This window comes from Triticum urartu, chromosome 5A (genome assembly GCF_056163025.1).
Source record: "Triticum urartu cultivar PI428250 chromosome 5A, HENAU_Tu73, whole genome shotgun sequence".
Taxonomy (NCBI): Eukaryota; Viridiplantae; Streptophyta; class Magnoliopsida; order Poales; family Poaceae; genus Triticum; species Triticum urartu.
Window position 1 is genome coordinate 24,514,603 of NC_141877.1, and position 72,089 is coordinate 24,586,691.

The window sequence follows — 72,089 nt, forward strand, 5'->3', positions numbered from 1 at the left end:
CAGTACCTTGAAGTGGTCTTTTGTTTTCTTTCGCTAACGGAGCTCATGAGTTTTCTATCTTGAGTTTTGTGTTGTGAAGTTTTCAAGTTTTGGGTGAATTCTTTTAATGGATCATGGAACAAGGAGTGGCAAGAGCCTAAGCTTGGGGATGCCCATGGCACCCCCAAGATAATCCAAGGACACCAAAAAGTCAAAGCTTGGGGATGCCCCGGAAGGCATCCCCTCTTTTTTGTCCACTTCCATCGGTAATTACTTGGAGCTATATTTTTATTCACCAACATGATATGTGTTTTGCTTGGAGCGTCTTGTATTATTTGTGTCTTTGTTTGTTAGTATGCCACAATCATCCTTGCTGTACATACCTTTTGAGAGAGCCATACATGAATTAAAATTTGATAGAATACTCTATGTGCTTCACTTATATCTTTTGAGCTAGATAATTTTGCTCTATGTGCTTCACTTATATCCTTTTGAGCTAGATAATTTTGCTCTATGTGCTTCACTTATATCCTTTGAGCTAGATAGTTTTGCTCTATGTGCTTCACTTATATCTTTTGAGCTAGATAATTTTGCTCTATGTGCTTCACTTATATCCTTTTGAGCTAGATAATTTTGCTCTATGTGCTTCACTTATATCCTTTGAGCTAGATAGTTTTGCTCTCTGTGCTTCACTTATATCTTTTGAGCTATATAATTTTGCTCTATGTGCCTCACTTAGATCTTTTAGAGCACGGTGGTGGATTCGTTTTAAAGAAACTATTGATCTCTCATGCTTCACTTAAATTAATTTGAGAGTCTCTTAATAGCATGGTAATTTGCCTAATAATAATATGCTTGGTATTCAAGATTTGTGAAACTTTCTTTTGAGTGTGTTGAATACTAAGAAAATATTGAAGCATGATAATTGTTTTGAGATATGGAGGTGATAATATTAAAGTCATGCTAGTTGAGTAGTTGTGGATTTAAAGAATACTTGTGTTGAAGTTTGTGATTCCCGTAGCATGCACGTATGGTGAACCGTTATGTGATGAAGTCGGAGCATGATTTATTTATTGATTGTCTTCCTTATGAGTGGTGGTCGGGGACGAGCGATGGTCTTTTCCTACCAATCTATCCCCCTAGGAGCATGTGTGTAATACATTGCTTTGATAACTTCTAAATTTTTGCAATAAGTATATGAGTTCTTTATGACTAATGTTGAGTCCATGGATTATACGCACTCCCACCCTTCCACCCTTGCTAGCCTCTCTAATACCGCGCACCTTTTGCCGGTATCATACTACCATATACCTTCCTCAAAACAGCCACCATACCTACCTATTATGGAATTTCTATAGCCATTCCGAGATATATTGCCATGCAACTTTTCACCATCTAGTTCATGATGACACATCCATCATTGTCATATTTAGCATGATCGTGTAGTTGACATAGTATTTGTGGCAAAGCCACCATTCATAATTCTTTCATACTTGTCACTCTTGATTTATTGCATATCCCGGTACACCGCTGGAGGCATTCATATAGAGTCATACTTTGTTTTAGTATCGAGTTGTAATCATTGAGTTGTAAATAAATAGAAGTGTGATGATCATCATTCAATTGAGAATTGTCCCAAAAAAGAGAGAAAGGCCAAAGAAAAAAACAAGGCCCAAAAAATATAAATAAATAAAAAAGGGGCAATGCTACTATCCTTTTTTCCACACTTGTGCTTCAAAGTAGCACCATGATATAGCAAGTCTCATATATTGTGCTTCAAAGTAGCACCATGTTATTCATATAGAGAGTCTCATATATTGTCACTTTCATATACTAGTGGGAATTTTACGTTATAGAACATGGCTTGTATATTGCAATGATGGGCTTCCTCAAATTGCCCTAGGTCTTCGTGAGCAAGCAAGTTGTATGCACACCCACTAGTTTCGTTTGTTGAGCTTTCATACATTTATAGCTCTAGTGCATCCGTTGCATGGCAATCCCTACTCACTCACATTGATATCTATTGATGGGCATCTCCATAGCCCGTTGATATGCCTAGTTGATGTGAGACTATCTTCTCCTTTTTGTCTTCTCCACAACCACCATTCTATTCCACCTATAGTGCTATATCCATGGCTCACGCTCATGTATTGCGTGAAGATTGAAAAAGTTTTGAAAAAGTTAGAGTATGAAACAATTGCTTGGCTTGTCATCGGGGTTGTGCATGATTTAAATATTTTGTGTGGGGAAGATGGAGCATAGCCAGACTATATGATTTTGTAGGGATAACTTTCTTTGGCCATGTTATTTTGAGAATACATAATTGCTTTGTTAGTATGCTTGAAGTATTATTATTTTCTATGTCAATATAAACTTTTGTCTTGAATCTTTCTAATCTGAATATTCATACCACAATTAAGAAGATTTGCATTGAAATTATGCCAAGTAGCACTCCGCATCAAAAATTCTCTTTTTATCATTTACCTACTCGAGGACGAGCAGGAATTAAGTTTGGGGATGCCTGATACGTCTCCAACGTATCTATAATTTTTGATTGCTCCAAGCTATATTATCTACTGTTTTGGACTATATTGGGCTTTATTTTCCACTTTTATATTATTTTTGGGACTAACCTATTAACCGGAGGCCCAGCCCAGAATTGCTGTTTTTTGCCTATTTTAGTGTTTCGGATAAACGGAATATCAAACGGAGTCCAAACGGAATAAAATCTTCGGAAACATGATTTTCTCACCGAACGCGATCCAGGAGACTTGGACCCTACTGCAAGGGATCAAAGAGGATGTCACGAGGGTGGGGGCGCCCCCCCTAGGGCACGCCGCCAGCCTCGTGGGCCCCTCGGTGCTCCACCGACATACTCCTTCCTCCTATATATACACACGTACCCCCAAAAGATCAGAACAGGAGCCAAAAACCTAATTCCACCGCCGCAACTTTCTGTATCCATGAGATCCCATCTTGGGGCCTGTTCCGGAGCTCCGCCGGAAGAGGGCCGTCATCACGGAGGGCTTCTACATCATCATAGCCCCTCCGATGAAGTGTGAGTAGTTTACCTCAGACCTTCAGGTCCATAGTTAGTAGCTAGATGGCTTCTTCTCTCTCTTTGAATCTCAATACAAAGTTCTCCCCCTCTCTTGTGGAGATCTATTCGATGTAATCTTCTTTTGCGGTATGTTTGTTGAGAGCGATGAATTGTGGGTTTATGATCAAGTCTATCTATGAATAATATTTGAATCTTCTCTGAATTCTTTTATGCATGATTGGTTATCTTTGCAAGTCTCTTCGAATTATCCGTTTGGTTTGGCCAACTAGATTGCTAGTTCTTGCCATGGGAGAAGTGCTTATCTTTGGGTTCGATCTTGCGGTGTCCTTACCCAGTGACAGAAGGGGCAGCAAGGCACGTATTGTATTGTTGCCATCGAGGATAACAAGATGTGGTTTATTTCATATTGCATGAATTTATCTCTCTACATCATGTCATCTTGCTTAAGGCGGTACTCTGTTTTTAACTTAATACTCTAGATGCATGCTGGATAGCGGTCGATGAGTGGAGTAATAGTAGTAGATGCAGAATCGTTTCGATCTACTTGTCACGGACGTGATGCCTATATACATGATCATGCCTAGATATTCTCATAATTATGCACAATTCTATCAATTGCTCAACAGTAATTTGTTTACCCACCGTAGAATACTTATGCTCTTGAGAGAAGCCACTAGGGAAACCTATGGCCCCCGGGTCTATTCTCATCATATCAATCTCCATCACTTTTATATTGTTTTGCTATTTACTTTGCCTTTACTTTTTACTTTGCATCTTTATATCAAAAATACCAAAAATATTCTATCTATCAGATCTCACTCTCGTAAGTGACCGTGAAGGGCTTGACAACCCCTAATCGCGTTGGTTGCGAGTAGCTATCGCTTTGTGCAGGTATGAGGGACTTGAGTGTGGGCTCCTACTGGATTGATACCTTGGTTCTCAAAAACTGAGGGAAATACTTATGCTACTCTACTGCATCATCCCTTCCTCTTCGGGGAAAACCAACGCAAGCTCAAGACGTAGTAGAAGACGATAGGTATGGCTTAAATAGCCCTAGTGCGACGTGTTTTTTGACTGGTTTCACTGGGTGGGAGTAATGACCGGGCGGCGTTTTGGTGGCATCGGGAGTGTGTACACATGCATGGGAAACTGCTACCTCTTGAGCACTGCGTTGGTTTTCCCTTGAAGAGGAAAGGGTGATGTAGTAAAGTAGCGTAAGTATTTCCCTCAGTTTTTGAGAACCAAGGTATCAATCCAGTAGGAGATAACGCTCAAGTCCCATGCACCTACACAAACAAATAAGAACCTCGCAACCAACGCGATAAAGGGGTTGTCAATCCCTTCACGATCACTTACGAGAGTGAGATCTGATAGATATGATAAGACAATATTTTTGGTATTTTTATGATAAAGAGAAAGAAAAGATGCAAAGTAAAATAAATGGCAATATAAATAACTAAGTATTGGAAGATTGATATGATAGAAGATAGACCCGGGGGCCATAGGTTTCACTAGTGGCTTCTCTCAAGAGCATAAGTATTATGGTGGGTAAACGAATTACTGTCGAGCAATTGATAGAATTGAGCATAGTTATGAAAATATCTAGGTATGATCATGTATATAGGCATCACGTCCGAGACAAGTAGACCGAAATGATTCTGCATCTACTACTATTACTCCACACATCGACCGCTATCCAGCATGCATCTAGAGTATTAAGTTCAAGAGAACAGAGTAATGCTTTAAGTAAGATGACATGATGTAGAGGGATAAACTCATGCAATATGATATAAACCCATCTTTTTATCCTCGATGGCAACAATACAATACGTATCGGTTCCCTTTCTGTCACTGGGATCGAACACCACAAGATTGAACCCAAAGCTAAGCACTTCTCCCATTGCAAGAAAGATCAATCTAGTAGGCCAAACCAAACTGATAATTCGAAGAGACTTGCAAAGATAAACCAATCATACATAAAAGAATTCATAGGAGAATCAAATATTGTTCATAGATAATCTGGACCATAAACCCACAATTCATCAGATCTCGACAAACACACCGCAAAAGAAGATTACATCAAATAGATCTCCCAGAAGATCGAGGAGAACTTTGTATTGAGATCCAAAGATATAGAAGAAGCCATCTAGCTAATAACTATGGACCCGAAGGTCTGAAGTAAACTACTCACACATCACCGGAGAGGCCATGGAGTTGATGTAGAGGCCCTCCATGATCGATGCCCCCTCCGGTGGAGCTCGGGAAAAGGCCCCAAGATGGGATCTCTCGGGTACCGAAGGTTGCGGCGGTGGAATTAGGTTTTCGTGGTGCTCCTGTATGTTTGGGGGGGTACGTGGATATATATAGGAGGAAGAAGTACGTCGGTGGAGGAACGGAGGGCCCACGAGGGTGGAGGGCGCGCCCAGGGGGTAGGAGCGCCCCCCTGCCTCGTGCCTTCCTCCGTTGTTTCTTGACGCACATTCCAAGTCTCATGGATCATGTTCGTTGAGAAAATCACGTTCCCGAAGGTTTCATTCCATTTGGACTCTGTTTGATATTCCTTTTCTTCGAAACCCTAAAATAGGCAAAAAAAACAACAATTTGGGCTGGGCCTCCGATTAGTAGGTTAGTCCCAAAAATGATATAAAAGTGTAAAATAAAGCACATTAACTTCCAAAATAGATAATATAATAGCATGGAGCAATCAAAAATTATATATATGTTGGAGACGTATCAGCAAGCGAAGGCTACATCACATCAATAGCCACGCTGCGACATTTCACAGCTGCACGCATCTGTGCCATCGGTCGAGGGTCAAGTGGTCATGCTGACCCGTTCTTCTGTGCGTGTGCCGCCCATGCATGCATGCAGCGTAGGCTGTGATCGAGCATGGCAACGTAGCCTGCTGGCTAGGGCCTGGCTAGACCCGAGGAGGCGTGGTTCGGTCCAAAGGTTCAAAGGGTGGGCTTCTTTCACCAGAGCCCAACGGCTAGTCCACTCGCTGCAGCGCGCGGATCAGAGCGCGGTTCAGTTTGCAAAAAAATGTTTCTAAATACAACAAATCAGAGCATAGCGCGTGGATCGCTGACATAGCGTGATCCACACCGTTGAACGCGTAGTGATTCAGCGATCCAGAGTTGAGGCGGGGGGTTATCCAGCGTTGTCGACTGCAGCCAATCACAGAGCCTCACGCGGATCAGTGACGTAGCCGTAGCGCCTAATCTAGACCGTCCACTAACAGGGATCCATCGGCGCGGAAGGGTGTGGGGTTTCAGATGGGGTTTGAGGGGTTTCGAGAGGGTTTTGAGGGCTAGGGTTGAGCATAACTAATTAAAAAAATCATAAAATATGAAACTTGCACTCATCATCATTTTATGTGAGTGAGTTGCTGGGAAAAATAAGAAACTTGGTCTATGGGTATTTTCATGAAAAACCCTTCACAAAACATAGCTATCATGAACGAGGTTGCATGGGATTCAAGCTAGGGTTTAAGGCTAAGCATGTCATAATTTATCCAAACGATCTCATATTGGGCATGGACCCTATATTTGCACACCAGATGTCAAGTTTTGATTTTTGGCCCATTTAGAAAAGGTCAATTTTTTTTGCTTACGAATGGGGTGTTTAGTCTAGCTTCAGAGCTCATTTGAAGCCTATTTTTTGTGACTAGTGTTTCACATCAACAATAAGTGCTCGGATTGATCTCTTAACATGCATATATATGACTAATATTTGAGAAAGCATTGTAACATCAATACCACATACTAAACAATTGCAAATTTGAATTTTGGGTCAAACTTAAATTTTGGGTCAAAATTGAAAATCAACCAGAAATTGAATAGCATTACACAAATACCATTTTTACACAAATTGAGGCAAGTTTTTTTATTCTACAACACACATCACCATAAGACAAGTTTGACAAAAGAAGTTTTCACTTCTTCTTCTTACCACTCGATTTATTCTTCTTCTTATCACTTTTTGATCCTACCACACCTAGTTCACTCAAAGTCTTGGTTTTCTTAACTGGACTAACTGGGACAGCTTCAGTTGACACCACAACATCTACATCAACTCCAATAGCTTCAATTGGTAATACAACTTGCAATGTAGGCTCAGTTTGCAGAACGTCTGCCGCAACAGCTTCAGTTTGTAGAACATCTACCACAACAACTTCAGTTTGCACCACATTCTGCGCCACATCATCATCCAAATGTTGCTCATGATGCTCACAAGATCAAAGGCTGCCTCATTTTGCACTACATCATCCAAATCCTGATCATTTTGCATCACAACACCATCCAACTCTTGCTCATTTTGCACTGCAGCATCATCCAACTCTGATTCCTCACCAACATTTCTCTTTTTTCTACAGCCATTGATTCTTGCCTTTTTGATTGCCAGCAATCTTCAACAACAAGGGTTGACCTCCACGCTTCCTTCTGGAAAACAAAGCTTGTAATTTTGCATGTAATTAAAAACAATGCCCAAATTAAAAAGACACACACGTAAACATACTTTGGCCTTTCAGGAGTGTAACGACATTTTGGAGATCCTTTTTGGTGCCCAAGTTTCTGACACAGCTTGCATCTATTTTTGTTACCTTTTTGGCTTTGCTTCCTTCTTCCCCTTCCCATTTTTACTACTCCCACCTTTATCAAACCATGCCTTGAATCTACTCTCTTTAGGCCTGCCAGCCTTTCTTTTTGTTAGGGGAGGACACATGGAAAATTCAATTTCCACTTCACGCCACTGAGACTGATATGTAAATGTTGGAATTGGAGCTGCATATGCAGCCTTGAATCTTGCCACTGAGTAATATTCATGTAAATATGGATGCATGTTTATCTTGGGTTGGGAGGCACAGAAAAGAATGGCGTGGTCACATGGTTTCCCGATGTGTTGCCACTCGAGGCAAGTGCAGTCATGCAACTCACTGTTAACAACATGCCTCCTTCCAGTCTTGGTATCTCTAACTTCAGCACTCCACAATGAAGTTTTTTCCACAGACAAATGTGTAAGATTTCTGCTCCTGTTCACCACCTGTTGTACCACTGCAGGAAGCTTATCCCCTTGCAGACAATCACCAATCCTTCTTCTCAATTCCCACATGCGCATGATCATGATCCTGATTTGGTCAACCATGTCATGCAGAGACAAGTTCTTTAACTGTTTTATCTTGTTGTTAAAACTCTCTGCCAAGTTATTGTTGATATGATCACACTTGATGGCAGTGTTAAATCATGACCTGTACCAATAGAGAATGATATGTGTTCAACCATGGACCAAACTCACTCCATGCTGCTTTTATCTTATCAAGGTGATATGAATGTGTTTGTTTTGTGTAAGATCTTGCTGCTGGCCACATTCTCCCAAATTCCCCCCCCCCTCTGAATTTTTTTATCAAATTCATCCACATATGGCCGAAGCACTCCCTCTGCTCACAATGAGGAAAAACATTCTTCACTGCATTTTCTAGCCCTTTACATGCATCTGTGTGTACTGCTAGAGGTGACACTGGCCCTATGCATCTTTTCAACTTCATCATGAACCATGTCCATGGAACCCACATCTCTGACTGAAATAAATCAATAGGAACAGGGAACATCCAGTTGTGTCCATCTAAAGCATTGCATGCTGCCAATTGACCATTCTATTTGCCTGTCAAAAAATATGAGTCTATGCTCAAATATGGACGGCACCCTGCTTTGAAGCCATCAATGCAAGGCTTTAAAGCCATAAAGAACTTGGAGAAAAGAACTCTACAATCCCCTGTTACCTCGGCATTTATCTCCACAAGACCGCCAGGTGACCTCCTTTTCACCTCTGCTTTGAAGTTATAAAGCATCCTAAAAGTATTTGCCCAATCACCATATAATTCTTTCATTGCCCTCTGTTTTTTCTTTCCACACTGTGGTATACTTCACCTTAATGGGGTACTGCTTTTCCAAGTCCACTTTATGTTTTTTTGTTGTAGTGTTTGGTTTCTTGGCTAAAATTGGAGTGATCTTTTCTGCAATCCAAAGCTATGATGTCATGGTTGATACTCTCTGTGAACTTGTAATACAAGTATGTGGATTTGGGATTTGATTAACCCTAATGGTAATTCCATCAGGTTGAATTCTAGTAGATATGTACCACTTGCAAGGCCTGACGCTTCCATTGAAACCTCTGCACCTTGCATAAAATTTCTTTATGTCAGTCCACATAGTCTTGGCATCACACTCATGTTTGACTGCATAAGTCTTGAAACACATCATAAACTCCTTCATGCTTGGGAACAATTTGCCTACTTCAATAACATGATTTTCTTTGTCATACACACTTACAAGCTCATCATCATGTGCATCATCTACATCATCTGCATCATCTTTCATCAGTTGTTCACCCACATCTTTACAAGCATCCATGTTAGCATCATTAGGCAAACTCGATTCATCCCTTTCTTCCTTATCTTGATCATCTAATGGATCTACTGGAATGCCAATTTTTGTGGCCATCTCAGTGTCAGCCATTGGTGCAATGACCAAATCAGTAGTGCCTTCTAATTGTACTGAATTCCAATCAACACAGACAACCCTTGGAGCACCATCACAACCCTCTTCTGCATCTTGCTCAGCCTCCTCTATTACTGTCACTTCACCCATAAACATGGGAATTATATGTCTCTGTGAAGCCCAATCATCATTTACCATCCGCGAAGCCAACTTTGAGGGCACATATCCAACCTTAGAATCTGATTTCAGATCAACGAGCTCTGCATGAAAGGTAGTCTGTTTCCTTGCCCAGCCATCTTGCCGATCGATTTCATCAACCATCTCTTCACCATTCTCAGTTCTCACATACTCACCCTTTCAATTATCAAACCGTAACAATGCCACCTCTTGCTCTGGAGCCAAAAAAATACTTTCCCCAATTTTCTCTACAACATTCCTCACGGCCCTCTCTTCCATGCTCTGTATTCCCTGTGGATCAACCTCTTCAAATTCAACCTTACATTTCACAGTTGTATCTCTCTCTATGTCTCGCACGCTACCATCAACTAACTTTGCTTTAGGTGGTAAGAATTCAACACTGAATTTCGAAGGTCCGAGCAACATTGCCCCTGTTTATCAATGGCGGGCTCTGTGAGGCAGCGAAAGCAGATGAGGCACACATTGCAGGGTTGAAGAGGTTGGACATGGTGATTACCTGGTCGACGTAGTCTCTCTTGGCTCCATCTCGTTCAGCCCAATGCCGCCCCGCCGTCGCTCCCCAATCCCACCCACCTCCACAATCTTGATCTCTTGGAAAACAGGGACAAACAGAGGCTCACTTGGTCAGATCTAACTCAAGACGGAGGGGAATGGTGCTGAATAAACTCACTACATGCGCAGCCACGGCCGTGGATGAAAGCTTCGCCGCCGCCACCACTAACGAGAACGAAGAAGAGAGCAGCAACCAGAAGCAGGGGAGAAGCACGTGCTCAGTCAGGCGGGGAAGTGATGCACTACCTAGTGGGACCCACCACCAGACGCACTGATTAGTTTGACCCCCTGTTTTTATCTTAACCACAGTCCCGTTGACGACTGAACCCGTGTTTTAACCACCTGAACACATTGTGGCTATTATTACCATGTAATACAGCGCATAGGAGCTATTTATGGCAACTATGTCGCATTCCTTTCAATTTACATGAAATGTGTCGCATAGGAGCTATAAGCCCGTCATCATTTACTAGTCTGCACACCGCCGCCTACTGGAAATCCCAATTCCGGAGCTATGGATCAGGACTACAACAGCGTCCCGAGCCACGGCTCTGCGAATCTTCGGTCATGGCGACATCTGCGGGCTCCGTCACCGGTGTGGCGTATGCCACAGCTGTATACCGTAATTCCTGTTTCCATGATTTAAAAAGGAGCTACTGGCTGGCTTAGTAATTCAACGCTACACATCCCATTGCCATGTCTAGCTGCCTAGATAAAGCGCCCACTGTGCTCGCGAGCAGATCAACTGCGTCGGTTATAGTAGTTTAAATTACAGTAAGTATAAATTGTAACTCTATGACCCTTGCTACTTGCACAGGTAGTGGAAACTAGTACAACTGGAGTGGATTTTTGCTAATTTGGTTTTTGAATTTTGCTGCAACGCATTACTTCCGTGTGTGCAACCATAAGGTAGGTGTAGAAAATGATATTCTCAAGACCATCAGAAAAAAAATGATGAGATCAAAACATTGATTAATTTATGTTTTGTTAAATTTCTGAAACTCAACATGTCCAATTTTTAGTAAAGGACATGAAAAAAATCATCAATTTTAAAATGTTTGTACTTATTATTATAGTTCTCCGCTGCCGTCAGACATGTCATAGCCGTCGTCTCCCCTGAGGTACCATGGTGTAAGGAAATGACCAAGGGGCACGTGGGGAATATGTCACCACCCAAACATGGACATGCATGCACTAGTGGCTTGGCACATTTGCTACGACGGAGGATCCATAGCTCCTCATCGTGAACCACACATTCTTCTTGTCAATGGAGGACGAGTGCCACAGGGACCAAAATGATGGGTAGATCATTCGCGAGAACGTTGAGGGTGATGTGATGCTCGATGCAATCCATGGCGAGGTCACCCACGAGGAGGGCGAGATGACGCGGAGATAGATCACCGTCAACAACCACAAAGCCAGCCCTTCCGGCGGGGATGGGGACGGTGAAGAATCCTCCATTGACAACTACTCCGACTTGGAGTTCGACGCCTACTACAACGAGCACAAAGATTCACCCGGGGGTAGCTTTAGTGTAGTACTGTTTAATTTATGCATGTTTTATGTTAACTTAATGTGCAACCAATCATACTAGTGTTTAAATTACACAATGAACTATGTTTGTTCATAATGTTTATTTGAATATGTGTTTTGTTCATGTTTCTTAGCATTTTTGGTTCAACATTTCATTATCATAAACTCTGATTTGTCAACATCAATGTAGCAAATAGATCATGTGTGCCCGAAGTGTGGTACAACAGGGTAAAGGGGCATGCTCTCAGGTGGTTCGATACCCTAAGTTTATGTGCCTGAAGGATAAATTCTTCTACCTATAGCTTCTAGAACTTCCTATCTAAGACATGCACCTTGACGAACATGGTGATGAGATCATGTTGTGCCTGATATATTCAAAGTTGAACCCAAGAAATGTATGATTATATTTTTCTTTTATTTTGTTGAGAACATCCCCTACCTTGCACAATGTGAATTCCTGCAAAAGCTCAATGTTGGATTTGATGAGGGGACCAAAACTGTGGCTGATCTGTCCATGTTAATGAAGGGTGAGGTCTTTAGAGTTGTTGTCACAAACGAAGCATACTGAACCTTTCTCGGTTGCCCTCATTGGAGAGAACCCGATGAAGCCTACACTTTTGAAGCTACGAGGAGGGTCTACATGCATCTTGATGAACCTAGTGATGAGTTCATGGTGGACTACTATGTATCCAACTCATCATAGTTCTTGGTGCTGAAGAATTCGTAGTCATGGTTCTGTTTGCAATTGAACATGCATGTGTTTGCAATTGTTTATACTCAATGTTCAACATGCTATATGGTACTAGTGTTACGGTTTGAAGTGTTCAACTTAAGAGTGGTTGCTTAGACATGGTATATACTACTGTTAAACTAAAAAGTGATGTCATGGGAACATTTTTGGCTAACTTTTGCTGTCGTGGCAGCATTTTGGGCCCGACTCAAAATTCTGTCATGACAGCAAAAACTAGTCATTTGGCTGAAAAACATTGTCATGGCAGCGAAATGCATCGTTATTTTCTTAAATAATCGATAATGGTACTATTGTCGTTCGTTTATGAGGCCACACCACCAGTAGATGAGATATTACTGACGTGCAATTCTGGGCACACCGCTACTATGTACTCCCTCCGTTTTTATTTAGTCCGCATATTAGGTTTAGTCAAAGTCAAGCTTTGTAAACTCTGACAAAGTTTATAAACAAAGATATCACTAGTAGAAAACGGAGCTTTAAAACCAGTTCCTAAGGGCCTTTAGTGCCGGTTCCATAACCGACACTAATTGGTGGGCACTAAAGCCCCCCCCTTTTAGTATCGGTTCGGCATGAACCGGCGCTAAAGTGCCACCACGTGGTGTGAGCTCGCGCCCTGGTATGGGGGACCTTTAGTACCAGTTGGTGTTACCAACCGGTACTAAAGGTTTTTTTGAAATTTTTTTGAAAATTTTGGAAATTTTTCTTGATTTTTTTTCGATTTTTAATTTTTCTGAATTATTTGGTGATTTAGTCTCTAATCACCTCTCTTAACTGCTTAAGTGTGGATCACTCATTCCAAATCATCTAACTTCCCGACCGGTCACCCATTCCTCTCACTACTCCAGCCCGAGCACGCTTAACTTTCGGGTTCTATTCTCCTTCGTTTCCAAGTCTGCACTTGTTGTTTTCCTAACAATAGTAAGATGCCAATCCTATTAACCCTCAGGAGTTTAGCTTGAGCATGAAGTCACACATTTCACTGTTTGAGTTTGAAACTATTATTCTAAAAGAACAATAATTATTTAGTAACACTAATATTTTTTGAATAAGTTTAACCATAGTTTGACCACAGTTTGACTATAGTTTGACCAGATTTAACCAAAATTCAAAAAATTGAAATATTATTTAGTAACACGAATATTCTTGAATAATTATGTAGTAACATTAATACTTCTTGAATAAGTAGTTTGACCAGATTTAACAATTTTTTTTAAAAAAAACTGAAATTTGACCATATCTTTTTTTCCTTTTGGAATTTGAGGATTCTGAAAAATTGCAAATAGGCCGTAGGCGGTCTCCATCGGATGCGGATTTTCGTGCTGAATTTTTTGATATATTATACGTTTTTTCCGACATCGTATGCAAAAGTTATAGTCGTTTTACATTTTCTCTACACTTTTTGCAAAACATGTCCAAATTTAAGTTTTCAAATTTTCCTAACTAGTAGATGTAGTAATATAACTACCTCTCGAAGGATTTTATTTTTTGAAGTTTTTATCATTTTCTTTTGATTTTTTTAAAAACTGAAATGGCGACACACGTGGGGGGTGGGGGGGGGGGGTAGAGTTTGAAAATTGCCCTATAGTGCCGGCTTGTGTCACATTCCGGTACTATAGGTCAGACCCCTTTAGTACCGGTTCGTGGCACAAACCGGTACTAAAGGGTAGCCCTTTAGTACCGGTTTGTGCCACGAACCGGTACTAAAGGTTAGCCCTTTAGTACCGGTTTGTGCCACGAACCGGTACTAAAGGTGATCGTGGGGCCTCAGCCTGACGCCAGCCTGCGATCACCTCTTTAGTACCGGTTCGTGGCACGAACCGGTACTAAAGGTTCAACACGAACCGGCATTAATGCATAGTCGTTCGAACTGGCACTAATGGTACCATTAGTGCCGGCTCAAATTCAAACCGGCACTAATGTGCTTCACGTTTGACCCTTTTTCTACTAGTGTATTGACATATATAATAACAGATCAATAACATTAGATTTATTATTGAATATACTTTCACATCATATAGTGTTGTTATGGTAATATTTGTATTGTTTTCTATAAATTTGATCAAACTTTACAAAGTTTGACTTCAGTTAACTCTAATATGCAGAGTAAATAAAAACGAAGAGAGTATGTTACTAAGCGTGCGGAAGGCATCCCACTAGTAACATTTATCAGCGGCGTGCCACCCAGACGCTTTAATGCCTTTTTTGGCACGCCACTACTAAGCTTTTCAGTACTAGTAGATGGAGAACGGCTAGATAAGAATGGGGTGAATCCGGAGGTCCACGGGTGGCGCCTAGGTCGGAGATGGGTGGCGGTTGCTCGAGGAGGAGCCGACGGAGAACATGGGGAGGAAGGCGGCGGCGACAACAGGCGGTCGCGAGCTGGAGCAAAGGCGGCGGTGACTAGGGTCTCGGGCGGGGGCATGGCCAGGGTGATGGTGATCACGTCGATCGTCCCGACGGTTGTCCTTGGTGACGGCGGAGAAGGCGGGGATGAGAGGGAGGCGCAGATCGCGAAGGTCGGTCGGTCACCACCGGAGGAGTCGCCGGCACCGGCGGACGGGCATTAGGGAGGGCTGCGTAATGTGAGGAGAGAGGGTGCTCGGGAGCGATGAGAAAAATGGAGAGGGGTAGGCCTTCATGGGTCATGGAGGGAAGGATAGGTAGCTAGGCCGCAATGTGTGGTTTTCGTGGGTTCAAGTCAGCCATGCCAGCCCTCCGTTACGTACGTCGGCGCCATGTATGCACGTCCAGAATGCAGGGCAGCCTTCTTCCCGAACCGTAACAAGGAGCTATAAATTGAATCCCCATCCTCCTTCCTCCTCTATCCGTGCCACAAACTTCCCCACCGCCCTCCTCCAACTCCAAGAAACCAGGAAGATCAATGGAGTCGTCGCGCTCGCAGCTGCGCACCCTCCTCCTGCCCCTCCCTCGCCGCCCGCCTATTCTCCTCCCTCTTCCTCGTGCACTGCCTCTGCTCCTCCCCGCACAGCTCCCTCCTCGCCCGGCCGCGACCTCCGCCGTCGCCCCCATGTCCGCTCGGACCCTCTCGATCATGAGGAATCTTCTGGACAAGAAGAGTTTGGAGCTCGCCAAGAAGTGTCTCGACTTCGTCCTGGGCAACAGGACGCCGGCCAGGAGTCAGCGCCCCCTCCTCCGCCTTCGGCGGGCGCGGGTCGTGCAGGCGTTCGACTTGCGCCGCCTCCTCCTCAACCTCCTCCGCAAGGCGGAGGCTGTCGACGTGGTGATGGCAGCGGCCATCATCGCCTGCGGAGCTTCTCTGTTCTTGATCATCGACGAGGTGAGGAGGCGAGCAGCGGCTGCGCAGAGGGCAGCCGCCGACGACGACGACGACGAGGAGGAGGACGACGAGGAGGTCCAGGCGATCCTCGTCGCCGGGAAGCTTCCGCCATTTGTCCGGCGCCAGCTCTCTCTCCTGGCCCTTTCTTTGGTGCCAAGAGGACCCGCCAGACCGCGGGCTGCTCCATGGATGTTGATCTTGCGCGGCCACGTCGCCGGCGCCCTTCCACTTCCCCCCGTGCTCCGAGGTAAGTCACGCAACCGAATCTTGGAATCTTGGTTGGTTTCTTGGTTTCTTGCTAGGCGTTCTTGTCAGACGGCCTAATGGTGTGGAAGCTATGTCTATCGCAGGGGTGCCCCGGCACTAGCAGCGGCCAGCGGCTGGAAGATGGTCGACGATCGGGAAGACTGCACCCGCACCGCCGCCTCCAGCTTTTTGAGCTGTCTCATAATCGGAAGCTTAGCTTTTCCTTGTGTTTGGTTGCTGAAACAGACATGATCGACGGGTGATGAACTAGCAGCTTTCTGTTTTGCCAAAAGTTTTAGGGATTCTAGTTCTAGTTCTAGTATACCTGCGGTGTTGCGAACATTCTTTTGAGTATATCTTCGATCACTGTATTGTGTTCGCATTATCGATTAACAAGCACTGTAGCATTCTTCCCTTGGAGATACGAGATACATAGTTACATACACATGCTGATTATGTGGTTGTCTTGCCTGTTTTTGAGATACAGGTCCATGCATGTTCATGTTGCCGTTACTTTCTTCCCAATAATTTTACCTCCGAATTTCGGCCGTCTTGGCCTGGGGCAAAAGTAGTCCCTTAATTTCTGCTAAATAATTTCAGCCGGTCAAATTTTGGTCACATTTATGTCAAATTTTAGCGAAATTTCCGTCTATAATTCAAATTTGGTTTCACAATTTCGTCCAGATTTTACTGAAACTTTTGAAATGGCCGAAATTTGGCCATCTCGGCTTGGGGCGAAAAAAAAACACAAACGGAAAATCAAAACTCTGGTTTGTACGTGATCTGGTAGATCGACCCATTAGCATGCTTGTGTGTGCTTCCATGTTCGTTTGGTTCGCAGACAGAATACCTGTCTGAATTGATCAACCGAGGAATAGAACACGTACAATAGTAGACAGTAGGAGGAATGGAGCCACGTCTTCGAAAAAATGTCCCCCGGTGGCTGTGCCTTGGTCGGACTGACACCCAAGGAGGAGAAGGACGACAACCACGGGTCAGACAACTCCGGAGACGAGCAAATCTAGCACGATCCCTACTGCGTCTTCGATCGGTACTTCCGCGAGAAGGACGGCAAGGGCTCCGGGAAGGGCAAGGGCAGCCGTGGATGAACTTCTCCATCATAACCAAACATACCAAATTTTGGTAGTCCAATGGCATGTAGTGATGTAGTGGTCGGACGATGTGTGTAATGAATCCTGAGGTGTGAGGAGCATGTGTAAAAAACCCGGAGATGTGAGGAGCTGTTAAACCGTAATTTGGTGTAAACTGGCTCAACGCATCTGGTGCGTGGCCTATCACTTTATATAGGGTACCAAGAGGTACAATATAGGTACAAATACAGTTGTCGTACAATATACAGTCTAACACCCTTCCTTAATCTTAACTGTGGCCTGAGGTACTTAGTAAGTTAAGATTGCGTCTACAGCCTATGAACAAAGGAAGAGACAACGGTTTGGTGAAGATATCAGCAAGTTGATCCTTGGAGGAGATGAACTTGATCTGCAGGAACTTCTGTGCAACACGTTCTCTCACAAAATGATAATCAACTTCGATGTGTTTCGTTCGGGCATGAAATACCGGATTTGATGAGAGGTATGTGGCGCCAATGTTGTCACACCAAAGGACAGGAGGCTGACTGTGAAAGATCTTCAATTCTCGAAGAAGGGACTGGACCCAAATACGCTCAGTAGTGGCATCAGCAATCGCCTTGTACTCAGCTTCAGTGCTACTCTGAGAAATTGTAGCCTGTTTCCGAGCACTCCAGGCGATCAGATTAGGACCAGAGAATACTGCATATCCCCCCGTGGATCGCCGGTCATCTGGGTTACCAGCCCAGTCCGCATCACTGAAGGCCGAGAGCACACTAGAGGGCGCCGACCGGAGATGAAGTCCATAAGAGACAGTGGAGCGAACATAACATAGAATATGCTTGACGGCAGTCAAGTGAGGCTCTCGAGGGGCATGAAGATACTGGCAGACACGGTTAACTGCATACAAAATATCAGGCCGTGTGATGGTAAGGTACTGAAGAGCCCCAATAAGGCTTTTGTACTTGGTAGCATCATCAGCGGAGAGGAGAGTCCCATCAGTAGCAGAAATAGTCTCAGTGGAGGACATGGGAGTAGTAGCAGCCTTGCACTCCAACATGCCAGCACGCCGCAAGAGATCCTGAGAGTACTTCTGCTGAGAAAGAGCAAGACCATCTTGTGGATATGTGACCTCCAGGCCAAGAAAATAGTGAAGTTTGCCCAGATCCTTGACAGCAAAGTCAGAACTGAGAGCCAGAACCAAACGACTAGTCGCCGCAACAGAGGAGCTGACAAGGATGATATCATCAATATAGACCAGAATGTACCTAGTGACTTCCGGTCACTAAAGAATAAACAGGGAAGTATCAGCAGTGGAGGGCACAAACCCATGAGCACGAAGTGCAGAACCCAGGCGAGCATGCCAAGCACGAGGAGCCTGTTTGAGACCATAGAGCGCTTTCACCAAGCGACAAAGATGTTGAGGACGATCAGGGTCAACAAACCCAGGGGGCTGACGCATGTAGACCTCCTCCTAAAGAACACCGTGCAGAAACGCATTCTGAACATCCAATTGATGAAGGGACCAACCTCGTGTGAAAGCGAGTGACAGAAGCAGTCGAATAGTGGTTGGCTTAACAACAGGACTGAAGGTATCTTCGTAGTCAAGACCATACAGTTGCTTGAAGCCCTTAGCAACCAGCCGAGCCTTGTACCGCTCAATAGAACCATCTGCATGTCATTTGACCTTGAAGACCCATTTGGAATCAATGACGTTGATACCTGGACGCGGGGAGACCAGCTGCCAGGTGCCATTCTGACGAAGAGCCTGAATCTCGAGGTCCATAGCAGCACGCCAGTGAGGAATACTCATCGCTGCTTGATAGTGTCGGGGTTCCGCAGTAGGATCGGACTGCGCTTGAGCCAAGCAGACAGCAATCCATGCAACGGTGCCATCATTGCATACCTTGGGCCGGTGAATACCGCTCCGGCTGCGTGTATGCGGCCGAAGAACCACAGGAGCTGGAGGCGGGTCATCAGCTACCTCGTCAGGAGAAGCAGGCGATGGTGCAGGAGACGGGCTCCCGAGCAGCGAGGCCGCATGCGAGACAGACGCTGGCAAGTCCGGCCCAGGCGGGGAAGCTGATGCAGGCGAAATAGGCATGGACGAGGCGAGCGCAGGTGAGACCGGCCGAGGTGAGGCGGGCGGTGACGACATGGGCGGTGAAGACCACGCAGGCGAGGCGGGAGGCATAGGAGGCCCACAGCAAGATGACCGCGCGGGCGACGGAGCGGCTGGGCCAGGCGGAGCTGAGGGGGTGGCCTCGGGACGCACGCCCACTGCATGTCCCATGCAACGATCGACATCGCAGTCTTCAGAAGCAGGTCCGGGCGACTCCGGTCCGGCAAGGAGCTCGAGGCGAGCGCCACGTTCGGTACATGCACCGTGGTTAGGTAATAACACAGGCGAATATGCAACATCCTCAAGTTGATCAGGCGAAATAAAGGAGATATTAGTGGATGATGACAACGGTGGGGAAGATGGCATATTCGAAAAAGGAAACAGATTTTCGTGGAACACGACATCACGGGAAATATAGACTCTATTTATTGGAACATGGAGACATTTGTAGCCTTTGTGAAGAGCACTATACCCAAGGAAGACACACTTTTTGGAGCGAAACTCAAGCTTGCGACTGTTATAGGGCCGAAGGTGCAGCCAACAAGCACAGCCAAAAACCTTGAGGAAAGTATAGTCAGGGAGTTCATTAAACAACAGTTCAAGAGGTGTCTTCATATTTAATACTCGAGTAGGAGTTCGATTAATCAAGAAACAAGCAGTGGTAAAAGCATCACTCCAAAACCGAAAGGGCACGGAGGCATGAGCCAGAAGTGTAAGGCCAGCTTCAACTATGTGGCAGTGCTTGCGCTTAACGGCACCATTCTGCTGATGTGTATGTGGGCATGAAACACGATGAGATATCCCAAGCTTATTAAGGAAAGAATTGAGGTTGCGATATTCACCCCCCCCCCACCAATCGGACTGAACATGAATGATCCTATGCTGTAGGAGTCTCTTAACATGCAATTGAAATTGTAAAAACACATGAAACACATCAGCTTTGCTTTTGAGGAGATAAAGCCACGTAAAGCGACTGTAGGCATCAATGAAACTGACATACTATTTATGACCACTGACAGATGTTTGGGCAGGACCCCATACGTCTGAAAACACAAGCTCTAATGGAGTAGTAACAACTCGAGATGAAGACACAAACGGTAACTGATGACTCTTTCCCTATTGACAAGCATCACAAACTGCTAAATTCTTGGAACTAGATGACGTAGGGAGCTCATGTCGATGCAAAACATGACTAACTATGGGAGACACAGGATGCCCAAGCCGGGCATGCCAATGGGACGTTGACGTGCGAACAACGCTGAAGACCTCCAGAAGGGATGGTGCCTCCAACGCATACAGGCCCTGATGGATGCGACCTCTAAGCAGAACCTCCCGTGTGGCTCGATCCTTAACGAAGAGATGAAACGGGTGAAATTCACAAAACACATCATTATCATAAGTAAACTTACGAACAGATAGTAATGGACGAGTGACAAGTGGGACGCGAAGGACATTACGAAGGCGAAGGCCATCTGGAGCTGACCAGCCTCATTGGTCATGTGCTCGGTAGCACCCGTGTCGAAGTACCAGGCGGGGTCGATCGGATACGACGGCGTGTACCCGCCTCTGCCGGGATAGGTACCGCCGGGATGGCCAACGGAACTCTGTTCGGCGATGGCGGCTTGCTTCTCGTTATCGCGCCCGTCGTTGCCGATGCCAAGGAAATCCCTCTTGAAGCGAGACCCAGGCTCCGGTGGCCATGACCGCAGGGACGAGGCGGGGCGGGCACGGGTGGCTCCCGTCGATGTAGCCTTCGAGATGACGGTTGCGAAGGAGCGGTAGGATCTGCGCCCGCCAATACATGTAATTATCCCGCGTGAGGCGCACCGTGATGAGGTGCGTGACCTGATAGGGACCATTGCCCGGGCCGTCGGCGACCGGGGATCCAGCAGGGGCGACGACATCGGCCGCGGTGGAGATGATGGGCCGCGTCACGACCTCGGGCATGACCGAGTGGGGGCCGAGGGACGGCGAGGCCGGGGGCGCCGATGGGGCCGGGGGTGGCACCGCGCCAAACGGCACCAGCGGCGCCGACGCGTAGGACGGCAGCGGAGGGAAGAACCCTGGGGCGAACTGCGACGAGCCGAGGTACAGAGGGCGCGAGGTGGTGGACGCGGCCATCTGGCTCGTGGTGCTAGCGGCGAGGATCGCCGCGAGCTGGGGCGGGATATATATATATGATTGCGTAGAGGGATAGGGAGAAAGGTATCCAGGCATGGTACATCAGCATGAGGTGTGTGTGTGTGGAGAGAGAGAGAGGATGAAGTCGTGAGAGCAAAGGAGACGAAGAGGAAGTGAATTTCACATTTCTACTCTTAATACACATTAAATTGAAAAATATGGTCGAGTGTTTTGGGCTACATCAAGATTCAAACCTCGGAATCTCAAGAAATAGATGTATGCAGAGAACCGCACTCGACAAAACGCACAGCACAACAAAGAGATGTTGCCGTGTGTAAGCAAGAAAGAACACGGCGACGACACAAGACTTTGGCAAAAGACACATATGCCGAGAGCCAATACGGCAAATAGATGCCACATGGCATGTCCATTTGCGCTTGGCGGCTTCGTGATGTGGGGTGTGTTTGCCGAGAGTTCAGATAGGGCACTCGGCATATATTCTCAAAAATCAATTTTCTTAATGTAATTTACGACAACCAATGCGCGGGCCTCGCTTGTCGATGACGTATTCGTCCATGTCTCATCAGCAGCACCGTCACCGAACCATGGCCCACTTGTCAGCTGAGTGCCGATATCTTTCGCGAGGGGGCACCTCGTAAATGTTGGCCTTCGCCAAGATTCTTTCATCGGCTCTCATGAAAGATTGTGTCACATCCTTGAAAAATATGGTGAACATGGTTAAAATAAAATGATGAAAAATATATTCATTCGGAACAAGAAAAAGGGAGTGAGCACTATTGCTGTGACGAAGAGACACCGCTCCAATCCCCTTCTCGCTCCTGCTTTTTATAAACCTCGTGTGCATAGGGACTTCTCCAGCTCCTCCTGCCAAGGCTTTCTTCTTCTCGTCACACCACCTTTTCCATGGCACCGTTGTTGTGACAAAGCAATGAATTAATACTATTGATATTACCATTATAAAAGAGAGAAAAGAAACTAAGAAAGTAAATCAAATTGAAATAATGAAATTTTCTAAGAAAGATTAGTGGCTTTGATATTACCCTTTAAGAAGAAAAACAAAAAAAAACTAACACAAATAAAAAAATAAAGTTTTCTAATAAAGAATGAATTAGTGGTTGTGGTATTACCCTTTAACAAGAAGGAAAATAAGAATATACAATAAAACAAACAATGATAAGACAAGTCGTCGGCGTTCTTGCCCACAGGCAAGGAGCAAGGTGGCACGCCTGGGGGAGAAGGGCATGCGGCGGCGGCACGAGTGAAGCTCTCCTCTGGCCATGATCCATCTCATGAGAGAGACGTGCCGAGAGGGAGGAGGTTGTGGCTGCGGCCCAGAGATGGGCCCCTACCGGCCACCGGCACAGGTTTTAGCGCGCACCGAGCCGGACCGGGTTGACTCGAGGTTCGACCGAGTCATGCTGATCAACAGTGACCACTGAACATGATTGATACGAAGTAAGGTGTGGCCCACATGGGACATGGCTTACACTCAACTAAACAAACCTTATGGTGATCTAAAGAAAACTTATGGTCGGTTTTTAGAAGAAAAAATATATAACTTGAAAACTTTGTTAAAAAATCATTTTGCCAATCCGTGATATGATTTGGCCTTTTATTTTTTCTTCTTTGTTAAAAAATCATTTTGCCAATCCGTGGTTTTTTTTTTAAATCATGAATATTTTTTCATATCTTGTGATATTTTTTTTCATTTCTTTTCAAAATCACTTATTTTTTCAAATGCGTGAATTTTTTTTCAAATTCATGAACTTTTATTCAAATCCGTTACTTTTTTGTGTCAAATTCATGATCTTTTTTCAAGTTTTATGATTTTCTTTCCCAATTTTGTGAACCATTTCTAATTGGCAAAGATTTCGTCATGGTTGTGAAATAAATTGAATTTGCGAACTTCTTTTATGGGCAACGATCTTGGTCAAGGTGCTTTGGTTAATGGTCATCTGTTAACTGGCATTCGCGGTCGCGAGGTCCTATACCCCGCTCAGTGCGGCAGCTACGCACAGGGCAAGCTTGACCGGGCCGGCCCACTTACAGATGCGATAGTAAAAATTCCTAAAAACAAGTGAGCCCAACAGCACATCCTGCTACTGACCTCACGTCGCTAGCTAATTAAGCTTATGAGGGATGGTGGCATCACAGAACATTAAGTGTTATCACGGGCAAAAGATCTGATACATTTTTTGAAATTTAATAATAATAATAATAATGAATATTTTCTAATCACGAACCTTTCTAAAAAATGTGAATTATTTTCAAAAGCTCGAACATGTTTTCGCAATCAAATAACTAAAAATAAGACATGTACATTTTAAAACTTTTGATCCTTTTAAAAACATGTTTTTTAATGGAGAAATTTTTAAACCTTTGAACAATTTCTTAAAAGCAGGGACAATTCTTGAAATTTTGAGAAAAACTTGAAAACGTGAATTTTTTTTGGAACTCACAAAATATGAAAACACAAAAAAAATCTTGATCTGTGAACAAAATTTTCAATTGGGAATATTTTTTGCAATTCTTAACAGAATTAGAAAATGCTAACATTTTACCAAAAGCAAAAAAAATATGCACACATATTGAAAAAATATATTTTTAGAAACATTCGAACAGTTTATTTAATTTGAAAAAACTTTGAAGATTTGGAACATTTTTGGCAATAAGTTAAGATATTTTGGCACACAATTTTTCTTTTGAAATTCCCTTTTTTAAAGGACCAATTTCTTTATATTTGAACATTTTCTGAAATTATGATTTTTTTTCAAATACGAGTAAAATTAACAAAAATGAAAAAAGAGGAAAAAGATAATTAAATTTGAAACAAGAAAAAGAAAGAGGAAAGAAAGGACAAAAAGAAAAAGGAAAATAGAAATAAAACTAGCAATGTGCTCGTGCGTTTGCAACGGATCCAAAGTAGAATAATATATGTTCACAAACTTGAAAGAAAAACACTCTAGTTTTCGTATACATATATATCACTAAAAATATATTGTGTTTCACTCAAAATATATTCCTGGGATTGTTTTGATGAAGTGAGGGAGGGATGTGGTTGGTTTCAAGATACTAAGGGGTTTTCTGCAAATTGGAGCAGAGAAGTGGGGTATTATTGCAAAAATGCCACAACTGACTTCACAGCCGTTAGATGCATATCTAATGGTTAGAAAAGACGGATGACAGACACACCATCATCACCAACTGAGTCTTTTATAGTAGTAGATAAAAGGCCTGGCTAGTCGTGGTAATCGGTGCATCAAAACGTGTTTTCCTTGTGGTCATCGATGCCAGATGAGCAACAAGAGCGCGGGATTGACCACTATGGGCTGCCGGCCCGCTTAGATGGTGCACAACCACCAGTTAAGGAAAGAGCGCTGAAGGCACCAATAAGGACATCTCAAAAATAGTGCTCCCTCAACAAACCATCTTTTGTTTTGTTTTCTCAACATCGATGTTTGTGTCCCTCAACATCGATGTTGACGCACTCTAACCCGCTTTGGGCCAGTATCCTGGATTGCTACGTTTCAGGAGAACACACATCCTTTTTTCCTCTTCGTGGGCGACGGGGAAGGGGAAAGGCTGTGGTTGTTAAGGCATATCTCTCTCGATGTAGTTTTGGTGATTGATGACAACATGTTTGCGGACTAATCATGTGCTTTGAGCATTTCAGAGATTCACCCTTTGGCACGAGATGGTTTCTTTCCCCCCGGAGTGTTATTCAAGATGGTGTAGCTCTTTCGTTTCTTGTTTGGTGGACTAGTTTCTTAAGAGTCACCGTACTATCAAGAGGAGGTCCGCTTTAGTAAGGCTTGGGTGGAATCAACACGTACACATCCTTTCCTCACCCTCCGAGCTTTTCCGCTTCGTCTAGAGAGCTCGTTCCCTCTGCAGTTGTGTTGTTTTCTGTCCGAGCGGTAGTATAGCGGTACCCAGCGGTAGTACCGCTTGTGGTTGTCAGCCGCAGTACCGCTGCGGTACCAGGCTACTACCGCGTCGACTCAAGGGGGTCACATCTCGTGTCGGGTTGAGCGGCGCTGTGCAGCGGTGGTAGTTGCGGCAGGACCGCTCGTGGGCGGTAGTACCACCCTACCACTGCGGCAGTACCGCGCTGGGCACGTTTCCTGCTCTCTCTTAGAGCCCTCCCAGGCTGGGCGGTAGTACCGCAAGGGGGAGCGGTAGTACCGTTGGGTCCAGCGATAGTACCGCTGCCTCCTGCGGTAGTACCGCCTTGTGCGGGGATGTTTTTGGGGGTAACGGTTGGATGGGATCCCCTTCTATAAAAGGGGGTCCTCTTCTTCTTCGTTGACTTACCTCTTCCCCCAAAAGCTCCATTAATGCTCTAAGCTCCATTTTCGCCCGATCTCTCCCCTAACCAATCAAACTTGTTGATTTGCTCGGGATTGGTTGAGAAGGCCCCGATCTACACTTCCACCAAGAGAAATTTGATTCCCCCACCAATCCCTAGCGGATCTTGTTACTCTTGGGTGTTTGAGCACCCTAGACGGTTGAGGTCACCACGGGGCCATAGTCCATTGTGGTGAAGCTTCATGGTGTTGTTAGTAGCCTTCAATTAAGTTGTGGAGATTTCCCCAACCTTGTTTGTAAAGGTCCGGTCGCCGTCTCCAAGGGCACCAATAGTGGAATCACAGCATCTCGCATTGTGTGAGGGTGTGAGGAGAATACGATGGCCCTAATGGCTTCTTGGGGAGCATTGTGCCTCCACACCACTCCAACGGAGACGTACTTCCCCTCAAAAGGAAGGAACTTTGGTAACACATCCTCGTCTTCACCGGGTCCACTCTTGGTTATCTCTTACCTTTACTTGTGCAAGCTTATTAGTGTTACGTCTCTTGTTTGCTTGTGTGCTCGTTGTTGTTGCATCATATAGGTTGCTCACCTTGTTGCACATCTAGACAACCTACTTTGATGCAAAGTTTAATTTGGTAAAGAAAAGCTAAAAATTGTTAGTTGCCTATTCACCCCCCTCTAGTCAACCATATCGATCCTATCAATCGGTATCAGAGCCTCATCTCTTTACTAAGGACTTCTCCGTCCGAAGAGTATGGTTGACACCGTAGACGGTGTGGAGGAGCACTCCGGTGTGAATCCGATCTCGTCTACGGGTGATGGGGGAACCTCGGTCTCCTGTGAGGAATTCAATGTAGCCTTGGAGACATTGAAAACCTCAATGACGACCAAGGTCGAAAGCATGTTTACTAAATTCATTGAAGGGCTTAAACTATCCACCACACCATTGAAAGTGGGTGATCCCACTGACAAGGTGACAGATGCTAACTCTGACAAGGGGAAAGCTACTAGTGAAAAGGCTCCTTCTTCTAGTGGTAAAAATGGCACCGACATCTTTGCCCATGTGGAACCACCACTTGTTTATGGTGGACCGATTCCTTCCACTCATTTGAATCATGCCGGACCTCCCCCTAAGATTGTGAAAAATGAGGACTTCGCTTTAAGCATCATTTAAATCATGTGAATACTAATCTTTGGAGAATCATTGAAGAAGGTTTCTATCCGCATGACCCAAGAAACTTCACTCCTCAAGAAGCCATGGATAATCAATTCAATGAGAATGATCTCTTCATCATCCAAGGTGCTATTCCACCCGAAGATCTACCTCATCTTTGGCCATTCACCTTGGCCAAAGATGCATGGATTTGTGTTGTCTCTCTTTACCGGGGAAGCGCAAGCATTCAACGCTCCAACTATAAAGTAGTGCCAGATGAAGCCGATGAGTTTGCTATGAAAGAAGATGAAGAACCTCGTGAGCTTTATCGGAGAGTAACCAAACTCGCGGTCTCACTCCGAGATCATGGGAGCAAGGACACAGATGACAATTGGATCAAGCGCAAATTCCTCAAGGCAATGATGCCTTACTAGAAGGCCATGTCCTCCGTCATTCGTCAAAGGCCAGACTTCCACATCTTAACCTCAAGTGAAGTGTTGGATGAGTTTGTGGCTATGAACATCTTGGACAAGACCGCCGACAATGCGGTGCTTCGCTCTCAAAGGGCAAAGAAGCCCAACCTTGCATTGAAGGCCAAGGTTTGTGTTGAAGAATAATAAGACTAATAATAATAATAATAATAATAATAATAATAATAATAATAATAATAATAAGAAGAAGAAGAAGAAGAAGAAGAAGAAGAAGAAGAAGAAGAGGAAGAAGAGGAAAGCAACCCTGAAGATACAAAGTATGCCTATCATGAACACATGGCACTTGCTTCAAGGAAATTTTGGAGCAAGAAGAACTCAAGGCCAAACTTCAACAAGAACAACTCAAGTGGCACGAAGAGCAAGCAAAGTGTGAGGAATTTCTACAATTGTGGCAATGTGAGCCATTTTTTTGCGGAGTGTCCGTATGAGAAGAGGGAAGACAATGGTGGCAAGCTCATCCGAAAGGACAAAGCCAAGTCTTTCCCCAACAAGAGCAACTTCACCAAGAAGACCCTTCACAAGGCGTTGGTGCTTCAAGAAGAGTACCCTGAGGATGATGATGATGATGAAGATGGTGAGTCGGTTGCCATGGCCTCCGTTGCCATTGCAAAAACTCCACGAGTGTCTCTCTTCGACTCACCCAATGAGAACATCACTGCCAAGTGTCTGATGGCTAATTCCACCAACAAGGTAACCCCTAAATTCAAAACTACCATCATTAATAATCTTTCCTTGACGGATTGCATTGATGAATATGAGGGATCCAATGTGGAGGAAAATGAGTTTGAGTCCTTTATGGGTATAAATAAACTCAGGGGTAAATCCAAGAACCATTTTGTTGCTCTCTTGGAACAACTTGGTGAAGCCAATGACATGATCGAGGCTCACGAATATACTATCTCCAAGATGGAGGGGCATAGTCATGACTATGCCGATGAGATTTCGGATTTTTCCAATGCTCTTGAGGAAGAGCGTGGTCTTCGTTTGGCTCTTGAGGAGTCACACAACGTTGATCATGCTAAGTTAAAAAAAGATTTTGATCGTGCTCTTGTTGTCTCCCGTGTGCTAAACTCCGAGATGGCCAAGCTTGGGGTTGATCTTGCTAGACTCAAAGAGGAGTTTGATGTACTTGACAAGGCTCACAAGGTCTTGAAGGGTGCTCATGCTAGCCTCAAAGAGTCTCATGATCAACTTCAAGTAAAGCTAACCAAGGAGAAAGCCACTTTTCCTCGTATGATGTTAATTGATAACGCAAATGCTACTAACCCATGTTGTGAGCATGTGCATCTTGTTGAGGAGAACGCTAAGCTAAAGGTGCAACTTGAGAAAGGTCTTGTGTCTTGCATACAAGGCGAGAAGAATGTCAACGACCTTTTGACCAACCAAAAGGGAGTTGTGGCCAAGGAAGGGATTGGGTACGTGCCTAAGTCCAAGGACAAGAAGAAGAATGACAAGCCCAAACGACCTCCTCCTCTCAAGCAAACTTTTGTGAAGGAGGGAGAGGGTGCTACTAAGGAGAAGGAGAAGAACTCCGTGAGGGGTAGTGATGCCAAGAAAGGCAACGCTTCCATTCCCAACAAAGCCGGCAACTTTAACCTTTCTTATGTGTTGTGTCGTGCTAGAGATGGGCATGTTTATGCCAAATTCGTTGGTTCTCCTTATGAGTACATTGCATGGTCTATTTGGGTTCCTCAGACCCTTGTGACTAACATCAAAGGACCCATTACAAAATGGGTACCTAAAACCAAGCATTGATCTCTTGTAGGTGTTTGCTTCCGGTGGGGGATCATGGTTTCTCGATAGTGGAGCTACTAATCATATGACCGAAAGCAAGGACTTGGTGGTGGACGTGCAAAAGATTCCATCCATGCCCACCAACGTCGAGTCGGGTGACGCCTCGTCCTCTAAGGTATTGGGACTTGGCAAAGTTGTCATTTCTCATGATCTTACGACCGAGAAGGTCATGCTTGTTGAGTCCCTTGCATACAATTTACATTCCGTTCGTCAACTAGCACTTATGGGCTTTGCCACTTTCTTTGATATTGATACCATGGCCCTCTTGTGGAGCAAGACTCTTAAAGTAGCCTTTGTTGGGAATGTCGAGAACGGTCTCTATGTGATTAACTTTTCAGAGCGACCCACTAAGACCGCGACATGCCTAATGGCTAAGGTTGACGTGGGATGGCTTTGGCATCGACGTTTAGCCCACGTCAATATGAGATCTTTGCAAAGTATTCTCAAGGGGGACCATGTCCGTGGACTAACAAATGTTAGTTTTTCCAAAGATCGTGCTTGCAGTTCTTGTATCGAAGGAAAGCTACATGAGAAGGCTCACCCTCCCACGACTATCATCTACTTGAAGAGGCCTTTGGAGCTCCTTCATTTGGATCTCTTCGGGCCTCCATACTTTGATAGTAGTGGTGGTAGAAAGTATTGCTTGGTGATCGTGGATGACTATTCAAGATACACTTGGGTATATTTCTTCAAGAGGAAGAGCAAGACCCAACAAACCGTCATCGACTTTGCAAATGAAGCTCAACGACAACACAATACAAAGATCTTGACTATAAGAAGTGACAAGGGCTCCGAGTTCAAGAACTACACCTTGGATGAGTTTTTGAGTGATGAGGGAATCAAGCATCAATATTCCGCACCTTATACCCCTCAACAAAATGGTGTAGCGGAGAGGGAGAACCGGACGTTGATGGATGCGCAAGGACCATGATGGCGGAGTTCAAGTCTCCCTACAACTTTTGGGCCGAAGCCATCAACACCGCGTGCCATGCATCTAATCGGCTCTACCTCCGCAAAGGCTTGAACAAGACTACATATGAGATACTCACCGATAACAAGCCCAACCTCAAGTACTTCCGAGTGTTTGGGTCTAAGTGTTTCATTCTCAAGAAAGGTGTTTGTTTGTCTAAATTTGAGGCTAGAGCTTATGAGGGCATATTTGTTGGTTATGCTACAAACTCTCATGTTTACCGTGTTCTCAATAAGTCCACGGGACTTATTGAGGAAACGTGTAATGTGGAGTTTGATGAGAATAACGGCTCCCAAGTGGAGCAAAGTGGTACTTGTGGTGTAGGTGATGAAATTCCTCCCCAAGCCATAAGAAGAATGGGTGTTGGTCATATCCTACCCATTGAGGAACCCCTTGTGGCCGAAGGAGAAGGACAATGTTCCACTCAAGTGGAACCTTCACCAACCCAAGACCCACACGCTTCCGAAGAACAAAGTGAAGGCCCTCAACCTCAAGAACAAGACCAAGGGCAAGGTCAATCTCAAGATGGTGTTGTTACATCAAGTGATGCCCAAGGCCAAGTTCTCTCCTCTGAGCAAGTTCAAGATCAAGAGCTTCCTCGAGATCAAGAACAAGCATAAGACGGCACTCAAGATGATCAAGTGACCACTCCACGTCTCACCCCCGAGGAGGAATTGGAGCATCATGCCGCTAAGATTGCTTCCAAGCTCTCCACCAAGGATCATCTCATGACAAATGTGCTTGTAAGCTTAAGAAAGGGGGTAAGCACTCGTAGACAATCAGCAAACTATTGTGAACATCATGAGTTGGTGTCTTGTAGTGAACCCCAAAAGGTCTATGAGGTGCTTGAAGATCCGGATTGGCTCAATGCCATGCATGAAGAACTCAACAACTTCAAACGCAACAAAGTGTGGAGATTGGTGCCAAGGCCAATGGAGAACCACAATGTCATTGGAACCATGGATATTCAAGAACAAGCAAGATGCTCATGGGATTATCATTCACAACAAGGTTTGTTTGGTAGCACAAGGCTACTCCCAAGTTGAGGGTATTAACTACGGTGAAACCTTTGCCCCCGTTGCTCGTCTTGAATCCATTCGCATGTTGATTGCATATGCTTCTCATCATAACTTTTAGTTACAACAAATGGATGTGAAGAGTGCTTCCCTTAATGGTCCGATTAATGAATTGGTATATGTCAAGCAACCCCCCGGGTTCGAGGATCCCTACTTTCCCGATCATGTGTATCAACTCGATAAGACCCTCTATGGCCTTAAACAAGCCCCATGTGCGTGGTATGACCACCTTACCGAGTTGTTACAAGACCGTGGTTTTGAAGTTGGGCTAATCGACCCCACTCTTTTTACTAAGAAGGTCAAAGGGGAGTTGTTTTTGTGCCAATTATATGTTGATGATATTATCTTTGGTTCCCCTAACAAAGCTTTCAATGAGGAATTTGCCGCTCTCATGACCTCAAAGTTTGAGATGTCTTCCATGGGAGAGTTGAAGTTCTTTCTCGGGTTCGAAGTGAGGCAAAGGAGAGAAGGAACCTTCACCAACCAAGCCAAATACACTAAAGACATGCTCAAGAGATTCAAGCTAAGTGATGTCAAGCCGGCTTCCACTCCCATGCCCACCAGGTGCCAACTTGACATTGATCCCAATGGTAAAGTGGTGGATCAAAGGGTATATCGCTCCATGATTGGCTCCTTGCTTTACCTTTGTGCATCTAGACCGGATATCATGTTGAGTGTGGGAATTTGTGCACGGTTTCAAGCCGCACCTAAGGAAAGTCAATTTGTGGCGGTCAAGTGAATCTTCCGATATTTGGCTCATACCCCAAACTTTGGCTTATGGTACCCAAGGGGAGCAAACTTCAAGCTTGTAGGTTATTCGGACTCGGATTGGGCGGGAGACAAAGTAGATAGGAAGTCCACTTCCGTAGGGTGCCAATTTCTTGGTTGCTCTTTGGTGAGTTGGTCTTCCAAGAAGCAAAGTTGCGTATCTCTCTCGTCCACGAAAGTGGAGTATGTGGCTGCCGGTAGTTGTTGTGCACAACTTCTATGGATGAGGCAAACTTTAAAAGATTACGGTGTCATTTGTGACGAAGTGCCTCTTTGGTGTGACAATGAAAGTGCCATCAAGATCTCTCTCAACCCAGTGCAACACTTCAAGACAAAGCATATTGAGATTCGGTATCACTTCATCCGGGATCATATTAGGCGAGGGGAGATCGAGCTCAACTATGTCAACACTCTTGATAACCTTGCATATATTTTCACGAAGCCTTTGGATGGAGCAAGATTTCGCGAGTTAAGGCATGAGCTAAATATCATTGATTCAAGCAATGTGACTTGAACCCTTGCACTCCCCACCACACTCAACTTGTTGTCTAGTTTAGGTGTAGGCATGGACATAGGGGACTGTTGTTCTCTCAATGAACTTTCCCTCCCCCATAATGCATAAACTAATAAAACTCTTCCACATTAGCCATTTTTATGGTACTTGTGCTTCAAAGATGAGTGTTGGTCATGGGCCCAAGGTTAAAATCTTCGCAGCGCCATACCTTTGGACTCAAACATAGGTGGCCTCGGTCACCGCCCTCTCTTGGAGAGGTTTGTCTTTGTCGGTTTGTGTGTGTGCTAGTTCCCGCTTTCGTTTCAATCTCTTTTTCTTGAGCTAAGCCTTTTGGCCAGTCCTCTTTGCGGCAGAGCGGTACTAACGCGGCGTGCACGGTACTACCGCTGATAAGCGTCAAGCGGTACTACCGCGCACCCCAGCGGTACTACCGCTGCGGGGCGGGCAGGGGGGTTATGTCAGGGCAGGGGGAGTTGTTTTCTCCCCCATACCCATTCGCCCCCACTCGCTCGCCTTCTTCGTCGCTCCAGCGACGCCTCGCCGTAGGAAGACCTCGGCCGGCCGCCGTCTTGTGCCGTCCCTCTCCATTTCCTCCGGTGGAGTCGATCCCCACCACGTCCTCTAGCCATGGATGCCGGTATTGCCTTCGATCCCATTCTCTTTGCCTAGATCTTGCATCTAGTTTTTAGGGGCAATAGGCATTGTTTTACTCGTCTTTTGGCTAAGTCGAGGCTTGAGTAGGATGGAGATGGCTTCTAGGCCCTTTGGATTGAAGTTTGGTAGGCTTATTTTCAAATTTGGCATCTCCGGTAGTGCTGGATCTGTCCACGGCAGTAAGGGAACCGCCGTTCCTCGCCTCGAGTGGTACTACCGCGCAAGCGGTACTGCCGTGGTTGGGTCGCGGTACTACCTCTCCATGCCTAGTTCCATCATTTCCTACCATGTTTTGATCCTTGTTGTTTTGTTTGGTGGCTTATGCTCTTTCTTTCGTGTTGTTTCTTTTGCTTGTGTGTTTGGTTCTAGGTGATGATCATCCTGAGCAGCAGATCCGCCGTGTCAACCCCGGTCGTGCAACGTCAAAGTTCTACCGCACATCTGAGTCAGCAGGTGGTTCCACTAGTGCTCCACCGCCGCCAGCGGGTGCTACCTCAAGTGCTTCACCGCCGCCTCATCTCACGAAGAGATCGGCAAGCAAGCCAAAGGCAAAGAAAGTGTCTGAGATGACTACCAAGGAATTTTGGGCAAAGCGTCGCTGCAACCCCTATGAGGAAGACCAAGATCCCACTTTGGTCAACCGCCCGTTCTGGAATCGCTTTCAGTTCGCCATCTTCTTTGATGTGATCAAGGCTAAGAAGAATCACTTTGTTGATGTTCGTTCCATCGACACCGATCCTATGGAAAAGGACCCTGAGTACTTTGGCGAAGCCCTTCAAATGTGCACTCAGTTGAACATTCTCAGAATCATGTAGTTCAACAAGGACTTTGATGCCGATATCATATGCCAATTCTATGCCACTGTCCATCTTGGAACTGATGCAGAAAGGACTCTGACTTGGATGACAAATGGCAAGTTGCTCACTGTCATGTGGAAGGCCTTCATGGAGTTACTTGGGGTGGAAGATCACGGGCTTGAGAATCCAGTCGGCTTCCGTCCTCACCGCAATGTCACCTCCACTCACAAGCAAGCCCTCTGGCCCTACTGTTCTAAGAAGGTTAACCCCAAGACAAAGAAGGTAACCTATGAGCTGTCTACCTATCTGGACATCCTTCACCGTGTCTTCCGAGAGACTCTTTTCCCGCGCATTGGGAATCTGGATATGGTCCACTCCTATCTCGTGGACATGCTTCTCTTCTGCCAGCATGAGAAGGAAGCAAACACTGGAGAGTCCCTGGACATTTGTCATGTTATGTGGTCTGAACTTCTTTCTTCCGTTTCTGAGCGCAAGTGCCCGATCTATTGTCCTTTCATCATGCGGCTCATTGAGAAGGCCTGGGCACATCACTATCCCAGGACTGCGCTGGAAACTGGAGAGTTGATTTCTCATGATATCAAGCGTCTAAGGAAGAAGGACAACTGGGGCACCCAGGCCCCTCGATCTGATGATCCACCTTCTGAGGCTGACATGGAGTCCGAGGACGAGGCTGGGGCCGACAAGGATGAGGACTATGAGCCCTCCGGTGTGGAGCCCTCATGGGCTAAAAGGATTAAGCGCAAGATGAAGAAACTTTTCTGCATGGAGTCTCATGGCCAGTACATGTCTCATGTCTTTGAGAAGAAGGCCCGCAGACGTCACAAGGAGCTCATGCGCCAGTTGGGTGCCACTGTTAACAACGGATCTGAGGAGAGGATCGCTGATGAGGAGGAGTGGGTTCAGCAGCATTGCCCGTGGACCGATTCAAACACAGAGCAGTTTCCGACCAATGATGGAGGTGCAGACGATCCCGCTGGGATATGATGTTCGAGATCCTCAGCTTGCTATCACCTGGAGCCGTAGTAACGCTCTTTGCCCTTTTGGTGTCTCGATGCCAAAGGGGGAGAGAGTTTAGGGATTTGTGTTGTTGCTGTTGCGAGTGTGTCTTTGTGGTTTGTGGTGTCGTTGTGTTTTCTCGCCGTTTGCTTTGTTTGGTTTTGTGCCAGTGAGACCTAAGTTCCAGACATATGGTGTGAGACATATGCTACCCTATCTTTATCTTATCATTATCTATGTCTATCTAGTACTTTGGTATCTTATGAGTTGCATGCTTATCCTGTTATATACCATGCTCTCATGTATCCTTTGCTTAGATTGTCATGTGCAGACCTAATATACCAACATACTGTCAAAAAGTAAAAAGTTTCAATGGGAAAAATTCCCCACACATGCCCGCCTCGCCTCCACTAGTAGAAAACGGAGCTTTAGCGCCGGTTCGTAAGGGCCTTTAGTGCCGGTTCCATAACCAGCACTAAAGGGTGGTCACTAAAGGCCCCCCCTTTAGTACCGGTTCAGCACGAACCGGCGCTAAAGTGCCACCACATTGGGACTGGTAAATTAATCTCAAATTAATTAACGAGTCACTAACTGAAGTGTCACCGTCCGAGACGTTAGACCATGGGCTCTTCATAGAGTTGGCTAGTGCGGCCGAAAGACACACTCGTTCCCTCCTCGCGCAACCCTAACTGTTATCTATTGTTCCTCTCACTATGCCGCCTCCGGCGATCCCATCCCGGCCACCATGTGCACGGTTCGTCGGAGAGCAGCTGCCTTCGGAACCCCGTCCTTTGAGATCTTACCCGAGAGAAGGGCAATAAGGTTTTGGGGAGCCTCTCCGCACGACTGCTCCTTATATCTCTCCGTCTCCGTCCTCATGTGCTTCGACTACTTCCATTGCATTGACCCCATGGCCGACGATGAAGCCGCCAAGAAAGAGGCCATGGACGACGCTGAGGATACTACTGCCACCGTGTTGGCCTAGCCAACCAGAGGGTATGACTTGTCAGTCCCCTCTTTGCCCGTTCATGTGCTAGCCGTATATATTGTGTTCATAGATGTTTCGGTTCTATGTACTATACATGCTCACATGTTTGGGTATCGGTATGAGTTTCATACTATGATTGTCATATTTATTATCTACTCGTGGAATAGATTAATCAAAAAATGCTAAATTTTCCAGCACGTACCACAAATATTTCGTTCACCTTTGAAATTTTGGAAATTTCGTCCGTTTTCTTCCCTTGTAGCAGTGCTGCGTTTCTGTCGGAAAACATAGAGCAAGAGCTAGGCCACATTTCGGTTTGAGCTAGCTAGCGCAGGCCCCGATCGACCACTATTTGATACGACCTATAGATGTATTTTTTATTTGGGAAATGCTTACCTTCAGCCGGTGGATCGCATGCGAGTGATGTGTCGTCTTCTCTGTGTGACGCGGGTATGAGTGTCCCTTGTGTCTCTCTTCTGTAACATTATGTGTGTTGCAAAAATTTCTTCCGCAACAACAGTCATGTTGCAAAAGATAAAGATGAAAAAAACTCAAATATTCTCTGCAACATTGTTTGTGTTGCAAATTTTTCCCGCAACAGCACCCATGTTGCAAAAAATAATGAAGGAAAAAAATCTACAAGATCATCTATATTGCAAATGATTTCTGCAACATAGTATTTATGGTAAAGTATTTCTGCAACACTATCATTGTTGCGATGACGAGAACAACGTCTGGATACGGCCGGGCCGCCGGGCAGTCCGACTCGTCCAGCCACCCACCCACCGGGCTCCGAGTCGCGACAGGCCACACCGTTAGCCTGTTATATATAGTAGTATAATATAAGTACGTAGCTAGGATCGACCAGACTAAACTACTTTCAAACACGAAAGGCGAAGAGCCTCCTACTCGATCGATAGAACCGCCTGCAAATTCCCATAAGAACCAGGTATTATCGACCGACCATGAGCCGTTTGTGGTGCTCGCTCTCCCAGATGCTCCGCCGCTGCAGAGCTCCGGCCGCCCCGCAGCGCCTGCTTCGCTGGTACTCTTCTGCCTCCCGCGTCACGCCTGCTCTACTCCGTCACCCAGCGTCGACTGTGCTTCGTCGGCAGTTCCGTTGGTACCACGACCCTTGGAAGGTCGCCGCGGCGACGGCGATCGGCTTGAGCGCCGCGGTGATGGCCACATGCGACCGCGAGGTCGTGCCCTGCACCAACCGCTCCCACCTGGTCGTCCTGTCTCCCAAGGAGGAGCGCGACCTCGGCGAGTCCCTTTTCGCCGAGGAGATGGCCAAGCACAGGCATAAGACGGTCGACCCATGCCATCCGGATAGCGTCCGCGTCCGTCGCATCGCCGAGAGAATCATCCACGCCGCCAACCGTGGCCTGGGCGTCTACAACAGCCGCGACGCCCCCATGCTCCGTGTTACTCGGAAAGGAAACACGCCGTGGGCACCGCAGCCACACACGAGGCACCTCCATGGCCTCAACGGCAGCTGGGAGCTGGTACTCGCCAGGCATGATAACGCCACTGCAGGGTCCGCGCCCGGTGGCAAGATTATAGTCTTCACCGGACTGCTTGACTGGTATAAGACCGACGGCGAGATCGCCTTCGCTCTTGCACATGAGGTACGTACCCTAGGGTTTAAGGCTATGTACTAATACGTAGTGCAATGCTGGGTTAGGGCGTTCCTACTTCCTAGCAAGTGGATTCAATCTAACGACGTACGTTGTTGTCGCTCATTTTTGCTTAGGTTGGGCACCTCATTGCAAGGCACCAGGCGGATATCATGAGCAGGCTGTGGTTACCGGCAATCCTTCGTCGGAGGTTCTTACATCGGTATGTATAATAGCCGCTTCACTTTTTTTTCTTCTAGATAGATGTCACATTAATTGTTCATATTGATGATTTAATACATAATGATATGTTTGTAAAATGACTGATCTGTGGCCAATCCTTGTTTTCATGTGAAATACTCTCTCTGTTTTTATTTACTTTGTATATTACTTTTGTCTCGGGTCAAATTTGTAAGCATTGACCAAGTATATGACATATGTGTTACACAAAGCATACAGTTAGATTCGTATTTGATAAGAGTTTCTAGTGATATAATTTTTGTATCGTATATTTCATGTATTTTTAATCTAAATACCGTATTAGCCTTACTAGTATGGTAATTAAGCCGACCCTCACCACATCGAACTTCGTGAGTTCAGCCTTACTAGTATGGTAACACACCCCCCCCCCCCCCCCCCCCCCCCCATGGGAACTCTTTTGCAGAGTGAAATTTCTTACTTTGTTTAATATGAAGCACATGCAAGTATCTCATGTTAATTAGAATCTCTTCATGATTGTCTCTTATGTACGTAGTAAGGAGATAGAGGCAGATCGCATTGGAACCTTACTACTTGGTGCTGCTGGTTTCCATCCACTCAATGCCCTTGCATTCATTGGGAAGGCAACCGAGATCGTAGGAGATTATACTCTACGGAGAGAGATCCTGGAAGCTGATCATCCTCACCCCAAGAGAAGATTGTGGCATTTATCAAACGCCAATACAATGGAGGAAGCGCTGGAACTGTACAGAGAAGCTACTGCCATGGATAAAGTAACTGAAAAATATTTTGTCAACCCTACCATGTAAAGTTATACCATTTAGGGTGAATTCCACAAAAAGTTTCGCAAATGGTATTTTACATTTTAAAAAGGGAAATTTACGGTGCATTATATCTATCCCTATCCCTATAATAATAAAGCACGGATTGACTCCGTGGGTTCACCGTCATAATACGCTTCCGCCCAGTTATAATACGCTTTTACGATTCGTATAGACAAAATCGTAATATAAACGAGGTGGTACTATTTTCATGGAATTTGTATTTGTTGTTCGTGCGCTCAGAAAATTTAGTCAAGATAGTCAACCGGCTGGGCCTCAACCTGAAGTTCCACACGCCACCTGGCCACATCGTCAAGATGGGAAAACGATTTCTGATGGTCGGCTCCTGGCACCATCAGGGCGGGAAAAAAAAACTAATCCAATCCAATTGTGAATCAAACTCCAAACTTCGGCTTCCATATATGTGGAAGTAGCCAGCCGCACTATATTGGCACTATGACGGCATGAGATTCGATTTCTATTAGTTCTATATATCGCTTCTTTAAATAAAATCAGCCAAGAGAGACCCAATAAAACCCATTCGGAAAAGAAAGAAAATGCCACATAGAGGCAGGGAGGGGCCAATCCGGACGCCACGGATGGCGGAATTCAACGGTCAGCGGGGTGCTTATGCTGCCGGCGACGAACACACCACATAGAGGCAGGCAGGAAGGGGCCGGGGCTGTGATCGAAGCAGGGGTCGAGGGAGACTATGTCGGTGGCGGTTGTATATCGGCACTGGCGACCAGGAGGGTGCGGCGGCTTGTGTTGATGGGGACGGCAGATCCGGAGTGGAGGCCAGCTCCGGACGCGGCGGATGGCGGGATTCGATAGTCGACTGGGTGCTGGACGCTGGTGTTGCTGGCGATGAGCACAACGCAGAGCAGAGGAACTCGCGCTTGCCGTTTTCTTCACGTACCAGGAGCACAGTCTGCCACCAGGCACCAGCTTCCCTCCTTCCATGCTGCGGACAGCCGCGGACTTTGTTCAGGACCGGAGGAGCGCACGCACGCTACGGTTGTTCAGGACCCCACACCGGCGCGTTGCCGGGACACTTGCGGAGCTGGCTGGCAATGGCGCAGTATTGTGCGAGCACAGCCGTGCGGGCCTTCTCGACGATGGTGGAGCCGGCGTCGGCGAAGCCGTACATGGTGGCCATCTGAATCTGGTAGTGGTATGTGACCCTGTTGAGGATGGACAGGGCCACAGGGGATGTGCTGGCGCCTGACAAGACATCAACGGCCAGTGCTGTATACGGGTTTAACTCCATGCAATAAGTTGAATCGGTGACGGAAGAGTTTCCTTGGTAGCTGCTTGTAAATTCTCCCGATCAAAGAGAGTAGGCTGGTAGTACGAGTTACTCTGTATTTTCATTCGACGCGGCATACGCGAGATGCTGCGATGCCCGCCGGACAATGCGGCGTGTCTGCTCAAACCCGTTTGTGATGATGCAGTAAGCCCAGTGGCAGCTTTGCGGGCTTTTTTGTTTAATGGCGGAGCGGCGGGATGACCTATCCATCTTGCAACCTGACGGAAGGGCGCGGCAAGCGCTGCTGGTCGGCTTCTCGAGACGTGGGAGGAGCTGTGGCATGCGGTCACTGCGCTGCGGAGACGTGGAGGTGGATTGGATTGGTCTTCCCTGATGAAGACAATGGTCATGGTACCTGATGAAGACTGCAGCTAGCTGCATGAGGGCGACCCACAAAAATATGTAGATGTACATTTTATTGGCGAGAAAAGAAAATATAGATGTACATGTACGCACAGGACGCTCATGCTCTTAATGAAAAAACTAACTACACATGTGAGTGTTTGTTTTGCCACAAAGATAATCCTATTTCGCGTACAATGCCCAACCAAGATCATGTAAAAAATTAGACTTTGTGTCAGAAAATTAAATGAACTCACAATGACAAAATAAACTTTGAATATCTCTAAGAAATATGAATATGAGGTGACCTAAAATAATTATTATCTTCCTTAGATTTCCTTAATTTAAAATTGTACCAGCATAATAAAGTTTGAAAATGCAGAAATTTTGTTGAAAATGTCATCAATGAGATTTCGTATAGTAAAAAACTCTCTTATTTTGTGCACAAAGACTACAACTAACAAGGTAGAAAATCGACACTAGCAGTAGATACTCTATAGCTATAAATCTATGTATGAAATAATGCATGTCTTTGTAACTATTTTTGCACTATTAAAGTTGAATTGTAAATTAAGCTTTCACTGCTTATGCTATTAGTGCTTCACTATATTGAAATGATCGGCATGTACACATGGAGTGTCTTAAACAGTTATTATTACGCCAGGGATTTTATTTCTCCCGTTGCAACGCACGGGCATATTTACTATACAAATTTATACCCACAAAAAAGAACTTCATGCTACAAAAAGGACTAATCAGTTTAACTTTATTATTGATGTTTATTAAAATTTAATATAAAAATGGTGGTAATGACACATGAAGCATATTGTGTTTCTTTTTCGCCCGGTGCAACGCACGGACATTTCTACTAGTATAGTACACAAATGGGGGTGTATTATCTGGGTGATCCAACGGTTGAAGCGTTGGGTCATCTTAAAGCCCAAGAGCATAATTGTCCTATAAAAAAATCCGGCCCAACTGCAATTATACCATATCTATTTGTGTGTCTCTATATGAGTTTGGGTTAGCGGTCCCTGGTCTCCATACGCCGGGTTGACCTCACTCCCCGTCACACTCCATCCTCCCCCTCTCACACCGCATAATCCACCTCCCAGGCACGTCCCCTCGGGTTCTGCGGCGCCAGATTCACATACTCCACATAGGCAGCTGAATTCTTGCATTGCATGAATTTTCTTAGAATTCTTCCAACTCTTTCCATACCGGACGCCAAAGCCCATCTCTCAGTTGTATTAATTGTAGAAGTTATATCCCTCGGTGATAGTATTTAAGCATGTTCTGATAGATTGGCACATAATAGTTTCTGTTGTCCGTGTTGAATAGGCGTGTAATGATTTTTGGAGAGCACAAAACCGAGAATTCTCTACTGGCTGAACATGTGGAACGGAATTGTCATGTGACCTGGTAAAGAATTTCAAAATTAGAAATATAGAGGCCAAGATTTATAAAGTGGTGACAGCAAATTTGTAGGAAGGTAGAGGATTTACATATGAGTTGCCAGTGCACGTTTGCTCGAATCGGCATCATTTTTTCATCTATTGGCATAGAAGATGACAAGCGTTAATTGCCTATAGTGGAATCATCTGAAGCATGAGCATGCACTGATTGAGGTGACTGTGGTGAAGGCATAGAGTGAAACTGAGGAATGCCAAGGGAGGAACATCGGACAGAACATCAAGTGAATCAAATGAGACGTCGGTAGAATGAAGACTGATGTGCCATCTGAAATAATGTTAACAGAGGGCGTAAATAACAGAAAGAACCGTCATAGAAACAGGGTACGAAAGAAAGATACATATGACACAAATCACACGAAAGTATGTACCCTTCGAATTCTTATGAAAATCTGTTGTAGTCAGCAGCATCACTAGGATCTGGTTCCCCCTCATGTTCATCATCTATTGGCTGTGAGCAGATATGAGTATAATTTACATTCTCTTGGCAACTGAAAAAAGTAAGCAAAAATAAGTGAGAAAGAAAACTAAAATTTCAGAACAATCCAATTGGTGATCAACATCTGTATAAATGACTGGAATAGAAGTCTGTACCGAGAAAAACGTTGAGACAATCTATTATATTCGTTACTGACTGGGAGAGGTATATCAGATGAAGTTGGACTGGGAGGCATACTCATATTAGAGAGCGAAGACATTTGGTCTAAACTAGGAATCAGTATCACAATCAGCACTAAGTTTAGAACACATAAAATTTTCAAAGCTACAGTACATGATGACATTAAGAACTAGTTAAGTAACATGAACGAAACTTAAATGCAACAAGTTTCAGATAACGTAACTTGAGGATGCAGAAAGAAACTACTTATATGGAAGGAAAAGATTTCAGAATCACCTAGTATGTTGATGTTGTATTTAGAGTAAACTCACATATCCATTGGCACTGAATCGAGAGAAGGTACAGATTCAGATTCCTAAATCTTATTAGTGCAGGGCATTCCTATCGGCACGATCTGGTGTTCCCCACCCCAGCTTTTCCCTACAAAATCATATTCAAACAAGCACCATGGGTCAAGTTTGATGAATCCCAAAAGCAAACAGATTAATACATTTTAGTCCAGTAAGGGTACAGTTGCGTACTGCACAAACAATTTCTTGCATGCATTTTGTCCTCTCCACATTCATTCTGCTCTTCCGTATCTTATTCAGAACCCCTCCTCCCAGCAGTAGAGATTGTAAAAATCCTTTCCCTAAAAGATATTTCGAAACCAATATGGTAGGAAATACAGAAATATAACTGTTGATAACAAATCCGGAAATGCAAATGCATGGTACACGCTGCTAGTTACATATTAAAAAGTTCTAAAAAGAGTATATTTTGGAAATTGTTATCATAACTACCTAGTGTTATTTATCTTAATATATAAATACTCCACTGTAAGTATTTACATATGATGGAAGTCAAAGGTAAAAAAAAGTTTAACCCACATGTTTTCAGGCCTCACCAAGTGTATCGAAGCTTGTACCAAGTGCAGGGACGATTACAATGTCACGCGGTTTCTCAACGAATCCACGAATTTCCTTCTCAAGGGTGCTTGCACGCCCAGGGCAAGGCGTCCGTATGTCCTGGAGCAGCTGCTCCAATTCTCACCCTGCGTTTTTATGAATCAAGCTTTATTAGCATGTTTTCTGATAAATAATGCTATATACATCAAGTGGTTTCGAGTTTCGACACTTTCTACATCATGCATTTCCATTTTACGATGGATGATCCTTTCGATTCTGCCCAACTCAGGTCTGTAATTACATTTCCAACTCAAGTGTGCTATCTATTCACTCATGTCAGTATCTAGTATCCAGGAAACTAACCAACATTGTTATGGTTTTTTAATCATCAGGTGGATGACAGTAGCTCTGTCGCTGGTTACGAGGAAACAATACATGTTTTGCACAGAATCTATGTAACATTTTTAATTTCTACAGAAATTTGGATACTTCAAAAATCTAGGGAGGGTACAAAATGCATACCGCGTAGCCACAAACAATTTCCTGCGTGCATTTTGTCATCTCCACATTCAGTCTAATCTTCCCGTACCTTATTCCAAATCCTTCTCCCACGAGTAGAGACAGCTGTAAAGATCATACGCCTCCCCGAGTGTATCAAAGCTCGTACCCAGTGCTGACATGATTACAATGTCGCCTGGTTTGTCTGCAAACCCCCTTTTGCCTTCTCAAGGGTGTTGGGTCGCCCAGGGCAACGCGCCCTTCCCAGGGCAGCAGCTCCAATCCTTCGTTTTCATAATTCAATATGTGACAACATGTTTTTCTACTAAAACTAAACGGATGATGCACTTACTTTTTTTTACCTGTCATGACCCCTAGGATTGTGTTTAACTCAAGCTCCAATTCAAAAGCTTTCCCAACCGAATTCTGGAATTTATTTGCTCATGCCAGAGTAAATTATCCACAAAACTAACCAACACTGTTATGATTTTTTAATTCATTTGGTAGGTGATAGTACATCCAACACTGGTTATCAACATAATATGTATAACAATTTTAATTTCTTTACTTCTTTCCTACTCCCAAAATCTATAAATGAAATCTCTTTGCACGACTGATCACCCTATATGGAACTCGCTTAGTGCAAATTCTAAGTTGACCAAAAATTGGACAAACATTGTACAATCAAAACACCCATATCGAACAGGCTCTCTTTTAGTCCACCATACATTTTCTATGTTTTACGATTTTAGTTTGTAAATAGAAGTTTTCAGCTCAATTTTGCTATCTCTTCCCTCATACCAGAATCCAGTATCCATAAAACATGCTAACACTGCTTTGCTTTCTGTTAATCATGCGTTGGTGGAAAGAGTCAGGAAACCCTTCCCTCCCGCGCCGCCACCCGCGAGGCGGCCGGCGAGGGCCCCCAGATCCTCCCGCCGCGGGCCTCCCATCGTCCTCCCTCCTCCCTCGTCACCGCCAGGGGGCGCGGCCGGGCGAAGCCCGGCCGGCGCAGGCGGGGCCTGTTCTTCCCTCGGCGCGGGCCGCTTCTTCGGGTGCGGGCGCGGGGCGCCGCGGCGTGGCGGAGCGCGGCCTCCTAGCGGGCGTGCGTTGCATGGACGGCTGTGCGGTGGAGCGCGCCTCGCCGCGGCGGCCGGATCCGTCCAGCAGGCGGCGTGGGCGGCGGCTGGGGTCCGGCTTCGGGCCCTGGCTGCTGCGTTGGTTCCTCTCCGTCGCGGGCATGCAGTGGTGGTGCTGCTCGGCCAGTGGCGGTCCGGCAACCTGGTGGTGGTGGCCGACGGTGCGTGTGGAGGCGGGGCTTCCACTTGGTGGCTCTCTGTGTGGGGAGGCAGGGCAGCGGCTTGGACAGGGGCGGCGGCGCTGACGGCGTGCCGGCTGTAGCGCGAAGGCGGGAACTTTACGGGCCTCCGAGATCCCGGCCAGGCCTGTGCGGCCACGGGCCTGGTTTGTTCTTGCTATTGCGTTCGGTCAGCTACCATCTTCGACGGTGGAGGTGGGGCCCTCCCACGTGCCGACGGTGCTGCTGCCCTAGTCCCGGCTCCTCTTCTTCATTGTGTAGGCCATGCTTCACGGTGCCGTGGTGAGACAGCGTGGGAAGCTTTCTGGCCGGGTTGGCGCAGATTGGTGGTAAGTTTGGTGGCGAGCTCCAGAGTGCCTGAGGAGAAGGTTGGGATCGGGAGAAATCCCTGTTGGCTTGGCTGACACCGACGCGGTGGTGCATGAGGGTGCCGCCGGACCTTCCTGGAGGGCATCGGGGCTACCCTTCCTCTCTCCTCACCGCGTACCGGGGGAAACCCTTGGCAGCAGCATTGTCATCGACGCGTCCCTTCTTGGAGGTGTTGATTGGTACCGCTGCTTCGGAGGCTCGGAGCTTGGTGGCGATCTCCGGTGGATGCAGCGGCCACGAGGCTTCTTCTTTTTTCGTCAATCTGCCGTTGTCGGCATTTGTTTCTCTTGTATTTTCTCTTTCTTTTTTTTGGGGCGTGACTGGTGCTGCTTCTGCCTCAGCACCTGTCGTTAGCTGTCTCGGTTGGTTACTTTGTATACAAAGCGGGGGAAAACCCTTTTTTGGTAATCATGCATTGGTGCTAGTATCTTCAGCATTGGCGAGGAGGAAAGCACACAAGATTTCCAAAAAAATCTGTGTAACTATTCCAGTTTCTCCACGATCTACCCATTCCAAATTTTGTAACTAAATCCTCCAGCAAAACTGACCAGCCTACCTGCAAGTCAGTTCATGCGATTTGAAGTAAAACTAAAATCATACAAGCAGTCTCCAATCCAAGCACCATTAACCAAGAGGTTACCTGCGAGTCCAGCCTGGAGTTTTTGGATCAATCTGACCAATAGATTGATCAGATGCTTGCAGTTCAACATCACCCTCGGCTGCCCCCTCCGCTGCACAGATCTGCCCGTCAGTGCTAACTATCACAATGGGGGTAGCTGTTTAGCTCCTTTCGCCAGCGCAGGGTATTGCAGCGGCTCCATTGAAAGCTGGTTGTCATTGACCTCTTCCATCACGGCAGTTCTACAGTCGGCCAAATTTTTAGATGAGAGACACAAATCGATTGCATCCACACGCAGAAACGAGCGGGCGAGGCATGGGGGTGGGAGGGGGTGGGGGAATCTGTTACCTCCTAATGGGTTGCATCAGGAACTCCATTCCCACAAGCGGCACCGTGTATACCTCCACCGCCAATCTCCGCTGCTCAAGATTGCGCGGGCGTCAATGGCGATCCAACAAAGCGTGGCCAGAGGTGGGAGACAGGTCCACCTTGGTCTCAGTCATCATTTGGGCGAATAGTGTTGGGTAACGTAGTAATTTCAAAAAATTTCTTATGCACACGCAAGATCATGGTGATGCATAGCAACGAGAGGGGAGAGTGTTGTCTGCGTACCCTTGTAGACCGAAGCGGAAGCATTGACGCAACGTAGAGGAAGTAGTCGTACGTCTTCTCGATCCGACCGATCCAAGCACCGTTACTCCGGCACCTCTGAGTTCTTAGCACACGTACAGCTTGATGACGCTCCCCGGGCTCCGATCCAGCAAAGCTTCGGGGATGAGTTCCGTCAGCACGATGCGTGATGACGATCTTGATGTTCTACCGTCGCAGGGCTTCGCCTAAGCGCTGCTACAATATGACCGAGGTGGAATATGGTGGAGGGGGGCACCGCACACGGCTAAGGAATGATCACAATGATCAACTTGTGTATTCTAGGGTGCCCCCTGCCCCCGTATATAAAGGAGGGAGGGGGAGGTGCGGCCGGCCCCAAGGGGTGCGCCTGGAGGAGTCCTACTCCTACCGGGAGTAGGACTCCCCCTCTCTTGCCTTGTTGGAGAAGGAAAGTGGGAAGGAGAAGAGGAAAGGGGGGCGCCCCCCCCCCTTCCTTGTCCTACTCGGACTAGGGGGGAGGGGGCACGCGGCCTGCCCTGGCCGGCCCCTCTCTTCTCCCTTATGGCCCATGAAGGCCCATTAAACCCCCCGGGGGGTCCGGTAACCCCCGGTACTCCGGTAAAATGCCGATTTCACCCGGAACGATTCCGATGTCCAATTATAGGCTTCAAATATATCGATCTTTATGTCTCGACCATTTCGAGACTCCTCGTCATGTTCGTGATCACATCCGGGACTCCGAACAACCTTCGGTACATCAAAATACATAAACTCATAATGAAACTGTCGTAACTTTAAGCGTGCGGACCCTACGGTTCGAGAACAATGTAGACATGACCGAAACACGTCTCCGGTCAATAACCAACAGCGGGACCTGGATGCCCATATTGGCTCCTACATATTCTACGAAGATCTTTATCGGTCAGACCGCATAACAACATACGTTGTTCCCTTTGTCATCGGTATGTTACTTGCCCGAGATTCGATCGCCGGTATCCAATACCTAGTTCAATCTCGTTATCGGCAAGTCTCTTTACTCGTTCCGTAATACATCGTCTCACAACTAACACATTAGTTGTAATGCTTGCAAGGCTTATGTGATGTGCATTACCGAGAGGGCCAGAGATACCTCTCCGACATACGGAGTGACAAATCCTAATCTCGAAATACGCCAACCCAACAAGTACCTTTTGGAGACACCTGTAGAGCACCTTTATGATCACCCAGTTACGTTGTGACGTTTGGTAGCACACAAAGTGTTCCTCCGGTAAACGGGGGTTGCATAATCTCATAGTCATAGGAACATGTATAAGTCATGAAGAAAGCAATAGCAACATACTAAACGATCGGGTGCTAAGCTAATGGAATGGGTCATGTCAATCAGATCATTCAACTAATGATGTGACCTCGTTAATCAAATAACAACTCTTTGTTCATGGTTAGGAAACATAACCATCTTTGATTAACGAGCTAGTCAAGTAGAGGCATACTAGTGACACTCTGTTTGTTTATATATTCACACATGTATTATGTTTCCGGTTAATACAATTCTAGCATGAATAATAAACATTTATCATGATATATGAGGACATAAATAATAACTTTATTATTGCCTCTAGGGCATATTTCCTTTAGTCTCCCACTTGCACTAGAGTCAATAATCTAGATTACACAGTAATGATTCTAACACCCATGGAGCCTTGGTGCTGATCATGTTTTGCTCGTGGAAGAGGCTTAGTCAACGGGTCTGCTACATTCAGATCCGTATGTATCTTGCAAATCTCTATGTCTCCCACCTGGACTAGATCCCGGATGGAATTGAAGCGTCTCTTGATGTGCTTGGTTCTTTTGTGAAATTTGGATTCCTTTGCCAAGGCAATTGCACTAGTATTGTCACAAAAGATTTTCATTGCACCCGATGCACTAGGTATGACACCTAGATCGGATATGAACTCCTTCATCCAGACTCCTTCGTTTGCTGCTTCCGAAGCAGCTATGTACTCCGCTTCACATGTAGATCCCGCCACGACGCTTTGTTTAGAACTGCACCAACTGACAGCTCCACCGTTTAATGTAAACACGTATCCGGTTTGCGATTTAGAATCGTCCGGATCAGTGTCAAAGCTTGCATCAACGTAACCGTTTACAATGAGCTCTTTGTCACCTCCATATACGAGAAACATATCCTTAGTCCTTTTCAGGTATTTCAGGATGTTCTTGACCGCTGTCCAGTGATCCACTCCTGGATTACTTTGGTACCTCCCTGCTAAACTTATAGCAAGGCACACATCAGGTCTGGTACACAGCATTGCATACATGATAGAGCCTATGGCTGAAGCATAGGGAACATCTTTCATTTTCTCTCTATCTTCTGCAGTGGTCGAGCATTGAGTCTGACTCAACTTCACACCTTGTAACACAGGTAAGAACCCTTTTCTTGCTTGATCCATTTTGAACTTCTTCAAAATCTTGTCAAGGTATGTGCTTTGTGAAAGTCCAATTAAGCGTCTTGATCTGTCTCTATAGATCTTTATGCCTAATATGTAAGAAGCTTCACCGAGGTCTTTCATTGAAAAACTCTTATTCAAATATCCCTTTATGCTATCCAGAAATTCTATATCATTTCCAATTAGTAATATGTCATCCACATATAATATCAGAAATGCTACAGAGCTCCCACTCACTTTCTTGTAAATACAGGCTTCTCCAAAAGTCTGTATAAAACCAAATGCTTTGATCACACTATCAAAGCGTTTATTCCAACTCCGAGAGGCTTGCACCAGTCCATAAGTGGATCGCTGGAGCTTGCACACTTTGTTAGCTCCCTTTGGATCGACAAAACCTTCCGGTTGCATCATATACAACTCTTCTTCCAGAAATCCATTCAGGAATGCAGTTTTGACATCCATCTGCCAAATTTCATAATCATAAAATGCGGCAATTGCTAACATGATTCGGACAGACTTAAGCATCGCTACGGGTGAGAAGGTCTCATCGTAGTCAACCCCTTGAACTTGTCGAAAACCTTTTGCGACAAGTCGAGCTTTGTAGACAGTAATATTACCGTCAGCGTCAGTCTTCTTCTTGAAGATCCATTTATTCTCAATTGCTTGCCGATCATCGGGCAAGTCAACCAAAGTCCATACTTTGTTCTCATACATGGATCCCATCTCAGATTTCATGGCTTCAAGCCATTTTGCGGAATCTGGGCTCACCATCGCTTCTTCATAGTTCGTAGGTTCATCATGATCTAGCAGCATGATTTCCAGAACAGGATTACCGTACCACTCTGGCGCGGTTCTCACTCTGGTTGATCTGCGAGGTTCAGTAGTATCTTGTCCTGAAGTTTCATGATCATTATCATTAGCTTCCTCACTAATTGGTGTAGGTGTCGCAGAAACAGTTTTCTGTGATGTACTACTTTCCAATAAGGGAGAAGGTACAGTTACCTCATCAAGTTCTACTTTCCTCCCACTCACATCTTTCGAGAGAAACTCCTTCTCCAGAAAGTTTCCATATTTAGCAACAAAAGTCTTGCCTTCGGATCTGTGATAGAAGGTGTATCCAATAGTTTCCTTTGGATATCCTATGAAGACACATTTCTCCGATTTGGGTTCGAGCTTATCAGGTTGAAGCTTTTTCACATAAGCATCGCAGCCCCAAACTTTCAGAAACGACAACTTTGGTTTCTTGCCAAACCATAGTTCATAAGGCGTCGTCTCAACGGATTTCGATGGTGCCCTATTCAATGTGAATGCGGCCGTCTCTAAAGCATAACCCCAAAACGATAGCGGTAAATCAGTAAGAGACATCATAGATCGCACCATATCTAGTAAAGTACGATTATGGCGTTCGGACACACCATTACGCTGTGGTGTTCTAGGTGGCGTGAGTTGCGAAACTATTCCGCATTGCTTCAAATGTACACCAAACTCGTAACTCAAATATTCTCCTCCACGATCAGATCGTAGAAACTTTATTTTCTTGTTACGATGATTTTCAACTTCACTCTGAAATTCTTTGAACTTTTCAAATGTTTCAGACTTATGTTTCATTAAGTATATATACCCATATCTGCTTAAGTCATCTGTGAAGGTGAAAAAATAACGATATCCGCCACGAGCCTTAATATTCATTGGACCACATACATCTGTATGTATGATTTCCAATAAATCTGTTGCTCTCTCCATTGTACCGGAGAACGGTGTTTTAGTCATCTTGCCCATGAGGCATGGTTCGCAAGTACCAAGTGATTCATAATCAAGTGGCTCCAAAAGTCCATCAGTATGGAGTTTTTTCATGCACTTTACACCGATATGACCTAAACGGCAGTGCCACAAATAAGTTGCACCATCATTATCAACTCTGCATCTTTTGGTCTCAACATTATGAATATGTGTATCACTACTAACGAGATTCAATAAGAATAGACCACTCTTCAAGGGTGCATGACCATAAAAGATATTACTCATATAAATAGAACAACCATTATTCTCTGATTTAAATGAATAACCGTCTCGCTTTAAACAAGATCCAGATATAATGTTCATGCTCAAAGCTAGCACCAAATAACAATTATTTAGGTCTAATACTAATCCCGAAGGTAGATATAGAGGTAGCGTGCCGACCGCGATCACATCGACTTTGGAACCGTTTCCCACGCGCATCGCCACCTCGTCCTTAGCCAATCTTCGCTTAATCCGTAGTCCCTGTTTCGAGTTGAAAATATTAGCAACAGAACCAGTATCAAATACCCAGGTGCTACTGCGAGCATTAGTAAGGTACACATCAATAACATGTATATCACATATACCTTTGTTCACCTTGCCATCCTTCTTATCCGCCAAATACTTGGGGCAGTTCCGCTTCCAGTGACCAGTCTGCTTGCAGTAGAAGCACTCAGTTTCAGGCTTAGGTCCAGACTTGGGTTTCTTCTCTTGAGCAGCAACTTGCTTGCCGTTCTTCTTGAAGTTCCCCTTCTTCTTCCCTTTGCCCTTTTTCTTGAAACTAGTGGTCTTGTTGACCATCAACACTTGATGCTCCTTTTTGATTTCTACCTCCGCAGCTTTTAGCATTGCGAAGAGCTCGGGAATAGTCTTATTCATACCTTGCATATTATAGTTCATCACGAAGCTCTTGTAGCTTGGTGGCAGTGATTGGAGAATTTTGTCAATGACGCAATCATCTGGAAGATTAACTCCCATCTGAATCAAGTGATTATTATACACAGACATTTTGAGTATATGCTCACTGACAGAACTATTCTCCTCCATCTTGCAGCTATAGAACTTATTGGAGACTTCATATCTCTCAATCCGGGCATTTGCTTGAAATATTAACTTCAACTCCTGGAACATCTCATATGCTCCATGACGTTCAAAACGTCGTTGAAGTCCCGATTCTAAGCCGTAAAGCATGGCACACTGAACTATCGAGTAGTCATCAGCTTTGCTCTGCCAGACGTTCATAACATCTGGTGTTGCTCCAGCAGCAGGCCTGGCACCCAACGGTGCTTCTAGGACATAATTCTTTTGTGCAGCAATGAGGATAATCCTCAAGTTACGGACCCAGTCCGTGTAATTGCTACCATCATCTTTCAACTTTGCTTTCTCAGGGAACGCATTAAAATTCAACGGAACAACAACACGGGCCATCTATCTACAATCAAACATACATAAGCAAGATACTATCAGGTACTAAGTTCATGATAAATTTAAGTTCAATTAATCAAATTACTTAAAGAACTCCCACTTAGATAGACATCCCTCTAATCCTCTAAGTGATCACGTGATCCAAATCAACTAAACCATGTCCGATCATCACGTGAGATGGAGTAGTTTCATTGGTGGACATCGCTATGTTGATCATATCTACTATATGATTCACGCTCGACCTTTCGGTCTCCGTGTTCCGAGGCCATATCTGCATATGCTTGGCTCGTCAAGTATAACCTGAGTATTCCGCGTGTGCAACTGTTTTGCACCCGTTGTATTTGAACGTAGAGCCTATCACACCCGATCATCACGTGGTGTCTCAGCACGAAGAACTTTCGCAACGGTGCATACTCAGGGAGAACACTTCTTGATAATTTTAGTGAGAGATCATCTTATAATGCTACCGTCAATCAAAGCAAGATAAGATGCATAAGAGATAAACATCACATGCAATCAATATAAATGATATGATATGGCCATCATGATCTTGTGCCTGTGATCTCCATCTCTGAAGCACCGTCATGATCACCATCGTCACCGGCGCGACACCTTGATCTCCATCGTAGCATCGTTGTCGTTTCGCCAATCTTATGCTTCCACGACTATCGCTACCGCTTAGTGATAAAGTAAAGCATTACAGCGCGATTGCGTTGCATACAATAAAGCGACAACCATATGGCTCCTGCCAGTTGCCGATAACTTGGTTACGAAACATGATCATCTCATACAATATAATTCAGCATCATGTCTTAACCATATCACATCACAACATGCCCTGCAAAAACAAGTTAGACGTCCTCTACTTTGTTGTTGCAAGTTTTACGTGGCTGCTACGGGCTTAAGCAAGAACCAATCTTACCTACGCATCAAAACCACAATGATAGTTTGTCAAGTTGGTGCTGTTTTAACCTTCGCAAGGACTGGGCGTAGCCACACTCAGTTCAACTAAAGTTGGAGAAACTGTCACCCGCAAGCCACCTATGTGCAAAGCACGTCGGGAGAACCGGTCTCGCGTAAGCGTACGCGTAATGTCGGTCCGGGCCGCTTCGTCCAACAATACTGCCGAACCAAAGTATGACATTCTGGTAAGCAGTATGACTTATATCGCCCACAACTCACTTGTGTTCTACTCGTGCATGTAACATCAACATATAAAACCTAGGCTCGGATGCCACTGTTGGGTAACGTAGTAATTTCAAAAAATTTCCTACGCACATGCAAGATCATGGTGATGCATAGCAACGAGAGGGGAGAGTGTTGTCTACGTACCCTCGTAGACCGAAGCGGAAGCGTTGACGCAACATAGAGGAAGTAGTCGTACGTCTTCTCGATCCGACCGATCCAAGCACCGTTACTCCGGCACCTCCAAGTTCTTAGCACACGTATAGCTCGATGACGCTCGCCGGGCTCCGATCCAGCAAAGCTTCGGGGATGAGTTCCGTCAGCACGACGGCGTGGTGACGATCTTGATGTTCTACCGTCGCAGGGCTTCGCCTAAGCGCTCCTACAATATGACCGAGGTGGAATATGGTGGAGGGGGGCACCGCACACGGCTAAGGAACGATCACGATGATCAACTTGTGTATTCTAGCGTGCCCCCCTGCCCCCGTATATAAAGGAGGGAGGGGGAGGTGCGGCCGGCCCCAAGGGGTGTGCCTGGAGGAGTCCTACTCCTACCGGGAGTAGGACTCCCCCCTCTCTTGCCTTGTTGGAGAAGGAAAGGGGGAAGGAGAAGAGGAAAGGGGGGCGCCGCCCCCCCTTCCTTGTCCTATTCGGACTAGAGGGGGAGGGGGCACGCAGCCTGCCCTGGCCGGCCCCTCTCTTCTCCCTTATGGCCCATGAAGGCCCATTAAACCCCCGGGGGGGTTCCGGTAACCCCCGGTACTCCGGTAAAATGCCGATTTCACCCAGAACGATTCCGATGTCCAATTATAGGCTTCCAATATATCGATCTTTATGTCTTGACCATTTCGAGACTTCTCGTCATGTCCGTGATCATATCCGGGACTCCGAACAACCTTCGGTACATCAAAATACATAAACTCATAATGAAACTGTCATCGTAACTTTAAGCGTGCGGACCCTATGGTTCGAGAACAATGTAGACATGACCGAGACACGTCTCCGGTCAATAACCAACAGCGGGACCTGGATGCCCATATTGGCTCCTACATATTCTAAGAAGATCTTTATCGGTCAGACCGCATAACAACATACGTTGTTCCCTTTGTCATCGGTATGTTACTTGCCCGAGATTCGATCGCCGGTATCCAATACCTAGTTCAATCTCGTTATCGGCAAGTCTCTTTACTCGTTCCGTAATACATCATCTCACAACTAACACATTAGTTGTAATGCTTGCAAGGCTTATGTGATGTGCATTACCGAGAGGGCCCAGAGATACCTCTCCGACATTCGGAGTGACAAATCCTAATCTCGAAATACGCCAACCCAACAAGTACCTTTTGGAGACACCTGTAGAGCACCTTTATGATCACCCAGTTACGTTGTGACGTTTGGTAGCACACAAAGTGTTCCTCCGGTAAACAGGAGTTGCATAATCTCATAGTCATAGGAACATGTATAAGTCATGAAGAAAGTAATAGCAACATACTAAACGATCGGGTGCTAAGCTAATGGAATGGGTCATGTCAATCAGATCATTCAACCAATGATGTGACCTCGTTAATCAAATAACAACTCTTTGTTCATGGTTAGGAAACATAACCATCTTTGATTAACGAGCTAGACAAGTAGAGGCATACTAGTGACACTCTGTTTGTTTATATATTCACACATGTATTATGTTTTCGGTTAATACAATTCTAGCATGAATAATAAACATTTATCATGATATATGAGGAAATAAATAATAACTTTATTATTGCCTCTAGGGCATATTTCCTTCAAATAGCTCCTATGCGACATCTTTGAGATGAATTGGATGAGGGCGACATAGTTGACGAGAATACCTCTATTGCGACGTTTTTCTAGACAACAATAGCTCCAATGCGACATGGCCCTGTTTAACCATGAAATGCAAAACACAAGGGGTTAGTGGTTTGAGTTATGACACGCGGGACCAATCAGTTATCCACATGAATGTGGGACCCACCACTTACTCACATGTGTGCGGGACCCACAACTTATCCACATAAGCATGCCCGTGCCCCGACCCAAGCCATCCACGAGTCTGAGCCAGCGCACCCCCCATTGCCTGCCCTTCCCCTTTCCCCTTCCCCCCACCTTGTTCTTCCTCTTCTCCGGCAACGAAGCGCGCCGCCGGCGAGTGATGTCTAGCTCAACTTTGGCCTCCCGCCAATCATGGCCGCGGTACGGTCCAGTGTCGTTGACAAGATGCCCCGATTGCTCGCGCATGGAGCCTCTGAAGCATTTTACTTGTGTGAAGGAGGAAAATGGCAACCATGGGCGCGAGTTCGTCAAATGATTGAGCAGGCCATAGCCGGGGCAGGTTAGATCCGTGCAGCTTATCTAAATTCTCCCTAATTCTTTAGTTTTTGGAGCTCATTTGGGCGGTGGATCTGACCTAGGGTTCATGCCGCCGTTGACCCCTGTTTACTCTGTTTTGTCAAGTTCTGAAGAAATGTGGACATCTCGAGTGGCTCGACAAGTACGTTGAGAGGTTGAAAATGCAGGCTTCAACACAAGAGCTCAATTTTAATTTTGGGGGCAGCTTGGTGTGGAACACGCCTCACATTTGGTGGACAGAGCCGATCCGATGATGGACAGTGCTGAAGTGAAGTGTGAATTGAAGAAAATGGGCAAGCAACTAAAGCAACTGATCGATTTGAAGCAGCAATCAAATATGATAGCTGGAGCATTTTATTGTTGTGGCATTGCTATGGGTTTCTTTTACTTGATGTTCATCAATCGCTAGAAATTGTTACAGTTTCAGTTTGTGAGTCAAGCTAGTTTCAGAGTCTGGGGTCCCTAGTTTCAGTTATTGTGTCTAGCTAGTAGTTTTAGTAAGTCAGGGATCATTTGTTAGCTGAATTTGAATTTGTGTGAAGCAAAGCCTGAATTCTGGTAATGATATTCTGGACCCAATGATATTCTCAATTAACAGAGTGCATGTGTGAAGCAATTGATGAATGAAATATAGCAACTCATAATATGTAGTAATTCTTCAGTTATAACAGAGTGCGTGTGTATAGTTCATGGTAAAAAAACGTTATTGGGTCGTAGGCTGATGAGTACTGTGACAAAAAGCAGGCCCAAATAGAAAACAAGCCCACCCGCTTGGCGCACCAAATGTAGCGATTCATAAAATGGCTGCATGAACACATGTATGTATTGTAACTTTTTTGTTTTGCTTTACATATTTGTTGCTTGTCTATGGTTCCATGAAACCCAAATTAAATGGGGATATGTGAAAGCCTCAGAAACCATTTTTGGAAATGATCACATTTAAATTCGCCAGGTAAAATTCAAATCAATATTTTTAGGAGCACAGAAATCATTTTTGGGAATGATCAGGTCCAAGAAAATGTTCCTGTTTTGCTATGAAAATATTGGCCAGAGCTAAAATTCAAACCAATATTTTTAGGAGCACAGAAATATTTATTTGGGCATTTGAATTAATCCAATAATTATTTGCACAAATAAAATTGCACCCTACACCTACTAGCTACGGTGGCCCTAATAGCCAGGGCCTAGATACATGCATGCCCACATGCAGCACACCAATATATGATTTTTTTCTTTTTGCAAAAACATTTGGGTACTCATACACTTGCATGTCCATAGTGGAATCTTCCATGTATTAGTAACACATAGATCAACTTGATAGAACATCAAGCACATATATCAATTGACCAATATGAACTAGATAGAAAAAACAAAAACTAGATAGAAACCCAACAACCCATACCAACACAGGGCAACACACAAATAATAGCACGAAACGGGTACAACCAATAGCAACCCACAAATAATAGCACGAAACAACAATATATATAGTAGAACGAAACCCAACAACAATATAACTCATAAATAGTAGCACAACCCATAGTTCCACGAAATAGATAGCATAGCCTTACAACTTAATAATAGTAGCACGCAAACATAAACAATTACAACTTAAAATACTAATATGATATATAGATAGCTAGATAGATCGGGGGCACCAAACGGGTTCTTCTCCTTTTCCTCCTCTTGGTGAACGCCATCTCGCTCCTCCGGGCGCCCTTCACTCCTGGCTGTCAATGGGGTACGGGAGGGTGTGCATGCCGTTGTTGGTGAGGAAGATGTTGTTGAAGTCGGTGAAGATGTTGTGGGTGGTGAAAGCAATAAACTCACACCCATACCAAAACACTCGCCCGAGGAGGTAGAAGGCGTCGAAGGGGTTGGTGAAGGTAGCAAGGAGCGCAACCACAACCCCATTGTGATTGACCTCCTCGACATGGAACATCACTGGAGAGCCAGGGGAAGGTGGAGGCAGCCGGCCGAAAGGCAGAACTACATTAACTCCCTTGCGCCCTCCACCTTGAGATTGCCCACACCCTAAGGGTGTTCTCTACATAGACACCGGCGGGATAGAGCCTCTCCGGCACGGTGGAGGGGAAACGGTAGGTCGGGCCGTTGTACTGCATGGTGGCTTCTTTGTGGAGAAGAAGGAAGAAGGAGGGCAGATGGCGGCAGAGATGGGAGAGGATGGGGTTGGGGTATGGATGTGTAGGGAGAGGAAGATGATACGTCTCCAACGTATCTATAATTTTTGATTGCTCCATGCTATATTATCTACTGTTTTGGACTATATTGGGCTTTATTTTCCACTTTTATATTATTTTTGGGACTAACCTATTAACCGGAGGCCCAACCCAGAATTGCTATTTTTTGCCTATTTTAGTGTTTCAGATAAACAGAATATCAAACGGAGTCCAAACGGAATAAAATCTTCAGAAACGTGATTTTCTCACCGAACGTGATCCAGGAGACTTGGACCCTACTGCAAGGGATCAAAGAGGAGGTCATGAGGGTGGGGGCCCCCCTAGGGCGCGCCCCCTGCCTCATGGGCCCCTCGGTGCTCCACCGACATACTCCTTCCTCCAATATATACACAGGTGCCTCCAAACGATCAGAACAGGAGCCAAAAACCTAATTCCACCACCGCAAATTTCTGTATCCACGAGATCCCATCTTGGGGCTTGTTTCGGAGCTCCGCCGGAAGAGGGCCGTCATCACGGAGGGCTTCTACATCATCATAGCCCCTCCGATGAAGTGTGAGTAGTTTACCTCAGACCTTCGGGTCCATAGTTAGTAGCTAGATGGCTTCTTCTCTCTCTTTGAATCTCAATACAAAGTTCTCACCCTCTCTTATGGAGATCTATTCGATGTAATCTTCTTTTGTGGTGTGTTTGTTGAGACCGATGAATTGTGGGTTTATGATCAAGTCTATCTATGAATAATATATGAATCTTCTATGAATTCTTTTATGCATGATTGGTTATCTTTGCAAGTCTCTTCGAATTATCCGTTTGGTTTGGCCAACTAGATTTGTAGTTCTTGCCATGGGAGAAGTGCTTAGCTTTGGGTTCGATCTTGCGGTGTTCTTACCCAGTAACAGAAGGGGCAGCAAGGCACGTATTGTATCGTTGCCATCGAGGATAACAAGATGGGGTTTATTTCATATTGCATGAATCTATCTCTCTACATCATGTCATCTTGCTTAAGGCGTTACTCTGTTTTTAACTTAATACTCTAGATGCATGCTGGATAGCGGTCGATGAGTGGAGTAATAGTAGTAGATGCAGAATCGTTTCGATCTACTTGTCACGGACGTGATGCCTATATACATGATCATGCCTAGATATTCTCATAATTATGCACAATTCTATCAATTGCTCAACAGTAATTTGTTCACCCACCGTAGAATACTTATGCTCTTGAGATAAGCCACTAGTGAAACTTATGGCCCCCGGGTCTATTCTCATCTTATCAATCTCCATCACTTTTATATTGTTTTGCTATTTACTTTGCCTTTAATTTTTACTTTGCTTCTTTATATCAAAAATACCAAAAGTATTCTATCTATCAGATCTCACTCTCGTACGTGACCATGAAGGGCTTGACAACCCCTAATCACGTTGGTTGCGAGTAGCTATCGCTTTGTGCAGGTACGAGGGACTTGAGTGTGGGCTCCTACTGGATTGATACCTTGGTTCTCAAAAACTGAGGGAAATACTTACGCTACTCTGCTGCATCATCCCTTCCTCTTCGGGGAAAACCAACGCAAGCTCAAGACATAGCAAGAAGGATTTTTGGCGCCGTTGCCGGGGAGTCTACGCAAAAAGTCAATATACCAAGTACCCATCACAATCCCTATCTCTCTCATTACACTATCTGCCATTTGCCTCTCATTTTCCTCTCCCCCCAATTCACCCTTCCCATTTTATTTGCCCTCTCTCTCTATCCTCCCTCTCTGTTTGCCTCTTTTTGTCCGCTTGCTTTTTGTTTGCTCATGTGTTAGATTGCTTGTTTGTCGCGATGGCTCAAGATACTACCAAATTGTGTGACTTCACCAATACCAATAATAATGATTTCCTTAACACTCCGATTGCTCCTCTTACCGATGCTGAATCTTGTGAAATTAATACTGCTTTGTTGAATCTTGTTATGAAACATCAATTCGCCAGCCTTCCTAGTGAAGATGCCGCTACTCATCTGAATAGCTTCGTTGATTTATGTGATATGCAAAAGAAAAAAGATGTCAATAATGATGTCGTTAAATTGAAGCTATTTCATTTTTCGCTTAGAGATCATGCTAAAGCTTAGTTTTCTTCTTTGCCTAAGAATAGTATTGATTCATGGAACAAATGCAAAGATGCTTTTATCTCTAAGTATTTTCCCTCGGCTAAGATCATCTCTCTTAGAAACGATATAATGAACTTTAAACAACTTGATCATGAACATGTTGCACAAGCTTGGGAGAGAATGAAATTAATGATACGTAATTGCCTTACTCATGGTTTGAATTTGTGGATGATTATACAAAAAATTTATGCCGGATTGAATTTTGCTTCTAGAAACCTTTTAGATTCGGCCGCGGGAGGCACTTTTATGGAAATCACTTTAGGAGATGCTACTAAACTCCTAGATAATATTATGGTTAATTATTCTCAATGGCATACTGAAAGAAATTCTAATAAAAAAGTGCATGCGATAGAAGAAATTAATGTGTTGAGTGGAAAGATGGATGAACTTATGAAATTATTTGCTACTAAGAGTGTTTCTTCTGATCCAAATTATATGCCTTTGTCTACTTTGATTGAGAATAACAATGAATCTATGGATGTGAATTTTGTTGGTAGGAATAATTTTGCTAACAACGCTTATAGAGGGAATTTTAATCCTAGGCCATATCCTAGTAATCCTTGTAATAATTATGGGAATTCCTACAACAACTCTTATGGAAATTATAATAAGATGCCCTCTGATTTTGAATCTAATATTAAAGAATTTATTTCTTCGCAAAAGAATTTTAATATTATGATTGAAGAAAAATTGCTTAGGATTGATGATTTGGCTAGGAACATTGATAGAATTGCTCTTGATGTTGATGCTTTGAAACTTAGATCTATTCCACCTAAGCATGATATTAATGAGTCTCTAAAAACCATGAGAATTTCAATTGATGAGTGTAAAGAAAGAACCACTGGGATGCGTGCTTCCAAAGATGCCTTTATTAAAGCATGTTCTTCTAATTCTTATGAAAATCAAGATGAAGATCTAAAATTTATTGATGTGTCTCCTATTAAATCTTTATTTTGCAATATGAATCTTGATGAAACTGAATATGATCTTCCTTTACCTACAAGGCGTTCTAAAAATTCGGAGTGTTTAGATCTTAATGATGAAATTGATGAAAGTGGGATGGAAAGAAATAAAAATCTACATGTTGCTAAACCCACTATTTTGGATTTTAAGGAATTTAATTATGAAAATTGCTCTTTGATTGATTGTATTTCCTTGTTGCAATCCGTGCTAAATTCTCCACACGCTTATAGTCGAAATAAAGCCTTCACCGAACATATTGTTGATGCCTTGATGCAATCTTATGAAGAAAAACTTGAGTTGAAAGTTTCTATCCCTAGAAAAGTCTATGATGAGTGGGAACCAACTATTAAGATTAAAATTAAAGATCATGAGTTTTATGCTCTGTGTGATTTGGGTGCTAGTGTCTCTACTATTCCCAAGACTTTGTGTGATTTACTAGATTTCCGTAATTTTGATAATTGCTCTCTAAACTTGCATCTTGCGGATTCCACTATTAAGAAACCTATGGGAAGAATTAATGATGTTCTTATTGTTGCAAATAGGAATTATGTGCCTGTAGATTTCATTGTTCTTGATATATATTGCAATCCTTCTTGCCCTATTTTTCTTGGTAGACCTTTCCTTAGAACGGTTGGTGCGATTATTGATATGAAGGAAGGGAATATTAGATTTCAATTTCCAAGTAAAAAGGGCATGGAACACTTTCCAAGAAAGAAAATAAAATTACCATATGAAACTATCATGAGAGCCACTTATGGATTGCTTACCAAAGATGGCAATACCTATATCTATTCTTGCTCGTTATGCCTAGCTAGGGGCGTTAAACGATAACCCTTGTTGGGAGGCAACCCAATTTTATTTTTGTTCCTTGATTTTTGCTCCTGTTTAGTAATAAATAAATTATTTAGCCTCTGTTTTGGTTGTGTTTTTTTTGTGTTTAATTAGTGTTTGTTCCAAGTAGAACCGCTGGGAAGACTTGGGGAAAGTCTTGTTGAACTTGCTGTAAAAAACAGAAACTTTAGCGCTCAAGAGAACTACTGTAATTTTTATTTGAAGAGTGCTATTTAGTTAATTCTTTTTGAAGATGATTAATAGATAAATTCCTCACGTCCATAAATTTATTTTGGAATTTTTGGGGTTCCATATTTCGCGCTAGCTACAGATTACTACAGACTGTTCTGTTTTTGACAGATTCTGTTTTTCGTGTGTTGTTTGCTTATTTTGATGAATCTATGGCTAGTAAAATAGTTTATAATCCATAGAGAAGTTGGAATACAGTAGGTTTAACACCAATACAAATAAAGAATAAGTTCAATACAGTACCTTGAAGTGGTCTTTTGTTTTCTTTCGCTAACGGAGCTCATGAGTTTTCTATCTTGAGTTTTGTGTTGTGTAGTTTTCAAGTTTTGGGTGAATTCTTTTAATGGATCATGGAACAAGGAGTGGCAAGAGCCTAAGCTTGGGGATGCCCATGGCACCCCCAAGATAATCCAAGGACACCAAAAAGTCAAAGCTTGGGGATGCCCCGGAAGGCATCCCCTCTTTTTTGTCCACTTCCATCGGTAATTACTTGGAGCTATATTTTTATTCACCAACATGATATGTGTTTTGCTTGGAGCGTCTTGTATTATTTGTGTCTTTGTTTGTTAGTATGCCACAATCATCCTTGCTGTACATACCTTTTGAGAGAGCCATACATGAATTAAAATTTGATAGAATACTCTATGTGCTTCACTTATATCTTTTGAGCTAGATAATTTTGCTCTATGTGCTTCACTTATATCCTTTTGAGCTAGATAATTTTGCTCTATGTGCTTCACTTATATCCTTTGAGCTAGATAGTTTTGCTCTATGTGCTTCACTTATATCTTTTGAGCTAGATAATTTTGCTCTATGTGCTTCACTTATATCCTTTTGAGCTAGATAATTTTGCTCTATGTGCTTCACTTATATCCTTTGAGCTAGATAGTTTTGCTCTCTGTGCTTCACTTATATCTTTTGAGCTATATAATTTTGCTCTATGTGCCTCACTTAGATCTTTTAGAGCACGGTGGTGGATTCGTTTTAAAGAAACTACTGATCTCTCATGCTTCACTTAAATTAATTTGAGAGTCTCTTAATAGCATGGTAATTTGCCTAATAATAATATGCTTGGTATTCAAGATTTGTGAAACTTTCTTTTGAGTGTGTTGAATACTAAGAAAATATTGAAGCATGATAATTGTTTTGAGATATGGAGGTGATAATATTAAAGTCATGCTAGTTGAGTAGTTGTGGATTTAAAGAATACTTGTGTTGAAGTTTGTGATTCCCGTAGCATGCACGTATGGTGAACCGTTATGTGATGAAGTCGGAGCATGATTTATTTATTGATTGTCTTCCTTATGAGTGGTGGTCGGGGACGAGCGATGGTCTTTTCCTACCAATCTATCCCCCTAGGAGCATGTGTGTAATACATTGCTTTGATAACTTCTAAATTTTTGCAATAAGTATATGAGTTCTTTATGACTAATGTTGAGTCCATGGATTATACGCACTCCCACCCTTCCACCCTTGCTAGCCTCTCTAATACCGCGCACCTTTTGCCGGTATCATACTACCATATACCTTCCTCAAAACAGCCACCATACCTACCTATTATGGAATTTCTATAGCCATTCCGAGATATATTGCCATGCAACTTTTCACCATCTAGTTCATGATGACACATCCATCATTGTCATATTTAGCATGATCGTGTAGTTGACATAGTATTTGTGGCAAAGCCACCATTCATAATTCTTTCATACTTGTCACTCTTGATTTATTGCATATCCCGGTACACCGCTGGAGGCATTCATATAGAGTCATACTTTGTTTTAGTATCGAGTTGTAATCATTGAGTTGTAAATAAATAGAAGTGTCATGATCATCATTCAATTGAGAATTGTCCCAAAAAAGAGAGAAAGGCCAAAGAAAAAAAGAAGGCCCAAAAAATATAAATAAATAAAAAAGGGGCAATGCTACTATCCTTTTTTCCACACTTGTGCTTCAAAGTAGCACCATGATATAGCAAGTCTCATATATTGTGCTTCAAAGTAGCACCATGTTCTTCATATAGAGAGTCTCATATATTGTCACTTTCATATACTAGTGGGAATTTTACGTTATAGAACATGGCTTGTATATTGCAATGATGGGCTTCCTCAAATTGCCCTAGGTCTTCGTGAGCAAGCAAGTTGTATGCACACCCACTAGTTTCGTTTGTTGAGCTTTCATACATTTATAGCTCTAGTGCATCCGTTGCATGGCAATCCCTACTCACTCACATTGATATCTATTGATGGGCATCTCCATAGCCCGTTGATATGCCTAGTTGATGTGAGACTATCTTCTCCTTTTTGTCTTCTCCACAACCACCATTCTATTCCACCTATAGTGCTATATCCATGGCTCACGCTCATGTATTGCGTGAAGATTGAAAAAGTTTTGAAAAAGTTAGAGTATGAAACAATTGCTTGGCTTGTCATCGGGGTTGTGCATGATTTAAATATTTTGTGTGGGGAAGATGGAGCATAGCCAGACTATATGATTTTGTAGGGATAACTTTCTTTGGCCATGTTATTTTGAGAATACATAATTGCTTTGTTAGTATGCTTGAAGTATTATTATTTTCTATGTCAATATAAACTTTTGTCTTGAATCTTTCTAATCTGAATATTCATACCACAATTAAGAAGATTTGCATTGAAATTATGCCAAGTAGCACTCCGCATCAAAAATTCTCTTTTTATCATTTACCTACTCGAGGACGAGCAGGAATTAAGTTTGGGGATGCCTGATACGTCTCCAACGTATCTATAATTTTTGATTGCTCCAAGCTATATTATCTACTGTTTTGGACTATATTGGGCTTTATTTTCCACTTTTATATTATTTTTGGGACTAACCTATTAACCGGAGGCCCAGCCCAGAATTGCTGTTTTTTTGCCTATTTTAGTGTTTCGGATAAACGGAATATCAAACGGAGTCCAAACGGAATAAAATCTTCGGAAACATGATTTTCTCACCGAACGCGATCCAGGAGACTTGGACCCTACTGCAAGGGATCAAAGAGGATGTCACGAGGGTGGGGGCGCCCCCCCTAGGGCACGCCGCCAGCCTCGTGGGCCCCTCGGTGCTCCACCGACATACTCCTTCCTCCTATATATACACACGTACCCCCAAAAGATCAGAACAGGAGCCAAAAACCTAATTCCACCGCCGCAACTTTCTGTATCCATGAGATCCCATCTTGGGGCCTGTTCCGGAGCTCCGCCGGAAGAGGGCCGTCATCACGGAGGGCTTCTACATCATCATAGCCCCTCCGATGAAGTGTGAGTAGTTTACCTCAGACCTTCAGGTCCATAGTTAGTAGCTAGATGGCTTCTTCTCTCTCTTTGAATCTCAATACAAAGTTCTCCCCCTCTCTTGTGGAGATCTATTCGATGTAATCTTCTTTTGCGGTATGTTTGTTGAGAGCGATGAATTGTGGGTTTATGATCAAGTCTATCTATGAATAATATTTGAATCTTCTCTGAATTCTTTTATGCATGATTGGTTATCTTTGCAAGTCTCTTCGAATTATCCGTTTGGTTTGGCCAACTAGATTGCTAGTTCTTGCCATGGGAGAAGTGCTTATCTTTGGGTTCGATCTTGCGGTGTCCTTACCCAGTGACAGAAGGGGCAGCAAGGCACGTATTGTATTGTTGCCATCGAGGATAACAAGATGTGGTTTATTTCATATTGCATGAATTTATCTCTCTACATCATGTCATCTTGCTTAAGGCGGTACTCTGTTTTTAACTTAATACTCTAGATGCATGCTGGATAGCGGTCGATGAGTGGAGTAATAGTAGTAGATGCAGAATCGTTTCGATCTACTTGTCACGGACGTGATGCCTATATACATGATCATGCCTAGATATTCTCATAATTATGCACAATTCTATCAATTGCTCAACAGTAATTTGTTTACCCACCGTAGAATACTTATGCTCTTGAGAGAAGCCACTAGGGAAACCTATGGCCCCCGGGTCTATTCTCATCATATCAATCTCCATCACTTTTATATTGTTTTGCTATTTACTTTGCCTTTACTTTTTACTTTGCATCTTTATATCAAAAATACCAAAAATATTCTATCTATCAGATCTCACTCTCGTAAGTGACCGTGAAGGGCTTGACAACCCCTAATCGCGTTGGTTGCGAGTAGCTATCGCTTTGTGCAGGTATGAGGGACTTGAGTGTGGGCTCCTACTGGATTGATACCTTGGTTCTCAAAAACTGAGGGAAATACTTATGCTACTCTACTGCATCATCCCTTCCTCTTCGGGGAAAACCAACGCAAGCTCAAGACGTAGTAGAAGACGATAGGTATGGCTTAAATAGCCCTAGTGCGACGTGTTTTTTGACTGGTTTCACTGGGTGGGAGTAATGACCGGGCGGCGTTTTGGTGGCATCGGGAGTGTGTACACATGCATGGGAAACTGCTACCTCTTGAGCACTGCGTTGGTTTTCCCTTGAAGAGGAAAGGGTGATGTAGTAAAGTAGCGTAAGTATTTCCCTCAGTTTTTGAGAACCAAGGTATCAATCCAGTAGGAGATAATGCTCAAGTCCCATGCACCTACACAAACAAATAAGAACCTCGCAACCAACGCGATAAAGGGGTTGTCAATCCCTTCACGATCACTTACGAGAGTGAGATCTGATAGATATGATAAGACAATATTTTTGGTATTTTTATGATAAAGAGAAATAAAAGATGCAAAGTAAAATAAATGGCAATATAAATAACTAAGTATTGGAAGATTGATATGATAGAAGATAGACCCGGGGGCCATAGGTTTCACTAGTGGCTTCTCTCAAGAGCATAAGTATTATGGTGGGTAAACGAATTACTGTCGAGCAATTGATAGAATTGAGCATAGTTATGAAAATATCTAGGTATGATCATGTATATAGGCATCACGTCCGAGACAAGTAGACCGAAATGATTCTGCATCTACTACTATTACTCCACACATCGACCGCTATCCAGCATGCATCTAGAGTATTAAGTTCAAGAGAACAGAGTAATGCTTTAAGTAAGATGACATGATGTAGAGGGATAAACTCATGCAATATGATATAAACCCATCTTTTTATCCTCGATGGCAACAATACAATACGTATCGGTTCCCTTTCTGTCACTGGGATCGAACACCACAAGATTGAACCCAAAGCTAAGCACTTCTCCCATTGCAAGAAAGATCAATCTAGTAGGCCAAACCAAACTGATAATTCGAAGAGACTTGCAAAGATAAACCAATCATACATAAAAGAATTCATAGGAGAATCAAATATTGTTCATAGATAATCTGGACCATAAACCCACAATTCATCAGATCTCGACAAACACACCGCAAAAGAAGATTACATCAAATAGATCTCCCAGAAGATCGAGGAGAACTTTGTATTGAGATCCAAAGATATAGAAGAAGCCATCTAGCTAATAACTATGGACCCGAAGGTCTGAAGTAAACTACTCACACATCACCGGAGAGGCCATGGAGTTGATGTAGAGGCCCTCCATGATCGATGCCCCCTCCGGTGGAGCTCGGGAAAAGGCCCCAAGATGGGATCTCTCGGGTACCGAAGGTTGCGGCGGTGGAATTAGGTTTTCGTGGTGCTCCTGTATGTTTGGGGGGGTACGTGGATATATATAGGAGGAAGAAGTACGTCGGTGGAGGAACGGAGGGCCCACGAGGGTGGAGGGCGCGCCCAGGGGGTAGGAGCGCCCCCCTGCCTCGTGCCTTCCTCCGTTGTTTCTTGACGCACATTCCAAGTCTCATGGATCATGTTCGTTGAGAAAATCACGTTCCCGAAGGTTTCATTCCATTTGGACTCTGTTTGATATTCCTTTTCTTCGAAACCCTAAAATAGGCAAAAAAAACAACAATTTGGGCTGGGCCTCCGATTAGTAGGTTAGTCCCAAAAATGATATAAAAGTGTAAAATAAAGCACATTAACTTCCAAAATAGATAATATAATAGCATGGAGCAATCAAAAATTATATATATGTTGGAGACGTATCAGCAAGCGAAGGCTACATCACATCAATAGCCACGCTGCGACATTTCACAGCTGCACGCATCTGTGCCATCGGTCGAGGGTCAAGTGGTCATGCTGACCCGTTCTTCTGTGCGTGTGCCGCCCATGCATGCATGCAGCGTAGGCTGTGATCGAGCATGGCAACGTAGCCTGTTGGCTAGGGCCTGGCTAGACCCGAGGAGGCGTGGTTCGGTCCAAAGGTTCAAAGGGTGGGCTTCTTTCACCAGAGCCCAACGGCTAGTCCACTCGCTGCAGCGCGCGGATCAGAGCGCGGTTCAGTTTGCAAAAAAATGTTTCTAAATACAACAAATCAGAGCATAGCGCGTGGATCGCTGACATAGCGTGATCCACACCGTTGAACGCGTAGTGATTCAGCGATCCAGAGTTGAGGCGGGGGGTTATCCAGCGTTGTCGACTGCAGCCAATCACAGAGCCTCACGCGGATCAGTGACGTAGCCGTAGCGCCTAATCTAGACCGTCCACTAACAGGGATCCAGCGGCGCGGAAGGGTGTGGGGTTTCAGATGGGGTTTGAGGGGTTTCGAGAGGGTTTTGAGGGCTAGGGTTGAGCATAACTAATTAAAAAAATCATAAAATATGAAACTTGCACTCATCATCATTTTATGTGAGTGAGTTGCTGGGAAAAATAAGAAACTTGGTCTATGGGTATTTTCATGAAAAACCCTTCACAAAACATAGCTATCATGAACGAGGTTGCATGGGATTCAAGCTAGGGTTTAAGGCTAAGCATGTCATAATTTATCCAAACGATCTCATATTGGGCATGGACCCTATATTTGCACACCAGATGTCAAGTTTTGATTTTTGGCCCATTTAGAAAAGGTCAATTTTTTTTGCTTACGAATGGGGTGTTTAGTCTAGCTTCAGAGCTCATTTGAAGCCTATTTTTTGTGACTAGTGTTTCACATCAACAATAAGTGCTCGGATTGATCTCTTAACATGCATATATATGACTAATATTTGAGAAAGCATTGTAACATCAATACCACATACTAAACAATTGCAAATTTGAATTTTGGGTCAAACTTAAATTTTGGGTCAAAATTGAAATTCAACCAGAAATTGAATAGCATTACACAAATACCATTTTTACACAAATTGAGGCAAGTTTTTTTATTCTACAACACACATCACCATAAGACAAGTTTGACAAAAGAAGTTTTCACTTCTTCTTCTTACCACTCGATTTATTCTTCTTCTTATCACTTTTTGATCCTACCACACCTAGTTCACTCAAAGTCTTGGTTTTCTTAACTGGACTAACTGGGACAGCTTCAGTTGACACCACAACATCTACATCAACTCCAATAGCTTCAATTGGTAATACAACTTGCAATGTAGGCTCAGTTTGCAGAACGTCTGCCGCAACAGCTTCAGTTTGTAGAACATCTACCACAACAACTTCAGTTTGCACCACATTCTGCGCCACATCATCATCCAAATGTTGCTCATGATGCTCACAAGATCAAAGGCTGCCTCATTTTGCACTACATCATCCAAATCCTGATCATTTTGCATCACAACACCATCCAACTCTTGCTCATTTTGCACTGCAGCATCATCCAACTCTGATTCCTCACCAACATTTCTCTTTTTTCTACAGCCATTGATTCTTGCCTTTTTGATTGCCAGCAATCTTCAACAACAAGGGTTGACCTCCACGCTTCCTTCTGGAAAACAAAGCTTGTAATTTTGCATGTAATTAAAAACAATGCCCAAATTAAAAAGACACACACGTAAACATACTTTGGCCTTTCAGGAGTGTAACGACATTTTGGAGATCCTTTTTGGTGCCCAAGTTTCTGACACAGCTTGCATCTATTTTTGTTACCTTTTTGGCTTTGCTTCCTTCTTCCCCTTCCCATTTTTACTACTCCCACCTTTATCAAACCATGCCTTGAATCTACTCTCTTTAGGCCTGCCAGCCTTTCTTTTTGTTAGGGGAGGACACATGGAAAATTCAATTTCCACTTCACGCCACTGAGACTGATATGTAAATGTTGGAATTGGAGCTGCATATGCAGCCTTGAATCTTGCCACTGAGTAATATTCATGTAAATATGGATGCATGTTTATCTTGGGTTGGGAGGCACAGAAAAGAATGGCGTGGTCACATGGTTTCCCGATGTGTTGCCACTCGAGGCAAGTGCAGTCATGCAACTCACTGTTAACAACATGCCTCCTTCCAGTCTTGGTATCTCTAACTTCAGCACTCCACAATGAAGTTTTTTCCACAGACAAATGTGTAAGATTTCTGCTCCTGTTCACCACCTGTTGTACCACTGCAGGAAGCTTATCCCCTTGCAGACAATCACCAATCCTTCTTCTCAATTCCCACATGCGCATGATCATGATCCTGATTTGGTCAACCATGTCATGCAGAGACAAGTTCTTTAACTGTTTTATCTTGTTGTTAAAACTCTCTGCCAAGTTATTGTTGATATGATCACACTTGATGGCAGTGTTAAATCATGACCTGTACCAATAGAGAATGATATGTGTTCAACCATGGACCAAACTCACTCCATGCTGCTTTTATCTTATCAAGGTGATATGAATGTGTTTGTTTTGTGTAAGATCTTGCTGCTGGCCACATTCTCCCAAATTCCCCCCCCCCCCTCTGAATTTTTTTATCAAATTCATCCACATATGGCCGAAGCACTCCCTCTGCTCACAATGAGGAAAAACATTCTTCACTGCATTTTCTAGCCCTTTACATGCATCTGTGTGTACTGCTAGAGGTGACACTGGCCCTATGCATCTTTTCAACTTCATCATGAACCATGTCCATGGAACCCACATCTCTGACTGAAATAAATCAATAGGAACAGGGAACATCCAGTTGTGTCCATCTAAAGCATTGCATGCTGCCAATTGACCATTCTATTTGCCTGTCAAAAAATATGAGTCTATGCTCAAATATGGACGGCACCCTGCTTTGAAGCCATCAATGCAAGGCTTTAAAGCCATAAAGAACTTGGAGAAAAGAACTCTACAATCCCCTGTTACCTCGGCATTTATCTCCACAAGACCGCCAGGTGACCTCCTTTTCACCTCTGCTTTGAAGTTATAAAGCATCCTAAAAGTATTTGCCCAATCACCATATAATTCTTTCATTGCCCTCTGTTTTTTCTTTCCACACTGTGGTATACTTCACCTTAATGGGGTACTGCTTTTCCAAGTCCACTTTATGTTTTTTTGTTGTAGTGTTTGGTTTCTTGGCTAAAATTGGAGTGATCTTTTCTGCAATCCAAAGCTATGATGTCATGGTTGATACTCTCTGTGAACTTGTAATACAAGTATGTGGATTTGGGATTTGATTAACCCTAATGGTAATTCCATCAGGTTGAATTCTAGTAGATATGTACCACTTGCAAGGCCTGACGCTTCCATTGAAACCTCTGCACCTTGCATAAAATTTCTTTATGTCAGTCCACATAGTCTTGGCATCACACTCATGTTTGACTGCATAAGTCTTGAAACACATCATAAACTCCTTCATGCTTGGGAACAATTTGCCTACTTCAATAACATGATTTTCTTTGTCATACACACTTACAAGCTCATCATCATGTGCATCATCTACATCATCTGCATCATCTTTCATCAGTTGTTCACCCACATCTTTACAAGCATCCATGTTAGCATCATTAGGCAAACTCGATTCATCCCTTTCTTCCTTATCTTGATCATCTAATGGATCTACTGGAATGCCAATTTTTGTGGCCATCTCAGTGTCAGCCATTGG

General features: G+C 44.3%; 1 protein-coding gene across 1 annotated transcript; it reads left to right on the forward strand.

The window, feature by feature from the left end:
• The first annotated feature begins 36,965 nt into the window (after nt 1-36,965).
• Nucleotides 36,966-38,647, forward strand: LOC147967666 (mitochondrial metalloendopeptidase OMA1-like). The gene is made up of 3 exons (XM_087522498.1): nt 36,966-37,631; nt 37,757-37,842; nt 38,374-38,647. The coding sequence occupies exons 1-3, from the start codon at nt 36,966-36,968 to the stop codon at nt 38,645-38,647; spliced, it is 1,026 nt and encodes a 341-aa protein (XP_087378624.1).
• Nucleotides 38,648-72,089: the final 33,442 nt, after the last annotated feature.

Coding starts and splice junctions, on each gene's coding strand:
- LOC147967666 (XM_087522498.1), top strand. CDS start 36,966: ATGAGCCGTTTGTGGTGCTCGCTCTCCCAGATGCTCCGCCGCTGCAGA. Junction 37,632..37,756: donor CCTTCGCTCTTGCACATGAG/GTACGTACCCTA, acceptor ATTTTTGCTTAG/GTTGGGCACCTCATTGCAAG. Junction 37,843..38,373: donor CGTCGGAGGTTCTTACATCG/GTATGTATAATA, acceptor TTATGTACGTAG/TAAGGAGATAGAGGCAGATC.